The 68,197-nt window shown below is 55.5% G+C and overlaps 3 protein-coding genes across 4 annotated transcripts; 1 reads left to right on the forward strand and 2 right to left on the reverse strand.

The window, feature by feature from the left end:
* Positions 1-2,341: 2,341 nt before the first annotated feature.
* On the reverse strand, positions 2,342-10,265 carry SLC16A6 (solute carrier family 16 member 6). The gene is made up of 6 exons (XM_074160212.1): positions 10,192-10,265; positions 8,957-9,198; positions 8,223-8,366; positions 7,325-7,453; positions 5,544-6,365; positions 2,342-4,939 (listed from the first exon to the last, which is right to left on the reverse strand). Exons 1-6 carry the CDS (start codon positions 10,263-10,265, stop codon positions 4,698-4,700), a joined length of 1,653 nt encoding a protein of 550 aa, XP_074016313.1. The 3' UTR covers positions 2,342-4,697.
* Positions 10,266-18,109: 7,844 nt separating this feature from the next.
* ARSG (arylsulfatase G) lies at positions 18,110-36,687 on the forward strand. Its single transcript, XM_074160324.1, has 11 exons — positions 18,110-18,306; positions 18,627-18,814; positions 19,714-19,761; positions 19,841-19,952; positions 20,189-20,326; positions 22,973-23,166; positions 23,810-23,890; positions 27,051-27,159; positions 31,956-32,076; positions 35,946-36,036; positions 36,353-36,687. The coding sequence occupies exons 1-11, from the start codon at positions 18,110-18,112 to the stop codon at positions 36,685-36,687; spliced, it is 1,614 nt and encodes a 537-aa protein (XP_074016425.1).
* Positions 36,688-37,837: 1,150 nt separating this feature from the next.
* Positions 37,838-58,347, reverse strand: WIPI1 (WD repeat domain, phosphoinositide interacting 1). 2 transcript variants are annotated; one of them, XM_074160325.1, is made up of 13 exons: positions 58,236-58,344; positions 56,799-56,881; positions 55,056-55,225; positions 51,725-51,821; positions 47,905-48,002; positions 46,774-46,866; positions 46,402-46,472; positions 45,618-45,725; positions 45,066-45,230; positions 44,773-44,880; positions 43,479-43,600; positions 42,686-42,786; positions 37,838-38,390 (listed from the first exon to the last, which is right to left on the reverse strand). In XM_074160325.1, the coding sequence occupies exons 1-13, from the start codon at positions 58,304-58,306 to the stop codon at positions 38,343-38,345; spliced, it is 1,335 nt and encodes a 444-aa protein (XP_074016426.1). In that variant the 5' UTR covers positions 58,307-58,344; the 3' UTR covers positions 37,838-38,342. The 2 variants fall into 2 exon arrangements, with proteins under 2 accessions (XP_074016426.1, XP_074016428.1); XM_074160327.1 differs by having other exon boundaries at positions 37,840-38,390; positions 42,633-42,786; positions 58,236-58,347.
* Between the last annotated feature and the right edge of the window lie 9,850 nt (positions 58,348-68,197).

A 68,197-nucleotide genomic window follows, 5' to 3' on the forward strand; every position in this document is an offset into this window, starting at 1 on the left:
GCGGGTAAAGTAGAAAAAGTCGTTCACGACATTAATGAAAGCTTTGACAAAAAGGAAGTGAAGGAAGCTATTGTCTCCTCAGCCTTATTCTCTTAATGTCTGTGTGTAATAAGTCTTTTGGTGATGCTTGTGGCTTCTGTGACAAAGCGGTGATTTAGGGGGCTGTCTTTACAGAGGCAGAGCTGCTCACACGGGCCAAAGTGCTGGTGAGTAATATTTTACCACAAATTGTTGTAACTGGAGCTTGACAACTGCAGTAGGAAGGAGGGTGGGGGATTGCATTTGATTTATTAGATGACTTACTGCAATTTGCAAGAGCGAGCTTTGTGCTGGTGCGGCCACGGATTTGCAAACCCTGCAAGTAAAAGTCGGCGGGAGTGAACTCGGGGAGGGGAAAGCTCCGTGTTTTGTTGCCGGGATCCCCGGTGGGAGGCACACACGTCCCCGCTGCAAACCGGCTTCTGCAGCCGACGGCACCTCGGGGCGCCCCGGAGCCTTTCCCACGTGTCGCCACGGCCGGTCCCCGCTGGGAACCGGGGCTCCTGCCTTTTGGTCTGGACATCGAGTATAAAATCACTCCTCCGGGCAGCAGCTCGGCCTCTCCCAGCCTTCAAACCGAGCCAGAAGTTAAAGGGAAGATTTCCTAAAGTCGACCTGTGAAGCATCTTAGAGATGAGCTTTGGGGAGGGCGGGAGGGAGGAAGGCTGCTGCTCGGGCTTGCATCACTCTGAAAATTCAGGTCATGTTTACTACGGGCAGCTGGAAAATGATGATCTCAGATGCTAACAAGTAACATCTGAAGGGAAGCGTTGGAACATTCAAGCTGTTTTGTAAGCACCTACTCTACTTTTTTCTAAAACCAGTTTAGCTATTTTTAAAGATTCATTTGTCCTCTGAAGTACCTGATGTCGGCTTATCTAAAAAAAGTGAAAAGGAACAGGAGGCTGCCCTTCCTTTTAATTTCAAATGGAAAAATGGTTTTGTCGGGTTTTTTTTTTTTTTTAAAAGACCCCAAAACAACAAACAAACCCACTGTACAGCTTCCTCTCTGCTGCAGAAAGGACAGATACCTACGGTCCGAGGGCTTTTTGTCCTTCTGCGAGCTGACCTTGTGTAATTTCCTTTATTTACATTTGGCTGGCACTGGCCTCATTGACTACAAGAGTTTATTCAACCCCTTTCGAGAGGAATACCGAGGCTCGTACAAGCGAGTTCTGTCCCACGCTGTCCTGTTTGCTGGTACACAGTGGATATATGGTGCTACTGAATAAAAATAAATATTCTTACCCTATTCTGTTCTGGCCTTAATGCCTTTGTGCCAGGGTAAGAGAGGAGGTTGTGGGCAATTAATTTAAACCCAGTGGGAAAAATTACTCAAAATAGTTTCTGTGCAGGGAGACATCCGATAGCGCTGCAGCTTTATGTGCTTTTATTTATGTGAGCAGTCTGCAGCCTTTGTAATGCTTTTTTTGGAGGGGGGGTTGTTTTTGAGGAAGCTGTTGCAAATAGTGTTTGTTCACTGCTGTAATTGAGCCAGAGTCAAATCTGGAGACAGATCAGCTTCCCGGGACTTTGGTATTTGCGTTAAGTCTGTGCCGCTTGCGTGCGCCATCAACCCTGGTCTGGGGCTTTTGCAACCAGAATGAGAACAAATTGCACTTAATTACGTATCGGTGGCGTGATGATTCCTTCAAGCGGTTGGGCTGCAAATCGAACGCATGCCTTGATATTTGGGATTAAGCAGCAGGGCAGCGTTCCTCCTCGGAGGGGTGGGTGATAGTGGGGGTTACGGGCTGAGCGGGGAAGGGCGTATCTCAGCTGGTGTAAAACAGAATAAAGTTTGAGGGAGAGAAAATTACCCTTTAGTGCAACTACCCTGCTATTTAGTAGCTTGATTTCTGATACATGAGCTGCCTAGCCCAGCATGGAGAAAGCATTCTGCAATTCAGAGATGATAAAATAATTACAGGATTGCATGCTTCTTGAAGACACGAGGATAATGTTCCCAAGTGCCACCAATTCAGTTACCACTCAGAAGAAGAAAAGGCTCCTTCTAATCAGGCCTCCCCGGGTAAGGGTTTACAAGAGGACCCTTGAGGTCAGCGCTAATCTACCAGCTTCCAAGCAGCTCCTTTAAAGGAAGGCGGGATTGCCCAATTTGCAGGGTAAACACGCTCCTTGGGGCTGAGGAAGCGGCATGTGACAGCCAGGCTGGTGAGAGAGAGAGGACACTGTGCCCGGACCCTGCCACCCCCCCACGGGGCAAAGGGTGGCTGTGCCTGGTCCTGGGGATGGAGGAGAGGGAGAGGAGGAAGCTTTCTTCATTTTCTTTATTAAAAAAAAAAAAAAGTTTATTGCAAAACTCAGTGTTTTTGAGTATTTCCAGAGTCCACGGGGTACGTTACAAACAGCTCGGTAAATCCCGCTTTGAACGCATTAAAGCCTGCTCCTGGGTCTGCTGCACCCGCACACACACAAACGCACGCGCTCCCCTGCTCGTGCCGCTACAGACAGGAACAGAAACGTAGGGTGAGGTCAGTGACAAACGTATTATTTGATCTGTATTGGAAACTGTGGTAAGAAAAAAAAAATAAAAATCATTAAATTACAGTAGAACCTCGCAAATCTGCAGAACAGGGAGCTTCCACACACACGCAAAACCTGGAGGCCTTACTCCACTTCCAAGCAGAGGTGTAATAGCAAAGTGCTGTAGTGAGGTCTCGTGTCACAAAGACTTCAATAATCTTACAATGACAGGCTACAGAACATTTACCAAAATGCTTGAAGTATCATAAATTAACAATAAATAAACAAAGGTACACCTTAACGCAAACGTCGTTATTTGTTCATTTACTCACTGATTCACAAAACTCGAGTTGTCTGTACGGGGTCTTCCAGTCCTGGGTGCAACGCAGCGAGGTCCTGCTGGCCGTGATAAAGTGCTGAGGCAGAGGAAGGACGCGAGACCGGGGGTCTCGGGCAGTGAGGATGAATTGCTCGAGCCACTTGGTTGCAAGAGTGCCTGGGTGGTGTGTTTTTTTGTGTTTTGTTTTTTTGTTTGTTTTTTTTTGGACATCTAAGACAGAAAAAACAAATCAAGCACCTTCCCAGAAAGAGTTGTGGTTTTTTTTAACAGATTGTCCCACATTTCTATGGCTGCTAAAATGCAGACAGGTCAGCGTAGCAGTTAATGCATGATGCCGCTTCCACTTAAATACACAGAAATGTTGGTTTGGGGGTGGTTTTCCCCTTCCCCCCCTCCCCAACCAGAACAGACTTGTTTCATTTGTCCCCCTGAGTTGCCGAGAGGCGTTAAGATGCATATAGGTGGGTAAGCAAGCTCGTGTCACCGCCAGGAGGGATCCCTCCCGGTCAGACTAAAGGAACAGCCAGCACCGTGGCTCTTAGCGCTCCCTTCCCACCCGGGATGTGCACAGACTCCATTTCCTACTGAAGTCAGCAGCAAAAAAAAAAAAAAAAAAAAAAAAGCCTTTTGCAGACACTGGGGAGCCGGGGAAGGGGGTACAGCTCCCAGCAGCCGCCCCGTGCCCGCGGGGGTGGCACATGGTGAGGGGCTGGGTAATGGGGGGGGGGTCCCACCCTCCTTCTGTGATGGGGCAAAGGGCTCCTGTGCACCCACAAGCGAAGGGTTTGGGCACATTAAGACATCCTGGGCCAATGCTCCCTGGGGGTGGGCTGGTGACGGCAGCGGAGCTAGGTCCATGGACACCAGCTGAGGCCTTGTGGAAAGAGATGCTGGATCTGTAGTTTATTTTTTTTTTTCCTCCTTTTTAAAATAAAAACTGGGTTACCTAAGACCTACCTATTAAAAACAGCTACACTCTATGCTGTAAGAGTAAGATTCCCCAACAATTTCACAAGCTAGCAGTACGAGATCGGTATTGAAGAGATTGATGTAAAGACTGGTTTCCATTATGCAAAAGATCATTTTTCCTCTCCTGTTATTTAAGCTAACCTCCTTTAACAATCTTAGAATAAATTAATAAATACTAGTTAAATTAGAAACAGTACATCAGATCTGGCTATCAATAGAAAACAGTTATAAGGATCCAATCAGGAGAAGAAAAATGATCTTATGAAATATGTGCAGTAATAACTGGCCATAAAGACATACGGAGCCTCCCATTTCCCAGCATTTGTGATGTTCAAGTTAATTAGAAGAACACTAGCAACGGTTTCAGTCGGCTATCTAGCCTAGCCTCCTCCTCAAATCTAAAACACGAGTCCGTGCTCTTCCAGAAGGAGGTTCTGTTGGCTACTGGTGGGGTAGGAAATGCTTGTCTCCAGTTCGTAGCGTCGGTGTCTCGACCGTGTGGAGCTGGTGGCAGGGGCTGGGTGAGGACAGCCAGAGGCTGAGCTGCTGCTGCTCTCAGTTTTTCTGGGATCAGTCGAACCTTTACCTGTGTTTGTTTTCGGGAAAGCAGGAGTGCGCATCACATCTTCATGCTAGACAGAAGTTACTCTTATGTGGTTATCCGTATTTTCTATGGAGCTTCCCATTGTTGGTTAAAAAAGTTCTTTCTAATAATAATAATAAAAAAAAAGAAGAGTTGTTGGTAGCAACTGTTCACATTTAAAATTTCACATTCCCTTTAGAATGTAGTTTTAAAACGTGGAGCAGAGCTGTTTCCCCAGTCTCACGCCGAGTACATTAGATGGAGAAGGAGCGGGGTTTCTTATGCCGCGCTGTCACTGGCTTTTCCTGAATTTTCTGCTTTTCCAATATCCATTTCAATAAAGTCATCCGGTAGGTCTGGTAGGACCTGGGCCGCGCTCTCCTCTGGGCGCTGCTGCTGGCGCTGGCACAGCCCGGCCTTGCAGGGTCTCACCAGGGAGAGAAACACGGCTCCCAGGACCATGCCAGCAGCACAGGAGTAAAAGGCCGAGCTGTAGTTCTGCGTCGTATCCACTAAGACACCTACGGAAAGCGCATTTACAGCCGTTAGCCACGACCGGCTCTCCCTCGCCCCTCCACCCCTCCTGCAGGGTTTTTAATCCGGGTACCGCTGCATCATTTCATTTGCAATCAAAAGATACTCAATGGCAAACAGATGCTACCCAAGAGTAAAAGCACCGTGTTCAGGGGTACGTAGTGTTGCCTTCGGGGAAGTCAGAATCCCTTCGGGCACCGCAGGGACGCTAAACCCGAGAAGCATCAGGCATCTCTTTATTATGACAGAGACTTCGCCGTTCTGCAGGGTAGGGCAGAAAGGCAGGCACAGCCAGAGCCATCCGCTTCTGCGCTCGCTAGAGCCTGAAGCGGTGCCAGTTTTGGGTTTCCAAGAGGAGCAGGGGAGCGCTGCAGCATCCTCCTTCCCTCTGAGGCTCCTCGCCGGAGGCTGCCTCATCGGCGGGACTCTGCAGAGCTGCATTGCAGCAGCGTTCTGGCTCCGAGAGCCTCCCAACACCAGTTGCAGGGCTCTTAGGGTAGCACTACAGTTAGCGCTGCCAGAACACTTTCGAGACAGAGATGGGCTGTCAAGCGTACCAAAATAAAAATAAGATTAAAGTTTTAGAGTTACCTGCAAGGGGTGGTCCAGCCAACCCAGCTAAGCTTTGAATGAAGACGTAGACTCCAGCCGCAGAAGACATCTTTGCGATGCCCACCACGTCGTCTTCTGCCAGGAGGGGAATATGGGTGCCCGCTACTGTTCCCAGCATGAACCCAAAAAATACGCTACATGTCATCAAGCCCCAGAATTCAGAGGCAAAAGGGAAGGCAAACAAGGCTACCGAGAGCAGAACAACGCAGATGAGTTCGATGTAAATCTTGCGGATAGGCTTTTTGTTGAGGACCCAGCCGGCTGAAATTCTTCCGAAGACCTCTGCGATGGCCATGGCAGACAGTATATACGCAGAGTGGTCTTTGCCGATGCCAAGGCTGAGGCTCAGGGGAATGATGTAGAGGGAGGGAGCGAAGAAGCCCAGGGTAGCGAACAGGCCAAAGAATGCATAACAGATAAAGCTACAGTCTCTCATCACAGAAAAGTCCAGTAGTTTGGTTTTTGGTTCTGGAGGGGTGCCGTTATTGTCAACAAGGATCTGTACGTGTTCCTTTGGTTCTTCACTTTTCGGCTCTGCTTTGGTTTTTCCAGGCACATTGCTGGGTGAGGTAGTTATTTCTACTCCTGAGTCTATGGACTCTATTGAGGTGCGTGTTTGCTCGTTTTCAAGCATGTACTTTGTCTCCATGGGCTCTTCTGGAGGCTGCGCTTTCACTTCTTCTTGCTCTTTGACGATGATGGGTCGCAGCAGCGATCCACAGATGACGATGCTCAGCTGCAGCACCCCCACAGACAGGAGGCTGTATCTCCAGCCAATCTGCTCCTTCAGAGCAGTAATTGCTGAGGGAAGAGGGCAGAAGAAGAAGAAAGTATAACTGGAAAAGCCTGTAGTTACACCAAGGAGCTATTTGAATTTACAGCTAGGGAAGGAGCTGGAGCTTCATCGCCGGAGGGTCCCAAGCCCCTCAGCTCGTGCAGGGGCTGAGCAGGGGTCCCTCCTGCCCTGGGCCACCCAGGGGTCCGGTACCCACGTTCCTCCCATCGGCTGCAGCAGACAAGAGCTAGAAGTGGCATTTAAGATCTGGCTAGCGGAAGCTATCCTCTAGGTAGCCACTTTTGAGGTCCCAGTGACTCTGGGATGCGCGAGAACGAAGGTGGTGTTATTTTTAGTGAATGAGAGCAAACTCAACATTGGAGTTTCCTCTCTCTGCCGACCCCACCCTGAAACCAGCTACTAGAGGAAGTCTCTTAGCTCTGCTCAAAGGTGCTTGTCGCTGCTTAATTACAAGCCTTCACTTGCAACGGGTAGGGGCTGAAAGCCTGCAGAGCCAGAAGACCACCCGAACCGCAGAGGAGAGGCGGTGACCGGGACGTGCTGCCTGGGGACAGGTCCCCCAAAGGCCGGGAGCGCTTTGGCAGCCCGTGCTAAGCACAAGCCCACTAACCTTTAGGAGCAGTTATGTGTACTGCTTGTGTTTTAAATAGCTGAAGTTTCTCGGTCTTATTTTTAGCCTGCGATATCTATATAGGGAGCCCATCAGGCTGCGTATCGGGAAGGCACGTCCTGCTCTGGCAGGCGATGCTGGGAGAGCTCAGGCATCTTCAGACCCGTCTCTAGGATTACTTGTAACCCTGCCTGAGGGCAGGAGTGTCATGGGCACGTGAGCAACCACCTGTGGGCTCCAGCAGCTCATGGAAAGGTCCATGAGCACCCTGGTATGGGTGGTTTGGGGGAAGGATGGGAGCAGCGCCCGGCTTTAGGCAGGAGGGTACAAACTCCCGGGATTCGGGTACTGTACCTGGTGCGAAGGAGAAAACAGCAAAACATTCCCCTGTGGATGCCACTGCTGTGACCAGCGAACGTCTTTTGTCAAAATACTGTGATAAAATGGTGACAGTCGGGAGGAAAGAGAGGCAGTATCCGAGGCCTGTGAATAAATGCCAAAAATTGCCATAACAACAAGTAAAGGAGGGGGAAACACCGATGCGAGAACACGTTAAGTCAGCTTTCCCAGTGGCGAGATTACAGTAGCATTTCGGCCAACTCGGCAAGTCACCCTGGAAGAAAATCATTGGGGAAACCAGAATGTTATTTTTTTAAATTGGAGGGGGGGAAAAAAAGAAAAAAAGAAGAAAAAAAACAAACCAAGAGACCCAACCTCCCAAAGCTTCCAGATAATGCCTTCTCTTCCCCAGCAGCCAGCGGGGTCCGCTTTGAGGACCTCATCTGCTTAAAGAGTTTGGGTTGCTCCCCTACGCGAGGCAAGCTCCCGGCCAAGGATGCGAGCAGGACATCCAAGCCAGATGGGAGAGGGGGAAAAGTACCAGAAAAAGAGAGAAAAGAAGAGATAGAGGTTAGAGGATTTGACCCCGTGAAGAGCTTTCACCTCCCCAGCGATCCCAGTCAATCGGAAGCAATGGGTACAGCTGCACTAGCACAGGGTCTGCAGGACCGAGTCCCGAGGTGGTCCCCAGGGTGACACAGGGCAGCAAGCCAAGCCTCGAGCCCAGGTCAGCACCTCCACCAGGAGGGTGAGCTCAGCCCAGAAGGGACAGCAGCGCTTCCCAAGTGTTCCCAGTGTCATGGGAACACTTTTCCCATGACACTTTTTTTTTTTTTACACGAGTAAAACCCCCCTGGCCAAAGCCGCAGAAGCGAGCAAAGCTTTTGGAAGGTACAGGAACAGGATGACTCACCAGAGATGACACCAATGGTGACATACATGTCCACAACAGTACGGGCGAAGGAGGCAGTGACCATGCCGGTGCTGATCAGCACCCCTCCAGCCATCACCACGAAGCGGTGGCCGAAGCGATTGCTGAGGACCGTGGAGAGAGGAGCTGGATGGGTGGGAGAGGAAGAGAGCGGTGGTCAACACCCAAGTCAGCAACTTCACCAGCCACCATCTCCTTCAGAGGCTCTTCTCGTACCCCTGCCCAGGTCCCCGTGACGTGCCACCTCCCCTGCCCACTGGACTCATGCAGGAGAGCGTCACCCCAGGGCCATCGTGGAGCACCGCACAGCTCACGGCACTTGCGATGGGCTAAAAAAGTCATCAGAAGAGATGAGACGGGTGTGTGGCAGCCTGGGACAAACCTGCACCAACACCCACCGACACCAGTGGAGCCGAGCGAGGCTTCAGTTATTTCTAATCCTTTTCATGACAAGGGTAGGTTTCAAAACTCCTGTTTTCACCCCTTGCCGATGAGGTCAGGCCAGTGACATGGACCATGTCCCTGTACCGCACAGAGGACCTTAGTTGCAGCTCAAAGGGCCGAGAGAGACATTTCTTGGTATTTCAGGCACACGCAGCCTCTGGGCTTTATGGCTGTCATTTAGAGACAGGAAAGTCGCAGGTGCCAGGTCCTCGAGTGCTGAGTCAGCAGCACCACTGCCCCTTGCACTCGCGCCAAACGCCTGCCCCTCTTACCTGTGAAGGTCTGTACAAACACACATATGGATATTATCCAGGATATCCTGCTGTTGGTTTCGTCAAAGCTTTCCATCAGGTCGTTAAAGAAGACACCGAATGATTTTATGATGCCGTACGTTAGAGCTTCCACGAAGAAGAAAGCAAAAGCAACTGTCCAACCCCATCCTCCGTCAGGCACTTTAGTATAAACATTTGGAGCCGTGCACGGCATTTTTACAGCTTTGACAGTCATTTTTAATCTGGAAGAGAGGGGAGAAGGAGCCAGGCATCAGTTTAAGCTGAATTTTACTAAAAGAAGCACAGCCTGGCAGCTGCAGCATCCCTAAGGCCCCACCGGTGCCCGTGCTGCCGAGGGATTACATGCAGGAGTTGGGCTGAAGTTTCTGCCCCGTCACCCCAGGGGCTCGTCTCTGCTGGTGCCCTTTGAGCCCAGGACCAGACGCTCTGCTCAGCGCCCGGGCGAGCTGTTCCCATCAGCAAAACCCAGCGCCCGGGAGCCGTCATCTGTATTTTGGTGCGTGGGGGTGGAGGGATGCAGTTCGGGAAAGATCCACCGCAGGACCCGGTGCGGGCTGGTGGAACCGCAGAACCCCCCGGGAGCACCCGTCCTCCCTGGCCAGGGGTGGCTGGTGACGCCTCGGTGTCACCCATTTGCTGCAGGCTGGGTCAATGATACAACCCACCATTGCACCCCGGGGTGTCCTAAACCCACCCGGGGGCTGCTAGCCCTCGGGGTGACAGTAACACCTCGGGAACCTGCCTGTTCCCCAAAATGGCTGCTCCAGGGCTGCCAACCCCAGCTGCAGCCTGACAACAGGGGGTGGGGACACCCCCACTGCCACCAGCTCCCCATGCTGTCCCCTGCACCCCTCGGGGTCACTGCCTCCCCCGGGGCAGGAGGAGCCTGAAGCCCCCATGGGCTGCCGGGGGGCTGCAGGGGATCCCCCCCTAAGGCATGGGGGGGTGTGTGTGTGTGGGGGTGTGTGTCTCTAGTCCTTCCCTGTAACCCGGGGGCCGTGGGGACAGTTTTTGTCCCCTACGGTGCTCCTCGCCATACCCGAGCACCGCCACACCTGCGTGGAGGGGGGGGGAACACAGTCCCGGCGTCGAGCCCAGCGGCCACCCTGGGAGGGGGACAGCGAGGTGGCCGCGGGCTACCGGCCCGTGGGCTGCCGGCCCCCCGCCCCGCGGGCTGCCCCCCCCGCCCGCCGCGTCCCGGGCACAGCCCGAACCTGCGGCTCCCGCGGGCGGCGTTTCCTCCCCGCGCCGCCGTCCCCGGCAGCCACCAGGCATTTCCCTCCTCCATTTTCTCCTCCGGCTCATCGGCACCGCTTTCTCGGCGGAGGAAGCCCCAGCGGCTCCGGCCGCGCTCCCCCCGGCCCACCGGGCAACTTCCCACGGAGGAGGAGCAGGCGAGTGCGTGCGCGTCGCCGGTGGCCGCCGGCGCCCACCCGGGAACCCGCGAGCGGCCCCGCGGGAGCCTGGCTGGGGTGGGGGGATGCAGGGACCCACCCGAGGGGTGCCCTGAGCGGGTCTCAGCCCCCCTCCCTCCCCCCCCCCCCCCCGCGGACCCCTCTGCGGTGCCGCATGGCGGGTGCTCCCTGGGGGGCAGAGGGATGGAGCGAGGCGTGGGCTCCAGCATCCCTCCGGTGCTGCCTGCGCCCAGGCTCTGCTGCAGCCCGGGGGGGGGGGGGATCGGGGGGCGCAGGCAGGACCACCGCCGTGTGCCCAGGCGGGAGTTAAGCCTCTGCCCAAAGTTTGTGGGAAGTGCCTGGATGCCCCCCCTCCCCCGAGAGAGGCACCGGGGCTGCAATGAATTCCTGTGTCACTGCACAAGGCACGGGGGAGATTAGATTAGAAGGAAGCACGCTATTTAGAAGAAGAAAAAAAAAAAAAGAGAGAGAAAAAAAACCACAAACCATAAACCTTGGCGTACATTATGTACATTTAAAAAATTAAATTACGATGAGGGGAGGAAAAATAAAAATTAAAATGCCAGAGCTCAGGGGCCCGGCGCGCCCCCCCCCCCCCCCCCCTTCCCTGCATCACTTTCCCAACATTTCAGACCTGATTTCTGCATCGCCACCGCCGCACCGGCTCCTCGGCGGGCGCCGGGGGCCGCCAGCTAAAAATAAAAGGATGCGGGGAAAAAAAAAAAAAAAAATAAAAGGGAGGGAAGCAAAAAGGCAGGAAAAAAATTAAAAAATAAAAAGAATTAAAAAATAAAAAGGCAAACAAAGCCCCCCCCTCCCCCCTCCAGCCCCCGGGCGGGAGCCCACTCACCGGGCGGCGCTGGCTGCTGCGGCGGGGCTAGGGGCTGCCCATGGCCGGGGCTGGGCGACCCGGGGCGGCGAGAGGAGGCGGCCCCGCTGCCCGCCGGCCTCCGGCCGCTGCTGCTCCCCGCTGCCCGCGGCGGCGGCTGCTCGGCGCTCGCTCCCAGCCCTTTATATACCGGCTGGAGCCGGTCTCCGCCGGCGGCTCCGCAGCGCCATGTGCGCGCCGGGCCCGGCTCGCCCCAGCGCCGGCACCGCGTGTGCGGGGAGGGGCGGTGCTGGCGGGGGGGGGCGGACACCCCCCGGTGCCGGTCCCGCTGCCAGCCCCCACCCCTCCTGTCCCGGGACCGGCACCTGCCGGAGCGCTCTGGGCTCACCCCCCCCCCCCCTCTCCCCACGGTGCGGGGGCGGCCGGGGTTGGAGCGGCGCTGGGTCCCCGCCGGTTCGGCGCGGCGGGGGTGGGCGCCGCTTCTCCCCGGGGGTCGGCGGGAGTAGAGCGGCGGAGGAGGGGGGGGCGGCGGGGGGCAAAAACTCCGCCGGTGCAAAGGGAAGATGGGAGGGGAGGGTTCGGGGGGGTGAGCCCCCCGCTGCACCCCGTGCTGTCCCCTGTGAGCGGCACCGGGGGTAGTTTGGGGGCGGAGGGGGGCGCTGGTCCATCCCGTCTCCCCCCACCCCACCCCACGGCGGGGGGTCTCGGAGCCCACTCCGGTTTGGTGCCGAAGTTTTGAAGCCCGTTGTTCGCAGAAAAGGCCTCGGTCTCCTGGTGGCAAGAGGGATGAGATGGTGCCAGGCTGGGGGGGGCGAGCAAAGGGCACCCCCGCACGCTTTGGGCAGCGTGGCCAGGACCCGGCCACCTGCGTCCCTCCTCCTGGCCCTGCAGCGGCGGGATGTAGTGCTCGGAGCATCCCGGGTTCGGGATGCAGGGTCGGTGATGTCCCTGGAGCATCCCGCGGTCGGGCTGGCCGGGGTCCCGTTTGCCGTGCGAGGTGCTGGGCGACGGGACAGGAGCAACTGGGACGGGACAGGAGCAACTGGGACGGGGCTGAGCAGACGCCAAAGCCCTGTGCACCGTTTCTGAGGACACCGGTGTGCCCTTGTCCCCTCCGTGCTCCAGTATTGTGGGCAGCGCATGTTGGATTTTTAGGGGAAAATGTCTCCTTTATGTAGGGATTTGTGAGTCAAACCGGAATCAGGCAAGACCAATTCACCACCTACCTGGGTGGGGGAGGAAGGCAGCGGGGGGGTCAGAGGTCTGGCACAGAGAACACGGGGCAGGGGTCCTTCCCAGCAGTGCCTGGGAAGGGGGGATGGAGCTAAAGCGATGAGCACCTCAGGGTTTCCCCTAAATTTCCCTGAAATCAGTGAAAAAGAGGGAAAATGCTGACAGCCCTGCGTTTCCCGGCTCACTCTGCCACTGCGTCCCGCTGCTGGCCACGATGCGCTGGGCACAGAGAGATGCTGCTGGGGAGGTTTTGGAGCCTGGCACCGTTGCTCAGGGCTTGTGGGCGAGTGACTTTTGCCTGCAGGTAATAGCAGAGGGCTCAGGGTGGGGCGGTGACGGGTCCCCTCCTCGCCCACCCCCCCGCCCCGGCCCGGGACCCCACCACAGTTTGCTGGGTTAAAGTGCAACCTGGGGATTCTGGTTCCTACCCCTGGAAAAACCACCCGGGTTAAAATGTTCCTTCGGTGCCTCACCCGCCAGCAAGGGCTGCCACGTTTGGTTTGGCGGGAGTCCCTTCCCTCGGTCACAATAGGAGTTGCAAGGGGGGTGGCGCAGGTAAGGGGAGCAAAATCCTGCGGACTTCTGACAAACCAGGCAAATGAGCTGTTGCTTTCACTCCGTGCCTCCGAGAAAGCTGCCGCTGGTTTCTCACGGCAGCGCTGGTCCAACGGCCGCTGCCTCCACACGCCACTGGCGCTCTTGGCCTCGCAGGCAGGTTTTGGCAGCTTCACCCCTCCCAGTCCTGTCCCAAAGCAGCTAAAAATCCAGGTGCTGGTCCATGGGGAGCGATGGGGACTGTGCCCCGTGTGTCCCTGGGGAGCTCCATATCGCCCCGTCCTGTGGGAAACCCCTTCCTCCCAGGGGTTTTGCCTTTCCCGGGTACGGATAAAGGGCGACCACCTTGTCTGGCCTCAAGGAGCCGATATCCCGTTACACAAGCTTTTCCTTGAGAATGGGTCGCCCTCCCCGAGCTGTAATTCTTCCTGGCAGTGACAGTGCAAGTGGTTATGGGACAACAAAAGAGGTTTGTGCCTCCAGGGGAGAAATAAGAATGCAAATATCTTTGGCATGAAAAAACAAAGGCGATTTACTCCTTGGTATTTCTTGTCAGTACTTTGCATCTGTCTCTGCTTCACCTTCCCATTCCTTCCCTTTGGGCTTTCCAAGCGCAATAAGGCTTCAGGGGGTGATGGGGGCCGGAGGGGCCCCGTGGGAGGGCCGGGGCTGATGGCCGGGGCTGCAGCCTCTCCGGCCCGGGCATTTGCAGCTCTGCTCTGAAATGCTTTTCCACACATGTTGTTTGCCCGCTTTGGGGGCATTTTCCCTTGGAGAGGGTTTGGCTGTGCCTTGCCATGATTCTTTGCCCCGGCACATCCAACGCCAGGACGTGCTTCTCCATCTTCCCGGGGACTTTTGCACCGTTCCCAGCCGGGGTGCGTGGCCGGCGTCTGAGCGCTCTGTAAACCACAGCGAAGGAGAGCAAGCGTCCCGTCAGTGGGCATAAATCAGCCGGGAGCTGGGAAACAGGGCAGGCTGCAAACAGAAAGGGAGCGCGGGCCCCTGCTCTCTGCCGCCGGATGGGTCAGGGACTTCCAGTTCATTTATTCTGCTGGGGTTCGCCCAGCCCTGCTCGGCATGTGTAATGTTTTTTCTGAAAGACCTAGCAGTTAGATGGGTGAAAAACATTCTCCTGTCTCAGGAGCTGGCAGAAATCCTAGTAAATCTGCAGAAGTATGTTTTTGTCAGTGCTGCTTATTCTGTGAGGGGAACTAGTATAAACTATTCCAGTAGAAAACCTTTTCCTGGAATAAAGTCTTGACTCTGTTCAGAGCATTGTCAGGACAGTTGTACCAGGAACGGAGCTTTGCTGGTAAACATCCTGGGACCGAGGAGTCCTCACGGGGCAGGCGCAGAGCTCCTGCACCCTCTGCCCCACGGAAAAACCCCTCCCAAGGCACCTGCCGCCCGGCGCTGTGCTCAAATCGAAAACAAAATCTGTGCGAGTTTAGTTTGGAAACAAAAGGACTTGGTTGGAAACAAGGATTGTTTTTTTCTGCCCCCCTGAAAGCCTGTCTGTCCCTGCCGGGATGTGCCACCATCCATCCCCTCCAGGTCCCTGGTGGGGTTGGGGACAGTGCTATGGGCCACGCCATGGGGGCACGTCCCCATGCCACATCACTTGGCTTCTGCTCGCCTGCCTCAGTTTCCCTGACCCCAGCTGGCAGGAGGGGTGATGCTGGGAGCCCCTGGGGTGGTCCGGGGACAACAGCCAGTGCCCGCTCCGGTTTGAATTTCCCATCCCCTGCTGTGTCCTTATCTCCCCGCTCCTGGCAGCCGGGACGGGGATGCCTGCCGAGGCTTTTGGTGGGAGAGTGGGGCCGGCGGCGCGGGTTTGGGCCCGAGATCAGAGCTGGGATGCCCTGGGTGGGGTGTGAGCCCCGGAGGCTGGCAGGGGATGGCTCAGCAGGGCCGGGTGTGCTTCAAAGGGCGGCAGGTTTTTCTGGGCTCTGGCTGCTGCTCTGCTCTCCAGGCAGGCGTGAAAATGTGAAAGAATGTGAAAAATGTGAAAATGATCGTGCTGGCCCCAAGATTTGTAAACTTCTGGTTAATGTGTAATAAATACGTGACAGATACTCCCAGCGCTGGGCTGTGGCTGCTCAGTGGTGGTATGGCCGGTGGTGGCATCCCCCAGCCCAGGAGGCATCTCTGCTCCCCTGCCCTGGGACCCGCCCCAGGGTGTCCCGAGCAGCACTGGTTGGAGAGGCTTTGGGGCTTTTCTAAACTGGTTTAGCTGGTTTCAACTTATCCCTCGTCTTTCTGTGAACCGCCTTGTCTGGCTTGCAAAAATGCCCTCTTATTTTATTTATTTAATTGTGGTGTGAAGGCCGGGGGTCCAGCCCCAGCGATGCCGGTGCCCACAGCCCAGTGCCGTACGGTGAGGAGCGCGGTGCCGGGTCTCCCGAGGCCTTGGCTGCTGGGCGAGATCCTGCCCAGGCAGCTCCTGGGGCTGGAACCATCAGTGCAACATTTCCTGCTTGGCACGAAGCAAAGGTGCCGCAACACCCAGAGTCACTCTGGGGGAATCTCTTCTGAGTCACTTAATTTTTTGGCAAAAAGAGTTACAAGATGGTCCTATAAGATGGTGGCCTCGTGCTCCGCTGGGGTTTGGACCTTCTGTGGGCGAGAACGGTTCTGCAGGAACCTGGCAAGAGCCACGCTGGCACAACCCACCTTCCACCTCTCCTTCAAATGGCCTCTGAGCATCAGAGATCAAAAAGTTTCGCCTGACGCTAATGCATAAATTTCAGCCCTGGGTGACTTTCCCCTGTAATTCAGAGAGAAGAGTGTGTCCTTTGAAAATGGGTTTGATTGTTTTTGTTCGCCGTGTCATCCTGGTGTCCCTCCCCACAGCAAATGGAAAGGACAGAGGTTTGTGGGCAAACAGCTCCCTTGAGTTCTGCTCGGTTTTTCTGGGTGGTTGCAGGTGCCAATGGGGGTCCCCAATGCACCCCTGGGGACAGGATGGGGTCCGGAGGGTGGGACTGTGTGGGGTGGCTTCATGGAAAGGGTGAGCGCCACCCGCCTCAGGCACGGCTCAGCTGGGATGGTTACACTGAATGTTGTCCCTTTATTTTTAACCCAAAACCAATTCCAGTGCTGGGCGATCTCCTGCTCCCTTGCCCCACGGAGAGCCAGGGGGCTGAGATGGGGCTGAGGTCGCCCTGGGCCATGCCCGGGTTAGTCCGTGCTGTTCCTATGAAGCTGGTGACCCAAGTCCCTGCTTTCCTCCATCCACCCGGGCTCAGCCCCAGCGTGGGGGTGTTGGACCGAAGCAGGGCTGCTCCTTCCAGGCAGCCTCACCCACAGCTCAGCCCACGGACCCACCGTGTCCTGTCCCTGTTAATTAATGTACCGAGAGCTTCGAGTACAAGGAAGTTTATAAATTGATGCTCTGGGCTATGAATTATGAATGGAATCACATCCCTGATCACTGCAGTGCTACACCGACAGTCCTGAAGCTGCTCATCTGAGCCACAGCCCAAAGCTTTTTAAGATGTGAACAGCAAAACCTGGGAATAATTTCCTCTGCCAGCTACAGACCTTTTGGCCCACATATGGGGCTCATCGTATTCCCTCTGCTGCCTCCTGCTGTCCCCTTTTCCTCTTTTGTTTTCCAGTATTCCAAATATTCCCTCTCCTTGCCCTCCTGGTTTGTCATGGTGATTAGTTCCCTGCTCGGCCACGTTGACCATCCCATGGGAGCTGTGTTCTCCACGGCACGTTCCTCCCCCAAGGTTGCTGGTACCAACTGGGGATGTCCCAGCTGGGTCCTGCTGGTCCCCTGGCCACCCCCGCCGAGGCAGAGGTCCCCACACCATCCCCGCAGCCGAGGCAGAGCTCCTCATGCACGGCTTGGTGGGGTTTGGGAAATCTCTGCAGCTTCATCTCCCTTTGGCCATAACTCTGTGCTCAAGACGGTGTGATTCATGGCTCCATCTCTGCCGTCGGTCTTTGGGGTGTTTATCCCTGAACCCCTCCACCACTGGAAGCCTAATCCTGCCCTAATGAACTGTACGTGCTTAATCCTGTAAGCCCAGGTGTTTGTGGGGTGTTAGAGCCTCCTGGGTTTGCCTGGGGTTCTGCATTCTTACCTCCGGGAGCGGCTCCCTCCTCCAGGGCTGCTGTGCCGCCTGCTCCGACCCACCAGCAGCAGCGGGGCGGCGCAAGCAGGACTAAAGTTAAAAAAAGGAGCTTTAGAAACTTGTCAGTTGTTACAAATGAAGGCAAAGCCCTGCACGTTCCCCCCCTCCCCGTGATGCTCTGCACCCCGCGGCGCTCGGGAGGGAGGGCAAGAGCTGCTCCCCGGGGGTGACAGCACCTGGGAAACCATCCCAGCCCCAGCCATGGATGTGGGAAAGGAGCGCTTGCTCTTTCCAGTCCTTTCCAGTTGAGCCATCATGAGATGGGCAGCAAAAACTACAGCTTCAAAGGCAAAGTCTTGGTGTCTGGATACGCCGTTCTGCCCTGGGCTGGGGTGCAAGGGGGGGTCCGGCAGGTCCTGATTGTGTCTTGTTTCTCTTGCAGAGGGGCTGCTGTGGCCGTGCGAGGCGAAGGACGGACTGGGAGCCACCAGCAGAGCCAGGGCAGTTATTTTTCTGCCTGAAACAAGGGTGGCCAGTGCTTCGGCAAGCCAAGGAGCCGGTCTCTGGGGAAAAAGCTGTTTGTCGGATGCGAACATCCCCCCAGCTGCAGCGAGGGGAGAGGAGCCGCGGATCGAGCACGCTTCGGGAGGGAAAAATACCACTTCGGTTTGGTGTCTAATTAGATATTTACCAGGAAGGAAGGAAAGTTAAAAATAGGGTGACAGTGACTTCAAAGGGTGTTTTTGACTTCTAAGAATAACACCTTTGCTGGCGCCGATTTCAGGAATATCGGCTGTGCCTGGGTGTGAAAGACGGAGGAGACGTTGCAGCTCGGTCGGCAGCCAAGGGAGCAAACCCAGACCCCCACCCCCCGGCAGCAGCAAGGAGGGGACATTGGCATCGCTGCCAGGGCCCGTGGCTCAGCTGCATCCGTGGGGACGCAGTGGAGGGAGTTTAGGGAAAACAAAGCCACCGGTGCCCCGGCACGGGTCGGGGGGGGATGCGTGGCACCATGGGGACCCGCTCCCCACGGGCACTGCTGGTGCTCGCCGTGGCGCTGGCGGGGCTCTCGGCTCCCCAAGCTGCGTACGGGCAGCCCAACTTCATCGTCATCCTGGCGGACGATGTGGGCTGGGGGGATCTCGGGGCCAACTGGGCGGAGACGAAGGAGACCCCGCATTTGGATGAGTTGGCAGCCGAAGGGACGAGGTAATGTCTGTCCCCATTCCCCCACCTTTTCCAAGCATCCCTGGTTACTCTGTCCCGCAGCAAAGGGGGTTTCGCTCCCGCAGGGACCGACGGGCAGAGGGAGTTTCACTGTTGTGGTTTTGGGTGCACGGGGAGAGCACCCAGAGCTCAGCACCTGGGGGTGCAGGTCCATCCATCCCTGCTGGGACCTGCGAGCTTCATTCCCCGCTCCACACCCTCATCCCCGGGGCAGAAGGGGACACGTGGAGGGGAGCAGGGGGGGACAGGGCAGCGTTAGACGACGCAGGGGCTTGTGAGTGAAGGGTCCTTTTTTTTCCTAGGTTTGTGGATTTCCACTCGGCTGCCTCCACTTGCTCCCCATCCCGCGCCTCTCTGCTCACCGGGCGCCTCGGGGCGCGCAATGGAGTGACCCACAACTTCGCCGTCACGTCGGTGGGCGGCCTCCCCCTCAACGAGACCACCCTGGCTGAGGTCCTGCGGGAGGCTGGGTACAGCACGGGGGCTATAGGTAACGCCCGCCAGGCCGAGGGGGTGTCCAGGGTGGGGAGATGGCGGGGGGGGGGACCAGGATGCCCGCATCCATCCCCTGCGAGGAGGTGCCGTGGGTCGTTAGGGAAAACACACAATTAAAGGGAAGTCTGAAGGATCGCGTGGGAGAGATTTTGCACATCCCCCTCGGATTTTGCAATTCAAAGCTTAAAACCTTCCTTTTCAAACACAGGGTATTGCCTGAAATTCAGGCCCGCCCCAGTTCTCCGTTTAAGCTCTAATTGCTTCACCTCACAAGGAACGCGCCGGGTTTTCCTTAGCGAACATGACTCTGCACGGCAGCTCTGCCCTCTCGCATCCCACATCCCGGTGTGATGGTCGGGACAGTGGGGGCCGCTGGCCCCGTGGCTTTGGGCGCCCTCCTGTCGCTGCGGGTCCCCCCCCGACCCTGCGGAGCCCCAGCTGGTAGCGAGCCCTTTCCGCCTGCAGCTCCTGCTGCTTGGCACCTTGTGCTGGCAGAAAAGCCCTCGCTTTCTCCGGTTCCCCTCAGTCTTTGCAGTTCTCCCTCTCGGATGGGCCCGTTGGGTGGGAGCAAACGCGTGCCGGGGGTCAGAGAGTGAAGCTGGTTCTTTGCGAGGGGTTAGAAAGTTGTCTCCTCTGAACTCAAACACATGAAAGAGCCTTTTAAGGCTGGAGACGGCGGAATTGCACAGGCACGAGATACCTTGTGCGGTTTTTTCTGAGTTTCTGAAAAAAAAAAAAAAAAAAAGGCATTCTGGAAGCACGGCCAGCACAAACAAGCAGTCTTTCTTGTTGCTAGATTAAAGCCCCCAGTGCTGCGGGTGCCCCGTGGGTGATGGCTGGTGATGGCTGTCGCTGCATTAACCTCTGAAATGCTGTTCTGTGGCTTCCTCACAGGCAAGTGGCACCTGGGACACCACGGCCGCCATCACCCCAGCTTCCGCGGTAAGGGATGAGCCGGGGGGGACGAGATGAGCGTCCCGCAGCCGCCTTGTCCCTGCCAACACCCTCGCTTGTCCCTCAGGCTTCGACTACTACTTTGGGATCCCCTACAGCCACGACATGGGCTGCACGGACACCCCCGGCTACAACTTACCACCATGCCCACCCTGCCCACGGCACGGCGCGGCTGCCAGGTACAGGGGTGCGGGGGGGTTCGAGCGCTGGCACCGGGACCTCCAGCCCCAAGAGCTGCCCTTTGGTGCTCTGTGCATCTGTTTTCCCCCCCATGGACCCTGCAGGAGGTTGGGGAGGTGGGTCGGTCCCCAGAGCATCGTCCCCTTTCTGCTCCCCTCCTTTCTGCAAGGCCAGGAGACGCTGCCACCCCGGTCCTCATTCCGGTGACGAGCCTGGAATGGCTTCTTCCCGGCAGGGTGGTGAGGAAGGACTGTTACATGGAGGTGGCCCTTCCTCTCTTCGAGAACCTCACCATCATCCAGCAGCCCGTCAACCTCAGCAGCCTGGCAGCTCGCTACGCGGAGGAGGCGGCACGGTTCATCCAGCGGGCCAGGTGAGATGCCACCCACTGTCCCCCGTCCCCTTCATCAGGAGAGCTCCTGGGTCACCACAAATATCTTCTGCTCCTGCTGTGGGGTGTCTGTGGGGCTGCTTCCCCCCGGGCTGCAGAGCCAGAGGAGTTTTGTGGCTGCTCCCCACCACAGAGGGTTTTTCCTTGAGCTCTGCCATGTGCCAGAGCAGGATCTGGTGTTTCCCCGTGGTTCTTGGGAGCAGATCTGGGGGCTCCATGGCTCAGCTTCCCAGCCCACTGGGGGAAGGAGAAGCCACCAGGGCTGTCACTTGTGTCCTGCAGGGCTTGTGGTGGAAGCCTTTTGGTGCATCTCCTCTAAAGGGACCCTGTGTGTTTAAAACCACCATTTCCAAGGAAGGTCCAGCCTTTGAGCTGGGCTGTGCTTCCTTTCTGGGGGTAAAGTGGAGTGAGATCCTGGCTGATGGGGACGGGAGGCAGGGAAGGAAGTGCTGCCATCCCTCTGTCCTCCATCCCCCTGTCTTTGCATTGGCTCGAGGTGGCTCTGCCGGGTGGTGGGGGCACCTCTGTGGGTGGAGGATGCTGGTGGCAACTGGTGCCCACGGCGGCTCCGGTGCCGGGACCAGAACCCACCCCATACATGGGTTTAAATGGGATCTATCCCCATTTATTTTGGGGATAAAGCGCTGGACCCTGGACTTCAGGGTCTGCCTTCCCCAGCCGCGTGGGTACATGAGGAGCCGGGACACGCTCTTCCCCAGGAGCAGAGTGGCTCCTCCGAGACGACGACCCCGAAGCCCTGCTGATGGGTTGTGTAATTTTAATCCCTATTATCGGCGGATTATGAGCTGTGACTTTGCAAAACGCCTCCCTGCAGCGCGAGGAGGGGACGTGCTGCCGGGCAGCCGTGCCAGAGCCCATCCCGCCTGCATCCAGGGATAACACAGACCCGGGGAAGGGCCAGGGCAGGGGGGGTCCTGCGGGGTCCTTGGGAGGAAAGGTTTGTGTAATGGGGGCAAACGAGGGGCTGGGCAGGGAGCAGCCTGTGGGAAAACATCCCCTTACAAGCCTGGGTACTGTTTTGCACACAAAATAACTACCGTTTATCCCCTTTGGGGATCAAGAATCGGCCACAGCGTTGCCCGGCCACCCGCTTGGGATGTGTGCCCGTAGCGGGGCTGCGAGGATGCTCTTGGGCTGTGAAACGGAGCGGGTGAGCTCCGGGTTAATAGGAAAAACCTTTAAACTCCCAGTAGTATTTTGGGGTTATCTGCGTTCATGGAGAACAGGATTAAGCAGGTGCCTGCCTTTTCTCTCCTTCGCTTTGATGGCTTATTCCAGTTTTCCTCTGCCTGACTCATCCATTATGGGGCAACAAAAGAACACCAGATCTGTCATCTCGGTGTTTTTTTAACCAGTTGTGTCAAGGTTGAGCAATTCACGGCAGCGAGACTTGGCTCTGTTCGGGCCGCTTAGAGCGTGGTGAACACGGGAGCAAAAGTCAGGGACGTTTTCTTAAGTTATTTGTTAAATGTTTGCTCAGTTTTCAGGAGAATTCTGAGTTGTCGATGCGAAAAGCAAGGGGTAACGCCACAGTCATGAGTCTGGATGCTGGAGCCCGCCTGGTGCTCCCAGCGGGATGCGAGCTGGGGGAAGCGGCTTTCCCCGCTCCAGGGTCTCTGGCATCCCAAGGGGAAAGGTGCCCCATAGCAGCAGGGGATGCATCAGCACCCCCTGACCCCCAGCACCTTGCAGGGTGAGTGGGGGGAGACACAGCCCTTCCAGGGCATCCAGCGCCGCTGGGGAAGGATGCGGCAGCTCCGGGCGGGATGGGATTTACTCATTTTCCATCCCCAGGTGGGTGACGGGTAAAGGAAGGAAGTGTCGAACGCACGTCAGAGGGGCCCCCAAAGCTTTCTGGAGGCGGCCATGGGGCGGCCGGAGCCGGGGGCGTGCGCGGGCTGGGGCACGTCCCCGGGATCCGGCCCCTCCTCGCCGCTCGCCATCCCACCCTTCCCCTCCGAGGTCCCTGAGGAAGAGCGGGCCTCGTTGGAGGAGATAAATATAGCCGTAAACAAGAAAACAGGACATGTCCTCTGATGATTTAAAAGCAAACAGGCAGCGGGGCAGCGCGCGGCGAGTGAACGTGCCGCGGTCCCTGTCCGGGGCTGCTCGGGGTCGGCGTGAGCATCCTTCTGCCGCTCATCCTCTGCTCAAATCACTGGCGGGGGCCGAGCACTTGCTGGGGAGGGGGAGGAAGGGCCAAAATGGGCCCTGTGAGAGGGGGGAGGGGGGTGGGTGGGTGCCAGGGGTGCACCGGTGTGGGGTGTTTGGCTGGTTGCTGGCTGCGGCACACCGGGAGATGGAGGAAGGGACAAGCTTGTCCCAAATGGGAGGACAGTGGACAACGGGGAGGGCTTTAAGCAGGAGCAGGGGAGAAGTGGATCATGATGGACCAAGCATCCCCCCTGCGAGGGGGGTGGGAGGGTTTGCAGCCGTACGATGCGCCCAAGGTGGTTTTCCCCCCCCAGTGCTGTGGCAGAGGCAGGGGTGGCTGCAGGAGGAAGGGCCACCACTCTGTGTCCCCAGTGCCACCACCCTGGTGACCTCCATCCGCCACCTTCCCCTTCCCTGACCCAGCTGAACACTCTCCCCCTCTTCCCTGCACAGCGACAGCGGCCGCCCCTTCTTCCTCTACTTGGCGCTGGCCCATATGCACGTCCCGCTGGGGGTCCCCCCCTTGCCCGCCGCCTCGGGCAGGGGCATCTATGGAGCCTCCCTGAGTGAGATGGATGCCCTGGTGGGACGGATAAAGCAGGTCGCTGACAGCCACGGAAAGGGCAACACGCTCCTGTGGTTCACAGGTACAGCGGGAAAACCGGCTGCGGTGGCTGGGAGTGACACCGGCACCGGGTGTGCATGGGTGGCGGGGGGGCAGGACCCGTGTTTGTCCCCTGCCCTCGATGCTCCCGGCTCCTCTGTGGATGGGGAGCGATCAGCAGCCACGGCCGAGCTGCCCGGGGCTGCCGCATCGTGAGGACGGGGGTCCTGGGCTACCGTGGCCACTCAACTGGGTGTCCTCCCCGCCACCCCCCCTCCGGCCACGGGGTTGAACCGGCAGGGCTGTGCCTAATTAAACCGCAAATCCTCATTCATTAAGAAGTCCAAATCCGCTCTCGCTGAGCAGCCTCCCTAATGAGGATGTCTTGCTCCTGATGACAGGAACCGCTCCGTTGCTCATTAGCGCCCAAAGCTGGTGGCAACCGTCCCCCCCCCTGCACCCCAGCTCCGCTCCAGCCCCTCACCTGGGACTCGGGCAGCCCTGGCCCTTGAAAATAAACTTTTAGAAATAAAAATAAACAAACCCACTCCTCTCGCTGATGTGGGAAAGCATCACAGGGATGGGAAGGAGGGACGGAGGGGTCACTTGTCCTTTCCTGGCCCCCCCATTGCAGCAGTGCTCCCTGATCCCGGTGTCACTCAAGGGGACGTTTCTTTCTCTTGCAGGTGACAACGGCCCCTGGGCGCAGAAGTGTGAGCTGGGGGGACGCCCCGGGCCCTTCGTGGGGGCCTGGCAGCGGCAGCGAGGTAACCTGGCAGCGTGGGGGGGGCTCCCTGTCCCTCAGGAGGGGCTATTCCACAAAGCCCTTCTTTGCCCGTGGAGGGGGATGTGGGGAGCATTTCACCCCCCAGCCTTTCTGCTGGCTCTGTTGCCTTGAAGACACCCCAGAATAATTTTTTTTTCTTTCAAGCAGCCAAATTTTCCTCTGAAACTGCTGCTGGGGGGAGCTGCCCCCCTGCCCCTGTCCCTGTTACCCCGGAGCTGGAGGCGAGCGGCTGCTGGATTTGCAGATGGGACGCTCTCAGCACCCGAGCCCCATGGCCATCGGCTCCGGCAGGGTCTCGCAGCCCCCAGCCCCATCCCGCCCGGAGCAGCGCACCCACCAGCCCTCCCGGCCCGGCACCACGGGACTTTGCTTTTCTTTCTCCCCACCGTTTTGCTGTTGGGTTGTTGTTTTTTATTATTTTTTTTTCTGCCTTTCCTCCTTTTTCCGGCCAAGCCATCTGCTTGGTGGGTTTATTTCAGCCGGAGCGGCCAGAAGCATGCATGAGTCAGGCGTTTCCCACTTCTGCTTGTATTACGCAGTGTCAACGCGCGCCGGGCTCGGTTCCCCTCTCTGCCCGGGGTCAGCGGGGAGGGAGCCGTGGCCCAGGGGCCGCGGGCAGCCGAGCCTCTTCCCTCCTCCTCCGCTTCCTGATACCTACCCAAGGCGATGCAGCCCCTGGCCGCTTCCCTGGGCAAGCGCTGCCGCCGGGCTGGCTCGCTTTCCCCCTTCCCAGAGCCCTTCCCTGGGCTGGCCCCTGCGGATGAAATCGTAACCTTAATTTTTTATTTTTTATTTTTTTTTTAGTAAACAAACCCTGCTGACGACCTGGGTTGCTCTTGAGCAACCGACGGTCACAAGCTGGAGCGGATGGTACAGGCAGTCCAGCGTTCGGGAACAAAGCTAAGGAAAACACGGCCCCTTTCCAGCATCTCGCTGCCCTGCGAAAACAGCCCGAGCCCCGGCCACCGCGTGGGGCTGGGGAGAAGTCGGGCTGGCAGGGCCCCCGGAGCTGGCTGTAAATACCGCCCGGGAAGGATGACTTCTGAAATCCCTCGGCTGGTTGTTGCAGGGATGTTTTGAAAGCCAGCCCAGTGTTACTGCCTGCTGCCGCCTGGGCTCACGCTGCGAACGCCCCGTGTCCTGGGTGCTGGGTGGGTGGGATGCTCGGCCACCCCATCCTGGGGGGAAAAACCCCTCGAGGAGCGGGAGGGCAGGGGAGGACAGGCTGCTCAGGACTCTATACATTTCACATAGCTCGGCATCTCCGTTTAGGGTCCAACCCAAATTCCAGGGATGTTTTCCACTGATTTTGAGTGGTCGCTGGAGTTGGTCCTTGCTCAGAGAGAGCAGCGCATCCGTGTGAGCTGACACCCCTTCTCCAGTTGGGGACCTTCCTGCAGCCCCTGGTACACCCCAAAAACCCCTCTTTCACCTCGGGGCCGAGAGCCCAGCAAGGGAGATGCTGGGATGGAGACTGCGTTTCAGGGACGTGATGCTGGCTGTGTTTTGAGGAGGTTTCGGAGGCTCCGGACCCAGTGTCCCTGTGCCAGGGACCTGCTGTGCGTGGTGGGAGCGGGACCAGGGGTTTCATCCCAGCATGGGAATGCTCAGTTCAGCTTTCCTGGAAAGCCACAGCCTCTGTGGTCCCCACAGAAAAATCCCTGATTGGGTTTGGGGTGTTTCAGCCCCATTTCACAGCCCAAGTGTTAATATGAGCTCGTTCACAGGCAGCTAAGGTGTCCTGCCCACCAGAGGTGCTTGGGTGGCTGGAGGGAAATACCCACCCTGTGTCCTCCTGGAGACCCCTCGGTCGTGCACGGGAAAGCCCTTGAAATGCAGCTGCCTTACTGTGAGGACGAGATGGCGATTGATATTAATTGCTATAATTGCTATAATTTCCTAGGGTGTCTGAAGGCTGGGGAGGCACCTTGCTTTAGTCGTACGTGATGCGTGTTAGAAGCACCGTTACATTTCCAGTAGCCACAAGACACCCCAGTGCCGGCTCTGTCCCACCGCTTCAGGCCCCGGAGAGATGTTCTTCGGGGGGAGATGCTGAAAGTTTGGGTGGGGAGTGGGAGAGATTGGGGCAGGACGGGCAGCGGGGCCAGAAACCTTTTTCCCGGGACTATTCCTGGTGTCGCCGTCACTGCTGCGTCCGTGCCATACGTGTCCTCTGCCGGTGCGGGTGCGGTGGCATCGCTTGGGAGCACGGGATCAGCCCAGATGCCCATAGTGGTGAGTCCCGGAGAGGCCAGGCTGGGATGGGGACCGGCGCAGGGACGCGGGGGAGCGTGGGGTGGCTGCGCCGCAGCGGGGACATCGCCTCTCTCTTGGCTCTGCCCGGAGGAAATGGCTTTGGGCGAGCGGCGTTGCCATGTGCACGCTGAAAGGCGGGCGGACAAAGGCTGTGCCTGGGAAGTTTGCTCGGTGAATCGGGTTGGGATTTTCTGTTTGCCCCATTCCCAGCCCCTTCCCCCCACAGCTGCCGGGGGCCCTTTGGGCTCCAGCCAAAGCAGAAGCTCTTTAACACCCTTCTACCCATTTCCATGCCCAGCACCCCCATTTCGGTGCTCAGCACCCCTATTTCGGTGCTCAGCATCCCCAGGTGGAGGAAGGGACTGGGCAGCTTCCTCATGCTGTGCTTTTTAAACCCAAGGGCAGAGCGGGGCCGGTTTGGGTGATGTCAGGGAAACAACTGAACAGGTTAATTAGCCGGCAGAGGGGTTATCAGCAGGATGGTGCTTTTTCATGAAGCGGGTTTCCAGCAGGTTCACAGCCCCTGGCAGAAATTCCTACATTTCCCACCTGCTCCATATTCTCTCCAACGTGGAAATCGGGTGGGAAGGTGGCAGCTCCAGCATCTGGCTGTGTTTCTCATCACTTGCTGGAGCAGAAGAGAAAAACAAAGCAGAGCCAAACTGAGCCGCCTTTCCCCCTCCCCTTTTAAAATCCCCTGCAACTCTTCTCCCTCCCCTGACCCAGCTCCGGCTCCAGTGAAATCACCCTCCTTTGGGGTCATTTACTCCATCTCTGCCTCTGAGCAGTTCCTTTCCCAGGGAAACTCCGGGCTCAGGAGTTTTTCCCATCGATGCGAAGCTCCCGGGCAGCGGGATGCTGAGCGCTGCCCTTTTGTCTTGCAGGAGGGAGCTCGGCAAAGCAAACGACCTGGGAAGGAGGGCACCGGGTGCCAGCGCTGGCCTACTGGCCCGGCCACATCCCTGCCAAGCGGACGAGCCACGCTCTGCTCAGGTAGGAGCCCAGATGGATCCCATCGGGAATCGGGGCAGCCCCAGTCGGGAAGCATCCACCATCCCTGAGCTGGGACCCAGGTGACGATGGGGATTTTGGCAGCAGGAGCTGCCCGCGCTGGTTGTTGCCTGCCATGTGCCAGACTCTGTCCTTTTGTCCTCTCCCGAGCCCGTAAGACTTAATGCTTCAGCAAAGAGGAGTTGAAAGGGCTTTTTGTGAGGCCGGAGGATTGGCGTTAGCAGGCTCCGTGTGCCTCCTGCCCGCGGTGGCTGAGTGCCTGCCGATAATTAAAAGATGACGATGTTCCCTCTCTCCACCAAGAAGCAGGCTTAGGCTTTGTGGTTTGTGAATGGCTTTATGTGGAGGAGGGTGCGGTTGTGGGAAAGGCTGGCCGGAGCGATGGTGCTTGCAATCAGCGCAGGATGCGGCCGGGCCAGGCGGCAGAGGGATGACTTCTGCTCTTTCCAGCCGGAGCGGAGGGGAAGGGCTGCTGGGTCCCGCTCCTCGCCTTGCCGGGGGGCCCTGCACCGCGGAGGGGTCCGTATCGCAGCAATATTGCACCTCTGCATGCAGCAACTGCACCCCTCTTTACAGCCCTCCTTTGCAGCATGGGGGGCACAGCCTGGGCTGGGGGCGGCGGTGGGATGCCCCATCCCCTTTCATAGAATCACAGAATGGTTTGGGTGGGAAGGGACCTTAAAGCCCCCCCAGTGCCACCCCCTGCCCTGGGCAGGGACACCTCCCACCAGCCCAGGTTGCTCCAAGCCCCCTCCAACCTGGCCTTGAACCCCTCCAGGGATGGGGCAGCCACAGCTTCTCTGGGCAACCTGGGCCAGGCTCTCACCACCCTCACAGCAAAGAAGTTCTTCCCCAGATCTCAGCTCCATCTCCCCTCTTTCACTGTCAAATCCTCATCCTATGCCGGTCTACCCTATCCCTCATCCCCCTCATCCTAGGGCTCCCCTCTCTGATCAAGAGTCCCTCCCCACCTTTCCTGGAGCCCCTTGAGGGACTGAAGGGCTTCATCCCCTGAAGCACCCGACGGTGGGGCTGGGAGTGTTGCTGGGTGTTGGGAAAGTGTCCCAGCTGCGGGAAGCGGGTCCTGACTCGTGGGCCTGGGTGAGGCATTGGGTGTTTCTAAGGTCCATGAGATAAGGTGGAGCCACTCACTCCTACGTGGCCTGAAGGCAGCTCTGGGAGCTGGATTTTTGCAAGTGGGGGAAGGTTCGGGGCGTGGGGTTGGGCACTGGAGGGGATGGGGCGCTCGCAGCACCCCTTGGCCTTCGCCTCCAAACCCTTCTCCTCCACAATGAGTGATGGACACGGAGCAGAGCTGCCAACCCCTGCCCGCTCCGGTGGCTGGGACCGTGCAGTGCAGGATCAGTGCCCGTCCCCATCCCCCTGTCTCACCAGTCTCCTCACCCCCCTGCAGCCCTCAGCTGAGCCCAGGCATTCCCTTTATCTCCTCAAAGACCTTATCTCCTGCATTTTCCAGTTCCAGTCCAGCAGGTTGGACAGCTGGAAATCTATAAAGCCAGCAGCAGCACAGGCTTTGGTGCACGCTGGGTTCTCAGAAAGCGGCTCTGTAGCTCCTAAGTAGTCACAGCAAATCCAGTGTCCCCCCCAGCATTGCCATGGGGCCATGCCCGGCTGTGCAGGGTGATGCCCTGGCATCAGGAAGAGGCAACCCCCTGTTTGGGAGGTGTCACAGAGCCAGCGCGGGGCACGAGAGCGATGGCACGTGCTCAGAAAGGTGCCACCGCTGTGGTCCTGGCCATGGCCTGAGCTCTGACAGGGGATGCAGAGGGACACGGAGGGATGTGGAGGGACGTGGAGGGATGTGGAGGGATGTGGAGAGACATGGAGGGACATGGAGGGATGTGGAGGGATGTGGAGGGCAGGGGCTGCTCAGTGCTCACGGTGTGTCGGGGCAGGTGGCTTTTCTCTGCACCTAGAGTCACTCTTGGGGACATCCCTCAAAGGACAAGCATGTGAAATAGGGCGGTTGAAGGCTTGTCCCCCCAGCTGACGGGGAAGACCAAGAAGCTGGGGAGGGAATGAAATCTGTGTGCGGATGTGGCTGGGAGTCCTCTGCACGCAAGGAGGGACCTCCGTCTGGTGGGGTCCCCCGGGAAGGGCAGGAGCTGGGCAAGGGCAGGCGTTAACCACCTGCATGAGCCTCCTTCTGCCCCTGAGGTTATGAAAATGCTGGCAGCCTTTGCCATCCAGCTTGGGAGAAGAGCCTGCTCCTGGCCTCTCCCCGGCATGGCTTGGCTTCGCATCCTTCCCGGCACAGGGAGCGGCGGGGTGAGCGAGGGTGAGCGTGCCCGGGGGGGCCGGGGAAGCTGAAGCCAGCAGAGAAATGCTGATGCCATTGCTGCAGACCTGCACCTGCACGCTGGTTTCTGCAGAAAACTGCCTTGTCGGCTTTTCTTAATTATATTTAATTGCCGGAGTCACCCGCCGTGCTTCTGCCCTTCCTTGCCCCAACCCGAAGTAGGGCACGGCAGAAATAGGTCAGTGGGGTGGTGAAGAAGCAGCAAATTGCATCACCCAGGCAGTGCCGGCGGCGTGGGGCTGGGCAGGTTGGGCAAGCGGTGGGGTGCGGGGAGAGCTGGCTCAGCCGCCTGCGCCGGGGCAGCACCCGCTGCCGCCCCCCTGCCCGGGATGCGGGTGGCCATCCCCGGGCAGCAGGCAGGGACCTGCCCCTCCCCAGGCTCCGCCGGCCCCTTTTCCCTCCGTGTTCGGGGCAACAGCGGGAGGTTGGAGTGACTTTATTTATTGAACCTCTCTTGGCCAGGGCAGGGGGGTGGCAGCGTGGCTTCCCCTTTCCCCGCAGTCGTGGCTTCCCAAGATGTGCCTGCTGGCGGGCCCTTTGCTTTGATGCTGACTTTGTCCAAAATCCCATTCTTTCATGCTTTTTTCCACGGGGCACACCTGTGGATCTCCGACCGCCTCTGTTCTGTTCTCAGTCACGTTGTCCTCCCACCTCGGTGACGGTTTCCAGCGGCCCCGTCCCTGGGTCGGGGATGGTACAACCATGGGAGCACCCGCCTGCGCCGTGCTGGGGGCCGCATCCCCCGGGTGCTGAGCACCCCCGGGACCGGGATTGCGCCGACCGTTTCGGGTGGACCCGGGCTGACCCCAGCGAGGTGCCTGCAGGGATGTGCCAGCATTTTTTTCGGCGCCTCCCAGCTCTCCCGGCCGCTGGGGCCGTCCCCGCCAGCGCGTCGTACCGGGGCTGCCTCTCAGCAGTGTTTGTTCTTATTTGTTCTCTCCGTCTCTTAGCAGCTGAATTAAAACCCGTTGAATGGGAGAACGGGGGGCCCTGAAGCCCTGGGCTCTTTTCTCTCCCGGCTCACGCAGCCGCCATCGCTCACCGGGCAGGAGCAAGAGGGTGGCAGGACCGGGGTGGCAGGACCCTGGGTACCCCCAACTTGGGTGACCTGGTGTTTTCGCCTCCCCCAAGAATTTCCTTGCCCCAACTGAGCCCCTGGGGTTTCAACTCCCCGGGCCGCTGGCACGAGGGTTTTGCAGCCGAGGGATGAGGGATGAGTCCCCGCTGGTCGCTCGGCGCCGGTGGCTCTGCTGCTCATCAGCTCCCGTGCCATGGCCTCGTCCCCGGGGGGGGACAGCGCTGTGATGTGTCATTGGCCACACCTGATGGGAACTAACAACATCCCACTGTCCCCCGGGGGCACGGGACGCCCCGGTGCGAGGTGGCTCCTTGTAGAGGTGTGGGGTCACCCTGCCACCAGGTCTGCGAGAGAGAGGGACGTGCTGGGTGGTGGCAGGGGGGACGGACGCTTGTGCCTCGCAGGAGTGGGACACGGAGGGTGGGGGTGAGATGCGGGGGCTGTGAGCCGGCTCTCCCCCATCCCACCGGAATCAAGCCCAGACCCTGCTGGGCAATGTGGCCCGTGCCCAGGCTCTCAAGGGGCTCGTGGCAGAGCCAGGCGGTCCCCATCCCGCCCCAGCACTGACTTTGCTCCACCTGTGGTCCTTCTGCGCCGCGGGGGCGTCCCGGCGGGTGGGGAATCGCTGTGGCCGAGCTCTGGCCCTGGGGCCACAGGCGGCAGCAGGAAAGACTCTCCCCTTCGGCATCCCTATGGAGCCGGAGGGACACCGGGTCACCCGCTCCTTCCCTGCCTCCCTCCGCACTGGGAAGCCATCGAGGATGAGCCCCGAGTGCTTTTTTTTTGTGGCTGAGGCCCCTGAAAAACCCGAGAGGTTTACGGTGGAAATGCTGACGGGCGTTTTGGTGGGAGTGCACAAAATAGCACCGCTCTCATTTTCCATTCTGGCTGCGCCGGCTCGTGCTGCGCCATGCAAAAGCGAGACCACATTTTCCTGGGGCGACGGGATTTGCTGTCATTGGCGTAAAAAGTCCCTGTGCTAGCACTTTCTCCGGAGGGTGACCTGCTGGTGTGTCCCGGGGGGGGGGACAGGAGGGCGGGAGGGGGCTGCCCTGCGGGGTCGGGGGGAGCGGCAGATGCTGGCTGAAGCCCCAGCGCCTGGCGAGCGGCCGCGCCGGGGGCGGGAGGTGTGCGAGGCGAGGGCTTGCCGGGGCCGACGCGCTGCTTGAAGCCGGTTTTAACCTTTTCCGCAGAGCTCGGCGGTTGGGATGGGTGCTGGGAAGCAGCCGGTGTCATCCTCCCCCCCACTCAAAGCACTCCCCTGCCATCAGTGCACCGAGTGCCCCCCTCGAGCGAGGGGCTGTGGGGTGCAGGTGGGGTTGGGGGGACCCTTTGGGGATCTTTGCTCCTTGCTCTGATGAAAGTCACCTCTTTCCCCAGCACCCTGGACATCTTCCCCACGCTGGTGGCCCTGGCTGGGGCGGCGCTCCCCCCGAACAGGCGCTTCGACGGCTCGGACGTGTCCCCGGTTCTCTTTGGGTGGTCGGACGTGGGGCACAAGGTAAGGCAGAGCCATCCCCCCCGGGTCATGTCCCCCTCCTGACAGCAGGTCCCACCACCTCTGGGCTAAAGCAGGTAAGTGGGGGGCGGAAAGGCTCAGAGCTGGCGATGTGAAGATCCAGAGGAGCATCGTCCCCAGGTCTGGAGGAGGGGGGACAGCCGGAGAAGGTTGGGTGCTGCCCCCAGGCTTGGGGCACTGGGGTAAAAGGGCTTTGGGATTAGCAAAGAGCTGTCTTAGCTAAGAGAAATGCTTCCTCCATAAATCTGGGATGAAAATGCCTGTGTGTGCAGCCTGGCATGCCTTCTCCTGCACGGCAGGGGACAGGGGACACCAGGGGGACTGTCCCAGGGGACACCATCCCGGGGGACGATGCTGGGGTTTGTCTGCCCGCACGGCAGCCCCGCGGTGCCCGGCACGGTGTTCTCCTCTCCCACTGCAAAAGGTACGCCAGGCTGGGAAACAAAAGATCCCAGGGACTCAGACCTGGTTGTACCCGCTGTATTTATGGTGCCAGATCGGGACATAACGAAGCCCTCCTTCTCCCAGCGCCTCGGCTGGGGAACGTGCCCGTTACTGGTGTTCAAGTGGGGCAGCCCGCCCCGTACCCTGCAGCTCTGCCCAGACAAAAGGAGCTGCTGACAGCTCTTTTAAGCCTAAAAATCGCAGTTAGCAGAACAAGCAGTATGGCGATACATTTTTCTCGGAGTTGCACAAGATTTTTGCAGACCCAAAAGAAAAAGGAAAAAAAAATAATAAATGGCTTTAATAGCAGTCCCGCAGATAAAGCCTGATTCTGCTTTTAAAGTCCACCCTCCCGCGAGCACCACGAGCCAGCTCCCAGCGGGGAGCTTGGATTCGCTTTCTGCGTCCATCAGGGTTTTGGTATTTGCTTCGGATTTACGGAACCCTCGCTGAACCGTGAGATGAAGCGGGGAAGCGGATGGGATGTGGCCAGCGTGCTCCGTGGTGCTCCTTGGGATTAACCCTCTGCTCCTGCGCCTGTGGCACTGGGAGGGGGGGACCGGCATTTTGCTGGGGGCAATAGTTTGCTGGGAATGATGGTTTGCTCGGAGAAATGGTTTGCTGGGAACCATGGTTTGCTGGGAGTGACGGTTCGTTTGGAGCGATGGTTCGTTTGGAGCGATGGTTCGCTGGGAGCGATGGTTTGCTGGGAGCGATGGTTTGCTGGGCCTCAGGGTGCGGTGGAGGGGCACAGTCCCGTGCCATCCAGTCCCATGTGTTTCAGGCCAAGGCATAAAGTCCTGAGCTAGAAGCAGACACTACCCCAGGCTCCCCCAGCATCACCCTGTGCTTTTCTTGGGGTGTTCTGCTGCTATGGGGGGGATTAACCCCTGCAGGGCTGGGAGCCGGGGGGCACAGCTGGGTTGTTCCTGCCCATCCCAGCAGTATGAGCAAGGTGGACATCCCCAGGGGACGCCATCCATCTGCCACGGGATGGGGTGACCTTGGGGGGGACACGGAGTGCCCCCCGCTCCAGCCCTGCAAGGTGATGGGGAGAAAGCGTGTGTCCCCGCTCCCTCCCCTCTTGGCTCCCTGCCTTTCGTTTCCCACTTGCCAGACAGAACCCCCCCCTTTGATGTTGCAGGGTTTTCCTTGACACAAACCCTCCCAAAAGCTGCTCCTTTGTTCGCCCCGCTGCCACCGATGGCTCTTTCCAGACTGGGGCCCTGGGGGGGGGGCTGAGGGTCCCCAGCCCAAGCACCCGGCACCGGCTCGACCTGGGATGGGGCTGGGGCGACACTAAGGTCCTGCTCCGAGCGAAGGCTGTTCACAGTAAAAATAAACACATCCTACAAAACGTGTCCAGGGTACCAGTGTCAGACAAATGGGCTCTTTCCATGAGCTTAATGGCAGAGGGGTGTGTGCCTGCCCCCCCCTTCGCTTGCGCAAACAGCCCAGAGCACTGAGGTCAGACAGGTTTTCTGGGGAAAAAAGGCTTTTCTCCCCCTCCCCCCATTTTTTTTTTTCTGTTATTAAATTAAAGTAACAAAGTCAAAGAGCAATAGCGGGGTTGCAGACCTGGGAATGTTTCTTCAAAGGGCTCAGTTGAAACAAGCTCCTTAATTCTGCAGTAAATGAGAATAGATTTTCTCAGTGCAGGGTTCTAGGAGCCGGTTTGGGAAGGTGCTGGTTGGCAGCGAGGGAGGTCGGAGTCCCTCCGCAGTGAGATTTGTGTCCCAGCTGCGCTGCTGAAGGTGGCGCCGAGCGGCCACAGGGTGTAGGCAAAGCTGGAAGCAGAAAATCGGTTCAGTTCCTGGTTCCTGGCTTCACGGGCCCTGGAATGTTCGCTGATGGAGCTTTGGAGCTCTTTTATTCTGGCTGAGGAGCGTCAGCATAAGGGGACTCTGTGGCAGGGGTTTCCTCCTCGCAGCAGGTTTGCACTGCACCTCCTCTTCCACTGCACCCCCTTAATTTTTTTCCCTAGGGTATGATTTTTTAGCCAAATTCCAGAAGGTGAATTTTCTCTTTAATTTACCTTGCGCTGGAGGGCAGTAAAGGAAACCAGGAGCGTTTGGAAATCACCCCTCACCTGGAATCCTGGCGGGTCTTGGATGAGTTACCAACCGGCCCCGGGAGGAGGCGGCCGCATCCAGACCAGGCAGCGGGGGATCCACACCTCGGGGGGGGACACACGGGAGGTGCCCGTCGGTGCCGCGTGCCGGGGCACCTGCTAAGCCATTACCCTCCTCATCAGCTGCGAACGCTGTTACTAAACTCGGCACCGCAGCTGCCTACAACCCCGGCAGATGTTTCTAATTCTTAGCACAGTGGAAATTTCTTGAATCGCTTTTAAACTCGGTTCCCAGGGAGGAAACCTCGAGTGACTCATCCCTCAGCGAAGCCATTGGCTCCGCGGCAGATATTATCTCCATCCAGCTCACTTGTCTTCTCGCTCCCGGGTGCCAAAGCAGTCGTCCTGTGCAGATCAAGTGTCCTAAATACTGAAAGGGAGAGAGACTCGACCCACCCTTCCCTCCTTCCCTTCCTTTCACCCCCGTTCCCTGTGCCGGGGGGGCTGTTGTTAGGGAAGGGAGCGCTCGCACAGCGGGGTGAGTCAGCGGCGGGGACGGACCCGGGGTGATGTTCCAGCCCCTCACCTCCCCGGGCAGTCTCTGCTTCGCGTGAGCTCAGCCCCGGCCTCCCGCTGGCCCCGGGACACGGGTCGGCTCCCTTAGATGTCCCTGCCGCTGGCTGAGCCTGAGGACCAAGGGAGATGGGTGTCTCTCGTGGGGCAGTGGTGGGTGACACAGAGCACCTGAACTATTCTGCCCTGCTCAAAGCACCTTGGGCATCCCTTTCTTGCAGTAGGATTGGTCTGGGGAGGTAAATTCTGGGGGTCCTGCAGGCACAGGAGAGATGCTGGTGTTTCCTGGTGCCCTCTTGCTGTCACCCCACCCTTCAGCCAGCAACACTGGGATGGTTGCTGAGTCCGGAGGCTAAATGGTGTCCTACAGGAGAGACAGGGAGGGACTCTTGATGAGGGAGGGGAGCCATAGGAGGAGGGGGAAAGGTTTGACACTGAAAGAGGGGAGATGGAGCTGAGATCTGGGGAAGAACTTCTTTGCTGTGAGGGTGGTGAGAGCCTGGCCCAGGTTGCCCAGAGAAGCTGTGGCTGCCCCATCCCTGGAGGGGTTCAAGGCCAGGTTGGAGGGGGCTTGGAGCAACCTGGTCTGGTGGGAGGTGTCCCTGCCCAGGGCAGGGGGTGGCACTGGGGGGGCTTTAAGGTCCCTTCCCACCCAAACCATTCTGTGATTCTATGACGTGGTCCTGTCTGGGGCGGGAGCGGGTTTCACAGAGCAGGTTTGCTCTGCAGCGGGCTGACGGGCACTTGTCTGTTCTTCCCTCAGGTTCTGCTGCACCCCAACAGCGGGGCAGCTGGGAAGGACGGCGAGATAGAGACGCTCCGGCTGGCCCAGTACAAGGCGTTTTACACCACAGGTACCGTCTCCCTTTTAAGGATCGTAAAGTCTGGGAAAAAATTTCTGGAATTCTTGGTTTCCTGCAGATACAGGTGAAAACCAACGCAGGTTAATTCAAGCAAGAGCGAACCCAGTGAGGTTTGTGCCTCCTTGTGTCCGTGCGATGGGCTTTGCAGCCCGGGGCTGTTGGCCTCAGAAGCACCAGTCGAGCAGCAGGACCCCGACTCCCAAAGCTGGGACACAGCGGGACTGGGCCGTCACGGGTGGGTGAGGAATACAGAGGTGATCCCTGGGCAGCCTGGAACTCCGGGGTTTTTCTCTCGTTTGCTCCCTAGGAGGGGCGATGGCTTGCGATGGGAGCATCGGGCCAGCTGAGCATCACCAGCCACCCCTCGTTTTCAATCTGGATCGCGATATCCAGGAGCAGGAGCCTTTGGACGTGGCATCCAGAGAGTATCGGGCAGTGCTACCTGCCCTCAGCAGGGCTTACGCCCAGGCTCTGCAGGACATTGCGACAGACAACGTCTCGCTTGCAGATTACTCCAGAGACCCCTCGGCGACTCCCTGCTGCGACGCGCGGCACGTGGCCTGTCGCTGCCGAGCGCCCGGGGCTCCCGCTGCCACCCCGCACCCTCGCACGGAGAGAAGAGCCCCCCGCCTTTGTCTTTAGGCAAATAATGGCTCAGGCTGCTCCTCTCCCCCGGTCTGGTTTGTTGTTCCTGCTGGCTCCGGGCTGGAGGTTGGCCACGGAGGAGAGGGAAGGGAGGCTGCGGTCCCTGAGCGGGCGAGTTGTGGGTCTGGGTGAGCACACGGAGGGTCCCCTCTGCTGCGGAGCGGGACCGTCACCCTGGCAGAGCAGGGCACTGGTCCCTCTGGGCTTATGGAGGGAGACAGGCTTTTTTTTGTAGGGCCCTTTAGCTGAGAAAAAGCCAGCTCTTGGATTAAAAATACCTTCCGTGAGAGCTGGCTTTGGGAGAGGATTCCTCTGGGAAAAATGCTTGGCTTTCCTCTAAGACGAACCTTAGAGGAGCGTGCTGGTGGCAGCACAGGGCAGGGGAGGACGGGGCAGGAGCCTCTCAGCAAACGTCCCTTCTGGTGCTGACACCCTGGAAGTTTGCGGCTGCAGAGATAAAATTCCCGGCTGGAATGAAGTGAGTGTTCTGGGAAACGGAGCACCTGCCCCGCCAGGTTTATTAACGGGGTTGTGTTAATGACCTGGCTGCCTGTGGAAGAAGGAGGGTGCTGGGTTCTCCCTGGCTGCTGCCCTCCTCGCAGGCAGGATGCTCGGGTCGCCCCGAGACACACACCCAAATCCCAGGGTTTGGAAAAGGCTTGTTTTGGGAAGGTGCTGGGGAGAGGAGTGCGGTGCAGAACTGGGGGAGCTGCTCCCCGTCACCTCTGCACAAAACACCCATGGTGTAATTGAATTTATTTGCAGGGAGGTCAGGAGAGGTCCCTGCCCCGAGGCCTCCCAGCAGATCAGGGCTCCACAGGAGCTGCTCCTGCTGGTCCCAGTGCGACGCTGGGGAGGCAGACGGGGTGAAACAGCTCCTTTGGGGCCATTTCTGAGCAGATGCAAAGCCCTGGGGAGCTGCAAAGGCAAAACCAAAGGTGCAACTGAAACTTAGAAACCACCAGGATTTCTGAACCAATTTTGGACCCCGATTTACGCACCCAGCTCTTTCTTTGGACTTGTGTGAACGTGGGCAGGTGGACGCAGCCGTCCTCGCCCCGGCCCCCCCAGACCCACCCTCCCGCTCCTAATACCTAATCAAGGCTGACATCTTTAGGGCCCCACAGAGCACAGCAGGAGCACGGGCATCATCTGCCAGGGACAGGCCGCGACTTTATTCTGTCTTTAAACATAGCAAATGGCGTCTCCTCTAATATCACTGCAAAAATACTTTGCCTGGGTAAAATAGTATGTATATACTGTACAAAGACATAAGTTTAATAGATCTTCCTATAAGTACATTTATACACATAAAACAGCATAAATTAGAAAAGGGACAAACGGGTATATAAAATTCTGGTTACGTACAAATCTGCTTAAATTAGCATTTACATTGTGGTTCTAACATATAGTCTGTTAAATATAGTGATGTGCATACAGTACATTGACACCCCCCCCAGACACGGACTAAAACAAGGGGCCAGCGGGGCCAGCTACTCACTGAAACACACCGGAGGAAAAAGCAGTGGCCCACCTTGGATTATTTTTTTTTTTTCCTCGTCTTGGGGACTCACAAATCTTGTTCTTCGAAATTCCCGGCTTTTCCAAAGCACTTCCCAGCAGCTGTCCTAAGCGCGGATGTTTGCTTCTCATCAGGACCTCTTGGCTTTGCCCGGCTGACCTCCGCGGCACAAGATTATCTACCAAAATCAAAACAGAAGGGCCTTACTTTTCCCAGCAACAGGGTGTGTTTCAAGTTGGATTTTACGCAGATGGGAGGAGAAGGGGGGAGGGATGTCCCGCAGTGTTTTACTTTCCGTTCAAAGGCAGATTTGCGAGCGCTTTATTTATTTACTTTCCCCCTCCCCAAATTTACAGTCCTGGGAACAGGAACCATCTGGCCGGGTGATAAGGGTGTCTCGGCTCAAGCTGGCATTGGGCTGAGCACAGCCGTGCTCGGGGCGTAACTGAGGTCTGTTTGTCTCGCTAAGTCCTCCCAAAAAGTCCCGCTCCTGGCATGGTGGGAGGGGAAAGGTGTGTGTCGTGTCTCTCTGGGGGCTCCAGAGTTAAACGCCTACGTGACAGAGGGGGTTAGGCGAGGGGAAGCGTAGCCTGAGTCTCAGCAAAGCCCGGGGGTGACAGGAAAGCAGGCGCAGAGAAGAACAGGCACCGGCGAGGACCCTCAACCACGTCACATCGGCCCCTCGTGCCACGGGAGGAGGCTGGAGACCCTGGGGTAAGAGAAGAACCTCCTTCTGCAGCACCCGGGGCCTCTGTGGACACCAACCACGAGCCAAGGGACACGGCTCCCCTTTCTCAGCTCCGGCCTCGCCAGGCGGGACCCGCATCTCCCAGTCCTGGCTGCAGGAGGGTCTGTGCCAGCTCCTCCTCCTGGGATCTGTCTCTCCATGGGCTTCGGGCCCATCACCTGCCCAGTTTTGAGGCTCAAGCATTGGCACTGGGTTCCACGTCTCCCAAGGGACCTCAGATAATGTACTGATAAACTGGGCTTAATCCTGAAAGCCCCAGCTGCCCAAAATGCCCGTCTGAGCTGCCATGAGGAAGAAGAGACCAGTCAGGTTCTGCCAAACTTGCTCATCCCCCATGAAACACGATTACTAGTAGAGCTCCGCTACGGCCTTTCCTTCGCTAACAGCCAGCTATTAAAAAAATAATCACTTAAAATCCTTAGTGCCACATATTCACACAACAGAACGAGTGAAGCACCAGCCAGCAAACAGCAAGGAGGAACCTGGGCAAATACCAGTCCCGCGGAGCCGAAGGTGCACCTGCAGCCTGGTGGCTTGGACTGAGATCCGTGGTTTGGAGCAGCAGAAACGCGTGTGGACCTGGGGCTGGGACATGGATCTCTGCACCCTGCCAGGGTGGGGACATTGTGCTGTGGAGGGTGGCCGTGGTGCTCCTGCCCATCCTCCCAGGGAGAGGCAGGAGCCACGGGCACACACGGGCAGCAGCATCCTTCAGCAGCACAGGCAGGCTGCCCAAACAGCTTTGGAGTTAGTCAAAAATTGATATTGACGTGAAAGAGATGTTTCTAAAGACTGTATTGATGATGGGGAGCAGTCTTTGAAGAGCTGGCCGCTGTCTGCAATCCAGCCTGGCTTAATGAAATGGCTCAATGGCTCCCCCGACAAAGCCTTCACATCAGCTCTGGTCCCAAAGCCGACAAGCTCCAGCCTCCAGCCAAATGCAGGACGGATCATGTTCACCTGGAAAAACACCGAGCAACCTGCTGGAAGAAATCACCTGAATCCCAGAAGTTTTAAGGAGATCCGCTGGTTGCGTTCCCCAGGTCCACACAGGCCATCTTGCTTGCTGGATCCTGCGGGACTTCTTTTGTCAAACCTCACAGCCCTACCCAAGAACTGCTCTGACCATGCCCTGGTGGGGAGAGCCACTATGGCAGCCCCCCAAAGTGGAGCTCGGCCCGAAGCAGACACCCCCCAACAGCTCCCAACACTGCTGGAAACCTCACCAACACCCAGAAACCTGGAGAAAGGCGGCAGCCGCTCAGGCAGGTAACCAGAAAACGGCCATGATCACAACCATCCGCAGCCAGAGCTGGGTTTGCTCTTCCCGTTCCGCAAAGCACCCCGTGGAGCAGCCTCCTCTCCAGCACGGCACCTTCTCCTCACCCCAGGCCCTCTCCTGCCATCCAGCTCAGTAACGCCTGAGAACTTCCTCCATAAGAGCAACAGCGGCCCTGAAAGCGCTTCATCCACCCCATCAATGCAAGCAGGAGACGGAATTTAACTTGTTTAACCTCCTGCTGCAGGATCCTTCAACAGCCCCGGCACAATCAGCAGCAACATCCACAATCACTCGTCGAGGCCACTTTTTATGAGCCCTTCTTGGGCTTCTCTCCTTCTGATCTGTCCCTCCTTCTGCTTAATGAAGAGGCAGTTTTTGACAATCAGCCACAGATTTTACGTTACACTGAAGCTGCTTTTCCTTGCTCTCAACAGCTGAGCCTCTGAAGTCTCGCTCGAGGTCAGGGGAAGGCAAGATGTTTCAAAATGGAGAGGAACTGCTGGGTCTGAGCATCGCTGCTTCTCCAAAAGTATGTCTAAGTTCAAAGCCGCACTCGTGGCGTGGGCTGCGGGTGAATATTCCATTTTGTCACAAGTTTTGAGGTTTTTAAATGTCTTTTTGTTGCACACTGGAAAACAAACAAAACCCTTCCCATGTTTCTGCAAAGCAGAACGCTGTCAAAACATTTTTGTTGGATAAAGTCAGGTTTTCTCTCCTTCCTTCTCTGCACAGAAGTGACCGATGCCTGAAAGCCCCCCCACCCACCCTGTTGGCACATCATCGAGACCGAACATCTCAGCGCTGAGCAAAAACAAGGCAGTTGAGTGAAATTCAGAGCATCAAAACATCCCAACCAAGTCTCAGGACGCAGCGGGAGCCAGCGCCGCGTTAGCTGGCAGACCAGATGCAAAACACATTCCCCTCCGCAACCGAGGGGCAAACCCCAGGCAGAGACTGGCTCTGGAAGCTCCAATGCCTAAAGCCACCCTATCAGGGAGTATTTTAGGAAAGCGCCTTCCCTCCCACATCACCTCCTCCCTAACGTTACACATGTAAGATACTCGGGCAGGTTAATTACAGCACAGGATTTTGAGAGATCAAAGTTCGTTTAATGAAGCGCCTGCTGCTGTACAGCAGGGATTCGGGGCTGCTTTCCTACGGCACAGCCCCGGCAGGGAGGCTCCAGCAGCAGCCTGATTCCCACTCACTGGCATTTGCTTGTCCCCAGACCACACGGTCAAGAGCAGGTTCAGCAGAAGGAAGCAAATAATTTCTCTCTGGCCCTGCTGCTCCCCTCAGGGGCCCGGGCCACCGGCTTCTCTGCGGCCACATGATTTTGACTAAAGGAAGGACATTTTAAATACCCTTTTTGGGTAATGGAGTAGGACAACGAGAAAACTCTTGTTCTCAGGTTGTTACAAGTGACAAAAGAGAATCGGCCTGAGGTTTACGCAACTCGAGGTGGATCTCGGCAGTGTTGTTTCAAAGGGAGTCAAGAGCTGGTCACCTTTTATCTAAATAACACTTTGCATCAGTTACTAGGAAAGTGCCTCTCAGAGGTCAGGCCCAGCACACGGAAGAAATCCTGGGATCCCGATAAAGTTCTTACTTCCTCCTTCCCTGGCAAAGCTCCAGCAGCAGGATATGTAAAAACGGAGTAAGGGATTCAAAAGTCTGCCAAGTCTACAGCTTGAAATCTATGACAACATTCTGCTGTATTAGCGCATTACTCTCAGGAAGACACTGCTGATCACAACCAGATCATAGCACGGTACCAACATCTGTCCATTTACGGGTTAGAAACTTAACACAATAAATGTAATAGGAAAAGGAGCCGGAGAGACACTGCCAGGCTTAAGTTAGACTTTAAACAGCCAGTATCTTCTTCCAACAGTAACTGAGGAAGTGCCACATAAAAATCATAAAACGGTTTAAAACTTTGTTATTCCTTTCATCTTTGTACTTGGAAAGGAGTTTCCTTTTCAGTTAGCTTGGAAATGAAGAGACTGGTGAAGTTCAGGTATGGCCCAGTTGCATTCCATGAGCTAACACAACCGACTGGAAATGCAACTGGGAGTGTTAAGTTTTTATTTCTAGATGATGGCGTTGTTCAAATTAAAGCTATTCCTGGTAATACTAGAAATCTGTGCAAGGCACAAAGGTTAGATCTGGATCTGAACGTCATTCTGCATCTGCACTTCATTCAACAAGTTTGTGCAGATCCATCTCTAATTATTAGGTTTGATCATCTTTGCCCCATCCCCAGCTGCCATTTAGTGGGCTATAATTTTCCTGGCACTGTCCCTATAACTTAATTAGTTATTTCAGGCTTCAAAGTGAACTGGGACAAGGTGGGGGCAAACAGTATCTCTTCTGTAAGAGGTTAATACTTTCTTCTTAGCCTGAGGGCCGAATTGCAGTTTTAGGGGTCCCGAATGCTCACAGGAGGAAACTCATTCTCGTCATCAAGACACACTGGTCCAGTTGCAAACTCATGCTCTGGGATAACCTCTCCTCGCAGGGCACCACCGTCCTCCGAATAACCTGTCCAAGTGAAGATACAAAACATTACGGATAAATGGATGGGAGGAGGCCGGAAGCACAGCGGAGACACTATTTTGTCACCTTTTTAGCACAGAGCTGCTTTCTCTGGCTTTTTGGCAGAGCTCTGGGGGGCTGAGAAAGGTATCTCCGTTGATTCAACAGATCAGGGAAAGGACTACATGGCTACAGGGGTTATATGGCTCCTGCAGCAGAAGCTTTCCTCCTCCCACCATGAATGTAAGCACGATTTCAGAATAATATCCACATTGTATGTGGACCTTTAGAGTCAGTATTAGAACGATAATCACTCAGTCTCCTGACACAACTTAGTGCTGCCTTCGTTAGGGTAAGGTCTAACAGGTTCAGGAGAATCTGTAGCGATCTTGCCACAAAAATAGTGCGATCTGACTTCTACACCCACAGTTTCAACACCTGGAAACCAGGAGTTTCTGTCTGACAAATTGTGGAGCTTGGATGTGAGCCCGTTTGCAGTGCAGCTCTGCACGAGGAGGAGAAGCACCGGCAAGGGATTCCCGGGAAGCAGGGGATGAACCGGGTGAGCTCCAGAGAGCTGCCCCGGTCTGCATCGCACAAGGGGCGTTTCTGGCTGAAGCCTCGGAAGCTGGGAGGCTCCGCTTTGCCCCAGGTGGCTTTCTTGCTGCTAGCCGAGGAAGAGCAGAGGCGACGCTTACCTGGCATGGTGGAAGTTGAAGGCACTGTACTTTGTCTGGCTACAGTCGCTGCATAAGTTTGAGGTAATGGAGGCCGAAGGTCATTTTCTTTGTTCTCCTCCATCTTTCCTGAGCCAAGCAGACTACCCGAACAGGAGCAAGAGAGGGGAGAAGAGTTAGTTCTGATCCCAACCGTTCCTCCCCCAGTACCAGCTAAGACAAGCGTCAACATCTCCTCGAAGAGCATCACCCACCCGCGTCACCGCATGCAGCCCCAGCAGCGCTGCGGGAGGAGAGCATTGTGCTCTACGAGTAAAGCAGGGGGGGAAAGCAGAAGATAGGGACAGCACCACTTCGGCTGGAGGACAATGCTGGCATGAGAATAGAAGGGAACAGATTGACCACAAAAGCTTTAGGTTACAAAAGCAAACAGTGTTTCTAATCACAGAGGGGGCTCCAAAGGGCTTCCAACAGGAGCGGACTAGCTGGGAAAAGCAGCCCTGGCTAGTTTAGGATGGAGTTTGTGCAGAGATATAGTATGATGTAACGTAACTCATGACCCAAGGGCCCTTTTCAGTCCTCTGATGCTCAGAGGAACCCATGTAGGAAGCTCTGGAGGGCTGCTCTGGGCCGGCGTCTGCGGTGTCCGAGGGCGGCCGGAGCACGCTGGACAGCGCAGCTTTGAAGTGCCGTAGTTTTGTGGCTTTTCCAAAAAACTGCTGGCATTTTCCTGGCTGACGGCCACCTCCCGGCTTCCAGCACATGTTACATTGCACCCCACCCCAAAGGCTTCACATCTGGAGCCAAGTAGCCCAGATCTGTGTTTTTGTGTGTGTGTAGGGGGGGGGTTATGTGCTTAATCAAATTTGCACACAAGCTGAACAGCAGCACAGAAGACTCTGCTGTGGCACAGCGTGTCTGCAGGCGTCTGTCTATGGGAGGGGTTGTTTACGGAAGCTCCCGGCGTCGCTTCACACCATCCCACCCCCAAAATCACCTCTCCAGCACCCACTCATCCCTGGAGAAGATGCTCTGCTCTCCTGCCACCACAGTGGTCAGCACTCTGCTGCTGGAGGCATCTCCAGAGGCCTGCCCACCTCTGCTGAGACGTCCCACAGCTGTCTAGGGATCGCAGATGTCCCTGGTTTCTTCTGCAAGGAGCCCCACGTCCCTGCCTGCTGACGTGGTTCCCACCCACGTCTGTCTTAAATCACAAAGTCAGTTCTAATGTTCTTGCTCCTACAGCTCAATTTTGTGCTTTCAGGTGAAATTTCCCTTAATTTTTTAGAAGATCAGCCTCTGGAGGTATAGTTACCTGTGTTTCTTAATTAAGACACACTCCCCTCCATCTTGCGGGTCCAAGTTATAGATATAGAGATGTCCATCTGACGTAGTCACCAACAGTCGAGGCAGCTTCTGAATCCTAATAAGAAAAGCATCATGAGGCCCAACACATCTGCGCTGGCCCAGAGATACAGCACGCACTTGCGCTGCCTGCTCTGCAGCCATGGGTGCAAGATAAGGGCCCACAGTGGGGGTGTTCTGCAGAGATAGCCGTGTCTGCTCACAGGCTGGCGTGGCAGAGGGGACGCAGATGTCAATACGTACGTGGAAAGGGCGCAGATGTTCCTTTGTCCGGAGATGTTCAGGCGGACAGTGGCAAAGGCTCGATCCTGGTTCATCATGCCCGATACCTGAGCAGGGAGGTAGTTGGTAGCAGCCTGGAACATCTTTCCCATGTAACCGCTCCAGGTTGGAGGCTCTTCTGGCCGGCTGAGGGGGTCACAAAGCAGCTTCAGTGGGGCTACCGCAACCAGCCACGGCAAAACACATCAGGAACAGCCAAAATGATCCTGATCTCAGATATGCAAAGGATTTGGAGCACCTGCACACATTGTGCACCAGCCTAGCGGGATACAGGGGAAGGAGGCAGGGGACAGTGGCAGCTGATAAACCCCGAGCAGGCCTGGAGAGGCTGACAGCAGGGATGCTTATCCAAGGAGTGAGTCCCACAGGACACAAAGGCAAAGAGATGTTTTCCAGCTGGTATTGCTCATGGAGAGTATGTGGGGAGGAAATGGAAGCCAGCTGCATAAAGGCAGATGTCTGAAGCGGAGACATCCCTGGGGCAGGCAGGTTAACCCAGGCTCACCCCCTCACCTGTCAGTGAGATGCTCCAGTTTAAAGATGTGCACCGTCTCCGTGTTGCTGGAAGCACAGAGGAACTGGGAATCCATGCTGAACACAAGAGAGCTGATGTTCACATACCTGGGGCCAAGCAAAGACAGGACCGGTCACTTCATGGCATAGTGTTCAAGGGGAATTGCTATGTTTTGCTCATAGACACACACACGCCAAGGAGCATGCTGCCTGGCTGCTGCCGAGCCCGCGGGCCGACTGATGAGCATTTCCCTCATCCCTTTGCTCGGCACAGCTCAGGGTAACCTCAAGTTAGTGATAAACAGCCGGGGAGGTGGAAATGCCCTTGCTCACAGGACTGCGGAGTGAACATCTGTGCCAGCCTCACTACAGCAGCTAAAGCTTCTGGTACTGCAAAGGCCAGGGAGGACATCCAAAGCGCGAATGACTTGCAGATTCAAAACATCTCCTTTGAGAGGGCAAGAGTCAGGCTTATAACTTTGGGGACTTCATTATTTCAAGTAAGAAACAAGAAAGGACAGAGCAAATGGAGAGAGTCTACCTCTGTTCTCTGCAATCGCCCTGTTCTGCGACACACTGAATTGAATCACTAAACTTGCCGGAGGCAGCTGGGCGCAGCGTGGCTGTCTGGCACAATGACATTTCTATCTCATACGCTCGCTCTTGTTTTCTTTCTGCAAAAGATGCCAAAGCCACCAGGATCTGACGTTGCCCTGTCCCTGTGTTTACACTTCTGCTCCGGGAGCCCTCTGTGTACTTGTCACCGACAGAAGAATGAACTGACCTTTTCATCCCTCGCCGGAATTCATAGAGCTTTTGCCCACCAGGAATGGAAAATACACGAATGACTGTGCCCTGCAAAAAATGCGAATAGATTTTTTGATCATGCAGGAGCAGGGCAAAGAGTGCAAGCCCTTTCCCTGACACACCCAGGAAACTCAGGACGTGGCAAAGGCCCCTCCTGTTTGCCAGCCAGGGTCAGTCTGAACCTGATACACTGGCTTCTTACAAGTCAGAGTCCTTTCGGTGCCCCTCCTCTGTTGGCTGTGTTTAAGAACGGGCAGCTCAGAGGTCATGCTCTCCATGGGATCCCCCTGCCAGCCGCGAGCAGAGAGCACAGGCAGCAGGGAGGGTGCTCGCAGCTGCGCTCACTCACTTTTTCGGAAGCACTTGCCAACTTTGAGCCGGTGGAGTTGAAGGCGAGAGCAGCCAGAGGCCCGTCATGGGCAGGAATGGAGCAGGCTGTTTTCTGTAGGGCAGAAGGTGATGTGAGTGCAAAGAGACACGTTGCTCCTTGAACTGCGTAAGGGCAGGGTGTTCCCTGCCTCACACCCTATCCAGGCCTGACGATAGGGATTCATGGCATCCTATCACACTTATGGTATCCCTTCAGCATCCTCAGCATTTCTTATCTTTGCCCTGCCTTGAGCTCACTCTCCACCTACTAGGGCCACTGTGATTACAGAAAGCTCCTTTCAGGGGCAGAGGTCCTCAGCTCTCCACCTCTCCAGGTTGTGGGATCGCTGTCTCTGAAGCCTGGCATTTCTTTGTGTAGAGACAGAGCCGGCCTCCCTGCAGTTTGCTCAGTTCTACAGCAAATCCTGCTGCAGCGACACCACCCTGATGCCTGCGGGGAGCCCAGGCCCTCGCTAGTACCTCTCACAGCAGCAGCATGTTTTCCCCTTGTGCTCTGCTCCTCCCCTGCTGCAGATCCTCGGCTCCCGCTGCACGTAGAGAGCGACAGCCTTATGTAATCCAAAGCCCTGGCATAAACAGCAGATAATCATGACCCTGCTTCCAGCCAGGGACAGATTTCCTGATGGGGCTTTAGACACCTCAGCGTCTCTTCGGGTCCAGCATCCCTTCCTGCTTGCGGCACGGCAAAGCAGCTGCTCCAGGTCCTGCACTGTGGCTGGAGCAGCTCCAACCCTTCCTGAGCCAACCTGGTCACATCAATCCCATGGGGGATACGCTGCTGAACCCCCTATAGGAACCCCCTATAGGAACCCCCGTGTCAGCCTGGCAGCAGCCCTCAGGCTGTGGGGTAATGGGTCACGTTTTCCCTTAATATCCCACACTGGGAGATGGATGTCCTCATCTCAAAGAGGCTGCTTCGCATGGCGTCCAAGCAAGGGGGATGGGGAGTGTGCCTGCCCCGGGCAATCCCCTCGCAGTCTGCTCAGGGGAGTGTATTTATTCATCCTTCCCAAAGGCCCCGTTGGCTTTGCTGTGGTTCTGTTTGTTTTCAGTCCCTGTCCGTATCCAAAGGGGCGAGCTTCACACTTACCAAAGTATTTCCGTCGTAAAGCGCGATCTCTCCGCTGGTTGCGCTGCCGGGATAAGCCAAGTAGGAGTTGGCGTGGTTGATCGAGAGAGCGCACAGACCTGGCAAGGCAAGAAGGACACAGCTGAGGTTGTTTGCTGGTGGAGGACAGAAAGCAGAGCCGCAGCCATGGACACCGCAGGGGGTTCAGGCTCTGTCTCATTTTGGGGCAGCGTCCGGCACCGGGCGCATGCCGGCGGCGTGCTGGCAATGCCTCGGCCATGGGGACACCTGCTGGTATGGGACAGTACGGCTCCCTTCTCCTGGCCACCGTCCTCCCCAAACCCTGCTCAGAAGGAGCCCAGGTCCTGCTTTTGGGCACACACTTGGCTTCTCCCCCTTAATCATCTCCTTTGAGAAGCCAAGAATAGGTGCATGAAACACAGCAAGGGACATCTTGGTCTCAGGGCTAACAGAACTCCTGTCCAGGCACATCTGGGCACCTCCAGACGTGCACAGGGTGTAGGTGCTGGGTCAGAAACTCAGATGAGCAGCGCGGTGTGGACACAGCCCCGGTATGAAGCCTGGCACGTGAAGGCTGGCATGGCAAGGCTGGGGCTGTGGGGCTGGGCAGCGGCGTTTCCTTTTTCTCTGAATGGAAAAGGGAAGCTGAGAAAGACAAAGGAAATGCCACAGTTGTGCAGGGAGTTTCCGGCTTGAACCTAGCTAAATTTTAACCATGGGGGGAATTCTTCAGCCATCTGTTTTTATGCCAACATGAGCATTTGAGCAGGAATTACGTGATGAGACAGGGATGGACGGATATTTTCATCCGCCTGTCCCCCAGGTGACCTCGGAAAAGAGCATCTCTTCCTGCCTCTCATTTCTGCCGCTGGTGGGGGACCCATCCCGGTGAATCCTGTCACACACAGAAACGGGTCTCAGTTGCCTCCTGCACCACGTCCACGGGCTCACAGTCCTCCCAAACCCGACTCAAGGCTTCAGCGTGACCTGAGCTTCCTGGCGCCCGCCGGGGGGTCCCAGCTAGTCCCCCACAGGGAGGAAGCTGCGGGGTTAAAGGTTGCTGGGGATGCTGCCAGGCTCCCCAAACAGGACGCCCGCACGCGTGCACGTATACGCACGGACGTGCGCACACATGCCATGTAACCCGTCCTGTCAGGACACGGCCCTGGCCCAGGCCCAGCAGCGGGGAAGGATCGGCTGAAGCTCTCATTTTAGGTCATTGTTTATAACTAAACAAAGAGACCGTGGCGGAGCCAGGAGCTGCAGGATCAGCCAGGGGGCCCCGGGGATCCACTCCCTATCAATCAGAGGCATTTACATCATGCCAGGGATGGCACGCACAGGGGAGAAGAGGCTCCGCAGCAGCAAAGTGCAGGCAATTGAAAGGCACCTAAAGGAGAGGTAGGAGGGAGGTAGGAGGAAGGCAGCGATAGCCTAGACTGCTGTCGTGATGAGCAAGGGTGTCTTTTCAGGATGGTCTCCCCTCAGCCCAGGCAGCACAGGGGGGGATCAGCGCAGCCCCTTCACTTGAGTGGAGGATCTAGAGAATGCTCGAATTAAAGAAAGCAAGCTCTGAGCGGCTGGTGTGAGTCACCCGCTCCCTCTGCTCCGCGCCTGGCTGGGAGAGACGGCTGGGAAACTGGGCCAGGGGAAAACACAGATGTGAGTGTACTGGGCTGACCTCAGGGACACACAAAGAACAAGGATCGCAAGGGACATGGGCAGCCTTTGAAGATGTCCCTCTGCTCTTGGCAGCCCCACAGCCCTGAGGAGGGTTGGTGCATGAAGTGGTGGTGCTCAGGAGGGAGGAGGCAAGCTGGTGCTGCACAGGATGGCACCCCTGGGAACGTCACATCACAGGTGGCTTCCTTGAGCACCATGGAAAAAAAGCTACCGCATCCAAGAAGCCTGGCCTTGCCCCCAGGCCAGCAGGTCCAGGGGGATCTGGGGTCTGGGGGGAGCCACGTGAGGTGGTTTCCAAAGCTGCAGTCACCCCCAAGATGTGCCCTTACGGCACGGACGTCAGCGTGAGCACTGCAACCTCCTCAGTGCAAATCCTGCCCCTGACATGAGCCACACAGAATCAGATTCCATAGAATCACAGAGTATCTCAAGTTGGAAGGGACCCATAAGGATGAAAAACAGCACTTCTGAGCACACATGAAACACATCAGGCTCACCCACTGTGGGCATTTTCCTCTCCTGCGTGGAGGAGGCTGGACCAGGAGCCAGTTCCTGGCGAGTAACAGCCAGGGATCTCACTGCAACTGGCAGCAAATCCCAGTCCTCACCGTGCTGGTGATACTGTGCCCATGGTTCATAATTTGCGTTGTGATCTCATACCCCGGCACCACAGATCCCTGCTCCGAAAAGGGTTGTCCGAAGAGCAGTGAGGCTGAACTGCCTTGACCTCCTGGACACACTGTCCTTGAGGTCAGGCTTGGGACCGAAGCAGATGGTCCAGGGACAAAGGGAGCACGCGTGGCACAGCGCTTGTCACTCAGCTCATTTCAACAACAGCTGCTGCGATAAAAGGGTTTTAAAAAATTGAGCCTGTATGAAGCCCTGTGATCCGCAGCAGCCTAGTCCTGTCCCGGGGAGCGCTGATTGCTGTTGCTCTTAAACCATGACCTGATCGTTCAGCTCCTCTGCAGAACAGCTTCAGGCCCGGGTATCCCTGCCCTTCCTGCCGCTGCTGGGCTTTCTCGGGAAGGTTTTAAACTTTAATTATATTTGCAGTATTTAGTATGTTTAATCCACATGGAGAGGCCATCTGTTGAGACCTGAAGTAGGTCAGGGGAGCTGCCGGAAAAGCGTCCCTTGAAAGCCCAGAAGGCAGGCGTGAGCACATCAGCAACTTCCCGATTAACCACCCGTGAAACGATGCCGCAGCCTGCGACCGAGCGGGACATGGCAGCGACACACGGCAGCACTGCCGCCGGCGCTCAGCCAACTTTCCCTATCCACCGCTAAAAATAGCTCCTCTCCCATGAGCAGGAAAGCCGGATTCACCCTCTGCTGCACAGAGAGGATCTGTTCTGCAGCCACCTGCCCTGCCCCTGGGGTTTGCAGCGTGTATGGAATAATATCAGGTGGCAGCCCCGGCTCATGGGAACTCCCTGGCAGGGAATTAGTGCTGTGCCTGGCTGTGTTTTCAGCCCTGGGTGATCTTCACGGTGCTAATCGCTTTGGGAGCTGACCCCAAGCCTGTAAGTAATCACAGCTTTCTACCTGCATGTCCATGGCCAAAAGAGAAGCTGGGTTAACCCCAGGTCTGCAGGGAGTGCCGAGCTCTGCAGCACAGACTGATGCCGCAGAGCTGACTCACGCCGGCGGCACGGGGAAGCAGGGGGTCCTTTGTCCGGAGAGCAAAAACGCCGCCGGACTCTCTGATGCAGGGCACGGTGAAGGAAGGGCAGGGAGCCCCGGAGGGAGAGATTCAAGCTGTCCTATATGTGGAGGGAAACTTGCGGTCCTGGCCTGTCTTACGGCTTTCCGCTTGTGAAAGAGAATCAAGGCAGAGTGCGGGAAGCTGGGAGCTGCGCAGACATCCCGCACGAGGACAGGAAGGGATGGAACCTGGGAGGTGAAGTCAAACCACGCTGACCTTCTCTGCTCTCCTGTCATGTCTTTGCTCAGGACAGGGTTTCTGCTCTCCCAAGCCCAACTGACTGCCTTCATGCATTTCTGGCTCCCCAGTGTTAAATTAGGACACACAAGCTACAGGCTTGTTTAAATTCTAACATGTGTGTTGTGTTGTGGCTTTACACAGCTCCTGCAGAGCTCACCTCTCCCTTTCACACCGTTCTCCCACGCTTACCTGTTGTATTTGGAGGTGTATCCAGAATAGTCTTCAAAAGCTTCATGTCCTTAATGTTATGGATGTAAATTGACTCCTCCAGGCAAACAACCAGCCTCTGCAAGGACACAAGGGACATGCACAGAACCCCAGCAGCACAGGCACGGTGCCTCTGCCTGCTGCTCCCACGGTTCGCACACCCAAATCTTCACTGTCAGAAAAACTCAACAGGAATTTCACGCACACTGAAACGTAACAGAAATGTGATCTCTTCTGCTTCTCCATCCCCTCTCACTGGACAACCTTTGGTTCTGTGTGACTCTGCTTTGGAGAGCTGCCTGGTCTTGCTTTAGAAAGTAGCTAAAACATCACGACTTCTCCTCTGCTTGTCCCACAGCTCATCTTCCACAGCCCCAGGCCCCAGGAACAGGAAGACACATCAGGGTTATACCTTCGCCATGGGACTTTGCCATCCATTCCTACCCCAACTTCTCTTTGCAGTTCTTTTCATAGCAAATTACTTTTTGATCATAAAGACCAGGCAACAGAGAGGCTGCCAGCCCTGCTCGTCAGGATGCCTACAGCTGGGAATACGTGCCCCTTGCCCAGAGTTCTTCCCTGATTTGGGAGCAAATATTTAGGTGGTGGGCCTCCTACTGCTGCTAAACCTAATGCATCTGTTCAGCAAATTAATGTTTCTTTTACTGTTTGGCATCAATACGGAAGAGTCTGCTTTGTGTGCCCTGAGCTGTGCAGCAGAATTGCATAAACAGGGCCAGGAAACATTTGTTCAGGGAGAGTCACAGTGTTTATTTAGTGTTTCACACGGAGTATTTATACCATCTCGGCAGATGGGTAGGGCATTTCCAAGTTCATGTGCTTGTACCTCTTCTACTGAACCCCTCAGGAACACCCACCCACCCAGCCAAGGGCAGCTGTGAAGAGAGGAGCTGCCAAGGAAAGGCAGAAAGGAAAAAGGAGGCCTAACGCTGTAACCTTTGCACTGAGCCACCACCTCTGTCACCTCTCAGCTTTGTATCTCAGCTTGGTCCAGATCTCTGTGTTACCACGGAGGCATTTTGCACAGAGGTTTTTTTTTTGGGACCGAGCTTTGGATCCGGCTGAAGGGTTGTGCTTTCTAAGTCCAGCCAGCGCACGGTTCCACCTACGTTAGTGCCAAGTGTTCGGAAGCACTGAAAACCTCCCAATAAAAATGTAAGGCCAGATTCCATCCGGGCTCCTGAAGCTGGAGCACCCGAATCCATGTACAGGAAGCCTCCACCTCTTTAGAAATGAGGCCACTTATTTAGTATCTAAATGTGGAGCTTAGTCACTAACTTGAAACACCCACATTAGAAAATCTTTGCCTTGCTCCACCATTACTCTCGGATCAAACTCTTTCCCACTTCTATTCCTGCTAACCACAGCATCTGGGGCTGTGTCAGAGCCATTCTGCGTTTCCAGGAAGACTTTGCCATTTCTACAGTAACAGCCATCAACTTGCTAGCAGAGACCGTCAGAGGAATATTTATACAGCTGATTTCGGCAAAGCCACCATGTGTTTTCCCAGAACTGCAAAACGCGCTGCTATTGATGTACAGGTGAAGGGAGGTTTCCAGATGACAGCAAAGCAACAGCCAGAGCTGCAGCAAGGGACAAAATCCAGGAAAGTGATGGGGGTGGGAGGTGAACAGGCACGGGAGGCCTGGACAAGCTCAGCAGGAGTTGGAAGGGGCTGGTGCTCTGCCTCCTGCCCTCCACGCAGCCCCAAACCCTTCCGTGATGAGGAATGGGGTTTATCCTCGCTGTGCACACAGACAGAGCCTCACAGAGGGTGCCTGGGGTTGTGATGGCTACACAGGGTTCAAGGCACTGTGTCTTGTACAAAATGTTACTGCTCACCAGTATTTTTCTCTAGTTCTTCAGTTTGACACCAATCAGGCTGGATAACTGAGTTATGTGTCGAGGACTTAAACGTGCTGAGTATGGACACAGCCAGGGAAGAGCATCAAACCTCTCCAAAGAGCTCAGCAGGGTCTCAGCAGTGAATGAAAAGCCAAGGAGGCTGCGGGAGGGCTCCTCGCTGGACCCACAGCACAGCCTTATGCCCCACTTGGAGACAAATCACCATCTGCCTTAACACACTTGAGAGATATGATGGAGCTCAGAACAAAGAATCTTCAAATCTCTCCAGGTTTGTCTGTGCTACGGCTGGAGGATGAGCTCAGCCCAGGATTTGAACCCAAGCTCATAAAGCAGCCAAGGAACGTGGGTGCAGAGCTGGGCCTATGCATCACCTTCAGGCCGTCTCCAGAGCAGCACGTGGGGAAAAGCCTGAACTTACTTTATTCTCACACTAATCTCCTAGAGCTGCTAAGCAGAACCTCCCTGTTTATTTTTACACCTATACATCTATCTGCAATTCAAAGGAAGTCTTTATTTTGCCAGCTCCATCGTAAGTTTAAGTGAAAAAAATCAATTTAGGACAGATTTAATTGTAGTACAGGAACTTCTGGTCAAACACAGCTTTACTGGAAACTCAACCCAGAGTTTCCTTATGGGAGAGCCTTACTGCAGGACTCGCTGTTGCTAACTGAGGAGAGGCTGATTATATACAATTACACAGACTGCTTATTTCTTCATTGTAAAATGTCCTCTGCTTCTTACGGCATATACTTTGAAAATAATTATGGACAAAAAGAAAAGATGATTTAAAATCCTCCAAAGGGCTCCAGGCTGCATGAGGCTGTGTCAGTTCAGAGAATAAATAACACTCTAAAAGCCGCCTTCTAAGTGCCCTGAATGTTTTCTGTACCTTTAAAAATAAACCAAGGCTGCTCGCAGTACTTGAGAAGCAGCCTTTCACCTCATCCACGGAGTTCAAGTTACTCCTGGGTTTTGTTACCAACTTTGAAGGTCTCATTTGCAACCAAGAAGGCAGAGGTGGGCCTGAAGTCAGGATGTGGAATTCAAGGGGAGGGAGAAAGATGAAAAGGTGTTTTTTTGGCAGAGCTGCGTGCTGAATAGGCAAGAAGGCAGACAACAAAAAGCCTTTGTGTAATCACTACGAAAACAAGGACTTGGCTTCATTTTACTGAAGCAAACAGTGGGCAGATGATACCCACAGCCATCCCGCTCCCCACAGCCAGCCTGCTCCTCTGTCAGAGGCCACCAAGCCTGAAGTGGAGCCTCTAGCAGAGGACTGGGACCTGTCCCTCCAGTCCCAATTCACAGTCTCCCTGCAAACCTGCCCAGGCCACCGCTGCTCTGCCGGGCAGCGCGATCCCAGCTGGAAAGTCAACACCAGCAAAGAGCCAGAGTGGGATGACTCTGGGTCACCCCAGCCTCTTACCTGACGATTCAGCCGGATGGACAGTATGTTACTGGAATAGCTGTAGTTGCAGATCTCCGTCCCTTTCTTGAAGTGGTAGACATTCATTTGCTGTGGCTTGGCATGACTGACCACAACCACAAGGCTGCTGGAGAACAGACGCTCCACGATGTAAACATCTGGGATTTCATCTGGGCACAGAAGGAAAGCAAGACAGAATCTTTAGCTTGGCTTATGGTTGGTTTGGCAGCAACAAGAGACTCAACTCAAGAGGGAACCGGGTTGGAACGCTCAGTGCTAAGGTGTTTGACATCTGCTTTTGCTAAAATTTCTCATACCTGGCACAAAGCATTTAGGTCAGAGCAGGAAGGGGTTAATGAACTTTCCCCTGAAGGCAGAATTTAAGCCAGCCCCTTTTGACAGTGCAATTGTGCCTCTCCTGGGCAGGGCCCTCCAGCTGAAGCTAATCCTTGGCCCTCCAGCTGTAGTTAATCCTTGGGAAGGGGTTATAAAAAGGAGGAGCTCACCCACCTTGGTCAGAGGTTTTCCTGGAGGAAGTGAATAATCCAGGGCTTGCTGAGGTAAGGCACAAGCTGTGTGTAATCCTGTTTATTTTGCATGGTGTCTGGTTTCTCCTAGCCTCAAGGAAGGCTGACATGTTTAAGCTCTCCCCGTCACTGGGGTTGTGGTCTCTAAAGAGCTCTAGTGTGGCTGTGGGGAACAGTGGTGGGGTATGTCTTGCAGAGACCGTGTTTGGGATTATTCCTTTTGTGCTGAGAAGGCACCATTATAATGGTCCTGGCAGACCTGTATTTAAATCATCAGGGACTATAACTTTTAGAGTAGGTAGCCCTGAATGGTGCTCAGTGCTTGGACTGTGCTGTGTTGGAGGTACAAGGGCTGCTCCATGACCATGATGTGGGACTGCTCATGTCTCAGTCCATCACCTTAAGCATGTCACCACCAGGGATCTGTTTCCCTTTGGCCTGGCAGGGGACAATCCAAACTCCTAAATACTTTTTAACATAAGTATAAATGTATGGCTTGCTGCTGTATAGCAGCTTAGTTACCCTGTGAGACAAAGAGGAAAGGAGCCTGGACACTGTTTCAGATAATGCAGCTATGTCTGGTCACTGAATGTCCTTCTATAGCCAGTGGAGAGAGACTACCATATCCCAGGTGTATCCTTAGTGCATCTCAGCTGAAGCACTTCTGTTCCTGGCCTGAACCAGACTAGACTACATGCTCCATGAGGCCTGACTTGTTTCGGGCTCTTAAGTGCCTTGCTTGCTCCTCTGAACACAGCTAAGAGCTCAAAGCCTGCTGTGAATGGCCTTCTTACATGGAAAACCTGTTAAAAACATCTTGCTTGTAAATACCACATTAGACTAAGCCTGTGAGTTAAGCAGCATCTGTGCTGGGAGCCTGCAGTCTCCTGTCCATGTATCCGAAACATGCTAGTGGTAAACTACCTCTGAATGCTGGTTTGCAGGACAAACTGCTGCTGTCAGACTGACAGCAGTGAAAAAGAAGGTGGACTCTAAACTTGAGGGAGTCCTTCAACTTTGTTAAAGTACTGCTGACTGTTCAGAAGCTTCTCCAAGGCTGTAGCTCACTCTAAAGGCTGCTGTGCACAGGGCAATAACCAGAGCTGTTCCTCTCCTGATATGGGTACAGCAGAAACAGATGCCATCTCCGCAACAGCAGTGGGTGGAATCACCCCCTCGAGGCAGATACTCCACTGCAGTGGAACAGGAGACTTACTGCTTTCATGGACCTGGTCCAGTTGCTCCACAGAACTTAAGGAGAAAAGCCTGTATCCAGTTGTGGTTCCAATTGCCAGGGAGCTGCAAAGACAAGACAAAACCCTGCTAGTTCAGATCTGAAGGCCTCCAGGTGAGAGTCCCTGCAGGTAGGGGAAGTGGGTAGTTCCTGGTACAGAGATCTGTGAAGGCACAACTTCAATTTCCACTCTCAATCTAAAGCACACAAAGTAACAAACCCAAGAATCTGGCTTTCCATCTGAGGCTATTCCGGCCTACAGAAAGCGAGTATCACTGTGGGACAGTGAACTATCATCCATTCACGTTCCTGTGGCTGCTGGAGGAAAAAATGGGCACATCCTCATCTGGGAAGTTGCAGATTGGGACCCTTGGGACATAAAAAGGAGACTCTTTCCTAAGGCAGGAGCTGATCCATCCACACTGACTTGTGAGGGCTGTGGAAGCTCTGCTCTAATGGCAGCAAGTCCGTGCCAAGTGCTGTCTCTGCTCAGTTCCAGATATAGTAAGCAGCAACATGTAGGTCTTAAATCAGCAGCCAGCTCGAATACCAACACACAGCGTTTGTGCTGGTGGTGGTGGCCAGCAGGTTCACGTCAGCAGCACATCGCCACCCATCAAAGCACTCTTTGTTTAGACACAGCAAATGCAAAGCAGTGCTGCGAAGGTAATGACATTTCCAGGTGTGACGCTGCTATCTCTGATTATTATCTTGTACCCCAGGATCTGGACTGATCTCGGCTCTGGGCGATGACTGCCAGGCACCGTGTGCGGCTCGCTGCTTTGGGATGTTTGTTGTGCCACTTGGAAACGGGTCTGAGATGACTGGCTTTGAAGCAAGTAAGCCACAGGTTAGCAATGGTGTAAGGGCCAGAGGCTCCAAGGAAACGCTCTGTTGTCCTGAGGCGGTGGTGGGCCCACGAGCCTGCGCAGGGCTCTTGTCAGGGAGCCCTGAGCAACTGCCACCTCCGAGGTGGCCACAGATCAGCAGACAAAGCCCTCACAGACAGTCACTTCTCTGACCGCCCGAAAATGCTTCCCAAACCGCTGCAGAGGTAAAAAGGGGTGATTCCTCTTGAATTTGCCACCCCGGAGACCTAACCTGGGGGCCTGTGAGAGTGCCTACCCAGGGCCAGCTGCCCCCCAAGAGGGGCCCTGTGGGGCCGGGGATCCCCCGGGGCCGGCCCGCGCTGGACCGTGGATGGGGAAGAGCCTCGCCCAGGGCCCCACGGAGCATGATCCGTGGGGTGGGGGTGTGTGTGGGGTGTGCCCCTGTAGGTTCAGCAGCCCCCCCCGGGGGTCCCGTGGTGCCTGCCCCGCTCCGGGCCCTCATGCCCGGTAGGGGCCTTGGGGCCGGGCCCCACCCGGCCGCTGCCGTCGCCCCCCTCCCCCGCATCTCCGCGGCTCCCGCCCCGCTTACGTGCAGTCCTGGTTGTAGGAGAAGCAGCTGAGCACCGCCGGCCCCCCCGGGGCCTCGGCCGCGGCCTCCATGGAGCGGGCGCGGTGGCTCGGCCCGCTCCGGCCCCCGCGGCGGCGGCGCCTCCCCCGCGCCGGCCCCGGCCCGCTCCGCGGCGGCCAGGGGCGGTGCCGCCTGCCATTGGCCCGCGCCCCGCCGGAGGGACCGCCCCACTCGCAGATGGATCGGCGGATCGACCTATGGGTGAGGGGCAGGCGGGACGGCCCCGCCTCCCGGTTGCGCGGAGCCGGCTGCTATTGGCTGGCTGCAGGGAACAGCTGTGCGTGGCCACGTGGTGATGTTGTGGTTGCATCAGACGCGCCCGGGCAGATGTTGCGGGGGGGGGGGCACATCTGGGCGCTCATCGCTGGCCACAGCGGCTAGAGCGGCGCCACGAAACGGATGATGCCGCGGCCTCGGTGACCGGAAAACAGGCCAGCCCTTCCCTCTGCCTCCGGGACTGAGCAGGGCCTTGAAGAGTTCAGTTTTTCCACTTTTTTTTTTTTTTTTTACAGATTTTCCACTCCAAACTTCCACCCTGCTGCGCCTGTGCACGGAGCCGTCTCCCTCCTGTGATGTATGCAGCTGCCTCCTTGGGGGGTCAGATCTAGCAGGGGAAAATACAAAGAAAAACCAACCCCCCGAGCTAGTGGCTCAGTGACGGATACTGTAGGAGTTGGCGCGGGACGGTAGGGGCGCGCAGAAACGCGGGGGCCGAGCTGCAAACCCCCTCCTTAGATGAGTAATCCTCATGTGAGCGCTGAAGTCATGGGCCCTGGATCACTTGATGCACGCGCCACAGGGCTTCTGGAAAAAGAGCCGCATGCGAGAGCATCTCCATGAGGCAGGTTCTGGGGGGGACACAGATCCGCCCCGATGAGCGCCCCTCATAGTCCCCTGGTGTAGAGTTTCAGACCTGCAACTGTGAAGATGATTGATTGATTTTGGGGGAGGAAGCATGAAAACACACCGCTTCAAAACAGCCTTAGCTTAGAGTGGGGCTGGTGGTGGATCATCCCTGGAGCACGTGAGCAACACTGCAAAGGCAGCAGGGGAATAATTTTAAAATTCATCATGTTTTGGGGGAAACTTATTCTATTCATAGAGGCCTAGTGGAATGTTCTAATAAAACCCCAAAATTAAACAGAAAAAAGTTGATTTTGAATGTCCTGAGACTGTCCCTGTGGATCGGCATAGTTTGATTTTTGAAATAGGGATGACATGGAAAACGGGGTTGCAGAGCAGGAAAAAGTTAAAAAAAAAAAAAAACCAACCCACAAAACAAACAATCAGGGAGTCAGTGCCTTATATTTAAAAAAAAACAAAAACAAACAAAACACAAACATTTTGTGAGCAAGTGCTACAGTTGGGTGGTTGCTGCTTGGGTAATCACCCTGAGCTGGTTTTAAAATGAAGCTCTGATAAAGCAGAGCCACAGAAGCATCCGAGACTTGGGCAACACAATTATTTTTGTAGCTCGATTGATGCAACCGTGTTGGTCAATCTTCCTCTCAGCTGGCTGCCGACACTGGCTGTTTCATTAGCAGAGGTGGGAGAGACAAATGGTTCCTGTCCTCTGCTACACTGATAACCTTCGGTGGCCCTTGGAGCGGGTGTTGCTGTTGAGTACAGCCGAGCCACGGCGATGGTAGTGGCCGTAAGACCAGGGCCAGCATCAGGGCAAGCTGCTCCTCTGGCTGGAACAGCTTCTGTGTGTTGGTGAAACTCTGCCTGATGAGAGCCCTCGGAGATCCCAGGGTCTGTGCTCCGGCAGATCGGGGCACTTGGGCTTTGGGTGTGAAGTAGAAGCTGAGGTGCCGTGTGTGGAAAGTGGGGGCGTTTCTGGGCAAGAAATGAGGTGTCTCTGATGTCTCAAGTGTAAAGCAGTAGCTAAACTGTGATTTATTTTCAGGAACACAGCTCTGGAAGGAGGCAGCAGTTAGGGTAGTAGTTAGATCCCAAGATTTTTTCTTGGCTATATGTCACACCTGGGGAAAATGGTCTGGCAGAGACAGCAGAGTCACACCAGACGGACAGTTCTTGCCCTGACGCGTCCGTGTGCTGGGAAGAATGTATCAGGAGCTGGTTTCCCTTTCCTGACAATCCTGTGGTGGCAGTCACTTGGTGCACGAGTAACCATTGACAGGAACAACCTCAGCTCAGTCATTAACTCTAAAACCAGTCCAGAGCGTGGCTGTCTGGTCGTGAATATTTTTCAATGCCGAAGACTTCGTGTGACAGACGTTGGTTTGTGTTCTCCCCCCTGAGTATGCGTATTCGAGCCTGAAAGAGGGAAGGGAGGCGAGGGAGCTGGGAAAGCAGCCCCTGTGCCTGGAAGGGCCTCTCCTGGCCACAGCATCCCATATGTGGCCATTTAGAAGGGTTAGGTACCTTTTGCTAGTTTTTAGGATTTTCCCTGGCTCCATGTTTAAATTCCAGCCCAGCTCTTCCCTCTCAGATAAGAGCCTGCTCCTGCTGCTGTGTCTGCTACTTGAATGAAATCTGCTACAGAAAAAAAAAAAAAAGTCTTGGCAGGGGCTAAATCTGCTAAATATCCTTCACTGATACTCACAATAAGCTGGAGCTTCCAGGGGAAAAATAGGCAGGAGGGAAAGGGCAAAAGGTGAATGTTTAATGAGGAGAGAAAGCGTTTCTCGTGGCAAGGAAACTGCATTTTGCACGTGAAAGGAGAGGGGGGAGGCAGCACCTACCCCTTTGCTTTGCTCTTACCTATTCCCCTTATCGAGGGGTACCCTGATCGCTGGAGCAGAGGAGGCAGAAGGGGCTGCAGCCCCAGCTTTAGGGGCTTTAACACCGTGAGCTGCCAAGCACCAACCTGCCGGTCCCGGCTGCTCTGCGGCCTCCAGGCAATAAATGCTGCCATCTGGTGCCCTGAGCCCAGCTCCGCACATGGCTCCGGCACCAGCGGCGATGGTTCTGCAGGTACTTGCTAAACGAAAAGAGCAACCTCTGCTTCTCTTTGGATTATCCAATGGATTCCCTGCACCTCCACTAGCTTCCGGTACTGATGTAGGAAAAACCACTGACCTCGGTGAGCCGAGTAGTCCTGCTAATAAACTGCTCTAAAAAGGAATGCAGAATTTGTACCTTGCATTGTCTTCCTCTTGCTCTGAGGAGTTACTTCTTGTTTCTGTCAAGACAGTGTTGTGTTGGTTTTTTTTTTTTCCTCTTATACAGTGGAAAAGTGAGAAGAAAGCAGAGGGCTGGACTGTGTGCGTCAGAGGCCAACCTGGGTTTGGAAGAACCCTGATCACAAGATCTAGACACCAGAGAAGTCACCAGTTCAAAGCCCTTTCTTTTTTTTCTTTAATATATACCATGATTCCTGTATCAAATATAAACATGTGGGAAAGAAAAACAATGGACAGAAGGTACTTGTGACAGTGACCAGCAGACTGGCTTCTCTTGCTAGTTTGTCTGGACAGAACTAACCTCGCGTGGGGAGGAGAAGGGGTGGGCAGTGGAAGGGGAGTGCCATGTACGTACAAGAAGTTTCACTGGGCGTTGTTTAGGTACAGACATCAGAAAAGGTGCATTGAGACCTGGAGAGCCGTCTGTCAGCACCTACATCAGTCAGGGTGACAGGAGGACGAGAGCAGTGGTGCCCGACTCCATGCCCAGTGTGAATGTCACCAAAGTTTCCTGCTTGTTTTCCCTTTTCAGTTTTGGGTGCTGACCCTGAGCCAGACCCTGCCGTTTAACGAGCTGTCGTTTGCGAGCAGCCCTTTCGGCAGAGCTTGCCAAGGTCAGGCAAGAGCTTGCAACCTAATGCTGCGTTTCCTTCTAAGTTGGATTAATGCTCCTTTATCTTGTCCTCACTCTGGCAAACATCCCATTTCCCTAACGAGGATTAGGACGTCGCACGTACCCTGGTCATGGGTTGTCTCAGTGGAGGCTTTCACGCGTTGGTTTGACACCCTGCCCACAGCAGGGGTCCGGGCTGAGGGCGGCTGGTCTTCATGTCTCTTTGGGGTGAAGAGAGTCTTTTGGAGTCTCTTCAGCTGGGAAACAAAAGATCTGCACCACAGAGAGCAAAGGGGTTAAAACTGGGAGGGGGGGAGAGAGAAACTTTTGCCTGCCTTTTAACTCGTGGGTACAGCACTGATTGTAAATTTCTCTGTAATTATCTAAAGACCAAAGAAACTTCTGACATGAGAGATCAGAACAAGAAACACAGCGAGAGGGAGACTGGGGGCACAGGGGAGGAACGTCGGGTTCCTGCACAGCCTGGTGTGACCATTCCAGAGGAGCAGCTCCGTGTGGTGAGGCTCTGGAGGGACAACACTGGGACAGACACGCTCCCTGCCTGAGCTCCTCGCCGTATGTCCTTCTCATGACCTGGGTGACTTTCTCCCTTTCATGCTAGAGGATACAAGGAGGGGCTTTGAGGAGAAATGGCACAAAGCGTTGGTATAATAAATACATTCACAGCAGAAACAACTTGGTTCTTGTTGAAACAGAGAATGCAGGGAGACATCCACGCTGCCCACAGGACGGTGGCGTGCACAGAGCCGAGGTGACCGCAGCCATTGCCTCCCAGCTCATCTGGATGCAGCTTCACGACTTCTTTGGCAAACGGTACTGGATCAGTTCTCTTGTGGTGGGTTTAAACCTTGCCCAAGTAATTAAACTACTGATCCCCATTACTGGAGCGTGCGAACACCTCATGGGCTTGGCTTCATCCTCAGCCCTGAAAGTGCTTTTGCCCTCACCCCGTGGGGGGAAGTGGAGATGGAGCAAGGCTGGAAATCAGTAGTGGAGCAGGAAACTAGACCTGCACCTCTTGACGCTCTCCCTGCTTCAGTTTTAAGGGTTATGGCTGGAGAACGAGAAAGGCTGTGTCGTATTCCAGCGGCACATGGCACATGCCGAGGAAGCTTTAGCTGACATTTCAAAGACCTATTGTTTTTAAAGTGGGTTCCTTCCATCTGGGAAAACGTTCTATTATCTTGGGGGGGGGAGGGAGGGAGGCAGAAAACTTGCATCAGAAATCACTTGATTCTGTAGCCGGTTTCTTAGATGTTGGTCCAGACATTGTTTGGATGTCAGTCCAGGCCAAGAATAGTGGATCTGAGCGACTGGGTGATGTGTTTACTTTGCCACCTGCTTTCAGAGACAAGCACAGAAGCAAATGGCTGGTTTGAATGCTTTTATGTGTCCCTTTATCTCGCAACAGACGTGTGTCAGAGCTGATGCTCAGGGAGGGAGCTCTCCCCAGACGGCTTCTGTGTCAAAAGCACAGGAACTGAGGATTCTTTTCAATGGGGGTATTTACATTCTATTACAAAACAAACACGGGCAGTATTTCACATGGGTTCCCGGAAAAGAAGTCAACAGTAGCCACACGCTCTCTCATTGCTCTTGTGTTCCGTTTGCGTCAGAGGCATCTTAAAGTCAAGAATGGCATTTGCAGATGCTTGGGCAGTTCACAAACCGCTGGGGCTGCCCAGAGGTTGTATAAAGTTAACGATGCAAAGCAAAGACCTGTTGCTCTCCCATCTCTCTCCCATCCTCCTCTCCGGAGGACTGAGCCTCACAGGATCTTTTTTGCAGTGCTTGGAGCCTGGTTTCTCTCTCCTGGCTCTCGCAAGGCTCTGATCTGCATCCGTGCTAATCCCTGTCCTTACCCGGGGTTGAGGAGAGTCCCTGAAGTCCTTCAGACTCGTGCACAGCCACCTACACAAGGAGTTCCAAGAAATATTTTCAGGAGGGTGCTTGGAAACTTCTTGCCCCGTTGTTGAGGTGTGGGTTAATTGTCGACACAACTCTTTAGGTGAGAGGAAAGAGGGAACGCTGAGTTCGGGTTAAGCCGGGTTAGACAGCAGGCAGAACACCACTATCTGTGTTAGAATTTAATCAGGGTACCGTGGCTTTTTCAAAGTGTCATTGAGCCTGTCCTTAAGCAAACAGAGGAGAGCTATGTGACATGCCTCAGATAATGAGGGCACCCCGGCTGGCTGCGCTGCCCCCCTCGCCCTGCCGCGCTGCGCAGCCTTGGCTCAGGAGGTGAAACGCTCCTCACGTTGCCCCTTGGGTGCCGGGAGCCTTCCAGCTGGGAACCGCGCTGCGGGAGAAGGGCTGTGCCGCAGCCGGCACGTCTCGCAGATGGGAAAGGGTTCCCCCGACTGGTCTGTCTTAAAGATCTGGGCGCTTCGGGGCATTTTTTTCCTTGGCTCTTGGTTGCTCTGTTTTGAGTCTCACCAGTCGTTTTCTTCTTCAAAGCAACATATGGAAATGATTTGAGATCTGCTGCTCAAAGCAAACTCGTTCTGCGCTGGGGACCATTTCACACAACTTTCTGCCCAGTTGACGGGCAGCGAGACCAAAGCCAGCTTCTGTGCACCGAATTTTGGGGTCCAGAGTGGTTTTTAGCCCACGGCAGAGGTTGTGGTGGGGTTAGAGTGGGAAGAGAGCCTGTCTTTCAGACTGTGTGATTTTTGATCACATCAACTCCTTGCTTTGTTCCTTTATCGTTTTTCATGTGGGAAAAGTACAGGTTTATTTCCGCTGCAGCTCCTGCAGCGGCTCAGGCCGCTTGGCAAACACCGGGGGCTGCGGGGCACTGGGCGGCAGGTACATGTTCCCTCATTGCGTGCAGGTGGACTGAAGTGTCGCACCGAGAGCCGTCAAGTTCGTACACTCAGCTCCAGAGTTTGGCCCGGAACCCAGCAGCCCTCAACTAGTCTATTGTTAAACAGGAATATGTTTTTTTCTCTCTTTTGGCTCCAAATCTATGGATCTTCCTGTGAATCACACTGTATAGTCTGGGTGAGACGTGGTGTGCAGCAGCAACAGGCAGTTATTTTTTATGCCAGTTAAAGCTTAAACAAAATCCAAGGAGACGTGCCCAAAGGACACAGCATGAACTCTACCTCTGACATCGTCATGGTCCACATGAGCTCACAGGTCCCAGTTTCACTGACTTTCTGATTCTGGACGCTGTGGATTTTAGGGCTATTGGGACCAAGGGCAGCCTCTGTTGGTAGAAGAAACCTTTCTGTGCCACTAAGGGTTCCTCATTCCCCGTACCCCCAACCCCAGGGCAGTGCACAGGCAGCAGTCACCCCCGTCAGGACAGCGTTGTGTGTTGGGCTGTGCCTCTTGACCCTGCTTCTACATCAAGGGTGATAGATTTGCATGATTTAACACGTTAAACTGTGTGTGTGTGCGTGGGGGAGAACATTGGGTGTTTCAATTCGACACTTGACTCATTTGCTTTCAACCCCAGTGGCTTGTCAAGGGTGGTGGTACCTCACGGGCAGAACGTGGTACTAAGCTGGGGTGGGATCTTCAGTAGGAAGCCCTGTTGTAACAGCTGTGCAGCACAGCAGGTACCCACAGGAGCTGTTAGTTTTGCTGCCACTGAAGTACCTATCAGCAGGGGTACAGGACTTCTGGGCTGTTATTTCTCATCTTTTTCTCCCTGAGCTCCCCAGTCTTTGCCCCGCTGTTTCCCCTGGCAGAGCACAGTTGCTCCTGGAGGTATTTGTTCTGGCCTTGCCCTGGATGTCCTTCCCCTCACCGAACCCACTCTGCTCCCAGCTACTTCCTCGGCCAATGCTGTGAGGCTTTATGCTTCCAGCGTCACACTGACTCAGTCGGATCTCCGTGGGGTTTATATGACTGCCTGGTGGCAAGGAGAATAGAAAGCCTCAACTTCTTCCCTTCCCAGAGATCATTCTTAGCTTCTATTACTGTTGAGCACCATGTTGATAAATAGCGCCATAAAAATTAGAGTAATAAATTCAGTCTTTGTAAGAACTTCTGGGAAGCTTTGTTAAAAAGCAAACAAATTATCTTCCCACTTGGGATATTTCAGATGCTTTTTACAGACAAATTTATCGGTCTTTTATGAGACCAGGAATATGTATCCTACACGACTTAATGCAGAACAGAGACGAGCCAAACGCCTAAGAATGATGAGGTGGCATTATCACTCAGCTGATGAAAGGATTGTGATGATCTTGAAGACGGCTGCTGGTTTTAATCATGAAAAATAGTGCTTTTTTACTCATCCTTATGAGGCTGAAGCAGAAGTGGCCAAATACATAAACCTAGCAGCAGGGTATCTTATATAAATGAGTGGACATACTGGTCTAGGTTCCCAAGGTGGGCAGGTACCCAACTCCTCTTAACACGCAGAGACCTAAATATCTGTGGACACTTTCATCCCGAATCTGCCTAGGCATATCACACTTCAGGCAGTGTTTATTGATTTTAAAAATGAGAGCAATCAGGCTGCTAAAATCCAAGAAATCCTATTTGCAGCTTTGTGCAAGTCCATGCTGTGACACATGACGATTCCCAGCCCCTGCCGTGGGGACCCCTCTCGTCCACCCTCACGCTCTGCCAGTAGCTACGGGTCTCAAAAACTGAATGTCCCACCACTGAGGAGATGTGATGGTTGCCATCGCTGAGATCTCTGGCACGTTAACCCTTAGTGCTTGGATTGGGCTTTGGACCAGGACTGACTACTAGATGTGTCTAAAAAATGAATGTAATGGTGCTTTAGGACAGCCTCTGCTACAGGATAGGAGATGAAACTGAATTAGGAAAATGGTTCTGTGGAGTTGTTATTAAATAAATGTAACCAGAAACAGCCAGTACAGTTCTCCCCTTCGCCCCTCGCTGGCTGTGTCACGCTGTCTTGCGTGGGTACATCCTGCTGGCAGGGCGGGCGGCTCTCCTCTGCTCAGCCACAGCCTGGGGCAGCAGATTGCTCCGTGAGAAACTCTGGCGCATAACGCTGTTTGAAATGAAAGTTGTGGGAACAGTGCTGACGGTAACGCAAGTTATTTACTCAGGAATGTTTATTATCTAATTAGACAGTTAAGACCAGGGTCTGACTGTGATTCAGACCAGACCAAATGGAACAGAGCTTTGTTTGTTTTTCATTTCTCTTATGTCCTTAGCAGTGTAAGAATTAACACATGAATATGGTCCAACATATGCTGATGGGAAGCGTGATTTAACTTTCAAAGACTGGTCGGTGCTGACTCCCAGCGAGGAGCTGTACGCAGCTGACAAGAGGGACCTCAGGTTGGCGTCCCGAGGCTCCCTTTGAAAGCCTGTTCTGTTCCCTTTATTTGGCTCCTGCTCTGCCACCTGAACTCCCTGGCTCCAGAGCCGGGGAAAGGATTGCACCAGGAGCTCGCTGTACAGCAGTCTACTTGTTCTCTGAATAAAGAGAATGTTGCGGAACAGGTTTTACGTACGGGTCTGATCTTTGTTCCAGATGGGATCCATCCCAAAACAGCAGCAGGACTTGTCCAAACAAGGAGTGAGATGTGACAATAGCAGACAGCTCAAAAAAAGGGAAGATAAAAATGCAAGGGAAAAAAGTGTGTAGGGGAGAATGTACACAGCTTTATTTCCCAGTGTTCACAAACTTCAAGTAGTTCTGAGTCACAGGAAGAAATATTGTGTTACCAGGTGAGCAGGTAGATTTGATACCTGACAGTATTTCACAAATATTAATGGTTCCTCACAATTCATGCTGAGATGGATTTGATTTTTGTGTAAAAGCTCCAGCTTTTGACTTAGTCTCAGAAAATCCTGGACCCTGGCTTCTAATTAACCCCTCACGGAAGCTATCAGACATCTAAGGAATGTGCACTCAGGGGCTCGCTTTGGTCCATCATAAATGCAGATCTAAGATCTAGACCTCAGCTGTCGTCCTTTGTTCCTTTAATACGTGAAATATTAAAGAAACACCATGTAGGATCGTTCCTGATGGCGTGCCGTGTCACTGCAAAAGCCCCAACAGCTTCTCATCTCTAAATACGCACTAAACTCGTTACTGGGATCATTCCGGTTGTACGTTACGCGATTCTCCCAAATGAGCGAAGCACCGATGAATTTTGGTTGATGCCCTCTCGCAGCAGTTTTAATGCCGGGTTGTTAGA

This window comes from Numenius arquata, chromosome 17, assembly GCF_964106895.1.
Source record: "Numenius arquata chromosome 17, bNumArq3.hap1.1, whole genome shotgun sequence".
In the NCBI taxonomy this organism is placed as follows: domain Eukaryota; kingdom Metazoa; phylum Chordata; class Aves; order Charadriiformes; family Scolopacidae; genus Numenius; species Numenius arquata.

Coding starts and splice junctions, on each gene's coding strand:
- SLC16A6 (XM_074160212.1), bottom strand. CDS start 10,265: ATGGAGGAGGGAAATGCCTGGTGGCTGCCGGGGACGGCGGCGCGGGGA. Junction 9,199..10,191: donor GCCGCCCGCGGGAGCCGCAG/GTTCGGGCTGTG, acceptor CCTCTCTTCCAG/ATTAAAAATGACTGTCAAAG. Junction 4,940..5,543: donor GGCTGGACCACCCCTTGCAG/GTAACTCTAAAA, acceptor CGCTTTCCGTAG/GTGTCTTAGTGGATACGACG.
- ARSG (XM_074160324.1), top strand. CDS start 18,110: ATGGGGACCCGCTCCCCACGGGCACTGCTGGTGCTCGCCGTGGCGCTG. Junction 19,762..19,840: donor CCATCACCCCAGCTTCCGCG/GTAAGGGATGAG, acceptor CTTGTCCCTCAG/GCTTCGACTACTACTTTGGG. Junction 19,953..20,188: donor CGGCACGGCGCGGCTGCCAG/GTACAGGGGTGC, acceptor TCTTCCCGGCAG/GGTGGTGAGGAAGGACTGTT.
- WIPI1 (XM_074160325.1), bottom strand. CDS start 58,306: ATGGAGGCCGCGGCCGAGGCCCCGGGGGGGCCGGCGGTGCTCAGCTGC. Junction 44,881..45,065: donor AACATCTGCGCCCTTTCCAC/GTACGTATTGAC, acceptor TTTTCTTATTAG/GATTCAGAAGCTGCCTCGAC. Junction 38,391..42,685: donor ACGAGAATGAGTTTCCTCCT/GTGAGCATTCGG, acceptor TGATTTTGGTAG/ATAATCTTGTGCCGCGGAGG.